A 72,089-nucleotide genomic window follows, 5' to 3' on the forward strand; every position below is an offset into this window, starting at 1 on the left:
TTTCCTATCTGACGTCTCTTCTCTCCCGACCTCCACGGTATTAGGTTTTCGAGGCCTTTCATTTCACACCCTTTGTGCCTATTCCCTATCTTTTGCCGATACAGTGGCGTAGCCGGGGTGGGGACTTTAACAAAAGGAAATAAATTGAAACTGACATAACAAGTGAAAGTGAAAGTCGACTCAATGGGTTGGCTTCGTTCAAAATTCACAGAGACATAATTGTAAAACCAACAGATCTCTTGAATCTGTTTTCTAAGAAGTTGAATTTTAGATTGCAATCTGAACATACCACTCGCTGTAAAACTGTTCACCTTGAACATATTGTAAGATTTTTTAGTGCACCGGTACTGCAGTCTGAATATCAACATAATTCACTTGTTTCAGTGTCCTTATAAATACTCATTCATGCGTTCACCACACACGCACAAGCACCTTCATTTTGTTCTATCGTCATTTTGTAACTGTAAACACCCCCCACTCCCGTCGGTCGATTTAGGCTACGCTACTGTGCCGATACCTTCACTTTTCGAAGTGCCAGACCTCTTCTGATTAGTGCTAATAGAGGATAGTTGCCCAGTTGTACTTCCTCTTAAAACAATAATCATCACCACCAGCCACCACCATCTCGACCACATAGTACACGATTTTCTAAATCTCTGCCATTAACCACGACAACCTGCGTATCCTGGGATATACCCGTGGTGCCACGCCTTTGGGCTCCAAAGTTGACAAGCTCTGGATGCTATATACAGTATTATGTCGATTACTAGAATGTAACAAATACTAAAATATAATGATTAAAATTTTATTTTATGAAGTAAATTTCTTTCTTTCATTCTTTCTTTTTTTTAATCGGTTTACCCTCCAGGGTGGGTTTTCCCTCGGACTCAGCGAGGGAACCCACTTCTATGGCCTCAAGGGCAGTGTCTTGGAGCGTGAGACTTTGGGTCGGGGAATATAACTGGGAAGGAGGACCAGTACCTCGCCCAGGCGGCCTCACCTGTTATGCTGAACAGGGGCCTTGTGGAGGATGGGAAGATTGGAAGGGATAGAAAAGGAAGAGGGAAGGAAGAGGCCGTGTCCTTATGTTAGGTACCATCCCGGCATTTTCCTGGAGAAGTGGGAAAGCACAGAAAAACACTTCGAGGATGGCTGAGGTTGGAAGCAAACGCCCCTCTACTCAGTTGACCTCCCGATGCTGAGTGGACCCCGTTTCAGCCCTCGTAGCACTTCAAATTTCGTAGCAGAGCCGGGAATCGAATCGGGCCTCCGGGAGTGGCAGCTAATCACACTATTCACTACACTACATAGTTCTCGAATAAATGTGTGAAAAACATTATTTGAGAAGCAAATGTTGTGTATAATACGATTTCAGGTACACTACACATCGAGAAAGTATCATTTTGTAACCAAAATATGATATTTTGTTTTCAATTTTCATGCTGCAATTATTTTTTAATAATTTGGTGCATGTCTTCGTGAGTAACATGTCCCGATATTGCGAGAGACGACAAGGACGAGCATTGTTGACAGCTGTGCTGTGTTAGATTCAACACAGTTACGATAATTGCTGCTAGACACAACCGAATGGCAATTCCTGTACGTACAATTTGTAAAAACAAACTATTTCGTCGTGATCTGGTCTTCTGACCATTTCCGTGCAGAGTGACATTAGGCTAGACATTATTTTTATGTTTTTGCGAGGAGTCTGCGGGGCCACTTGAAGGCCCCTGGAACTCGCGCAGCAGCGTGTAGAAGCGCGATTATTATCTGACTACCTGCTACCCGCGGCTTCCGTCGTGTGGATTTCGTAATTTAATATAAGTAATCGTTCCTCGGTACTGCACTAAGACATTATCTGAATATCCCTAAAGTATAAAAACTCACGGAAAACTGAGTTTCGTTTACCCCAGAACCTCTTTGTACACCACAACTCATTTTAAAAATTCGCCCGCCTTTTCAGTACTTTTCACCCCTTTAAGTGGATTTTCCGAAAACAAAACAAAAAATACGTGTTCCTTAATTTTTGAAGCAGTTTTTACCATATGTAACATCTGTAACATCTTCAGTTTTTGAGGTATAAGCATCCTCATAAGAAGAATATTCAACTCTTTCTTCACTCCTTCCACCCCCAAACCTCTCCTAAGTGGACCTTCCGAAAACCAAAAGTACGTGTTTCTTTACTTTTCAAGGACGTAAAACAACTAGCAAAAAATATGGAATCAAGATTTTAAAAAAATGTCTATTATCGGAGCAGATACGTTAGTAAATTGTCAATGTCGAAATTCGCTCAGAGCATCAAAAACTTAAAATTTTGTAGCTATTTTGATTCAGGTTTTTACAATTTGTTTTAAGTCGCACCGACACAGAAAGCTCTTATGGCAAAAACGTTTTCCTATTTGCTTTACGTCGCACCGACACAGATGTCTTATGGCGACGATGGGATAGGAAAGGCCTAGGAATGGGAAGGAAGCGGCCGTGGCCTTAATTAAGGCACAGCCCGAGTATTTGCCTGGTGTGAAAATGGGAAACCACAGAAAACCATCTTTAGGGCTGCCGACAGTGGGGCTCGAACCCACTATCTCCCGGATGCAAACTCACAGCTGCGATCCCCTAACTGCGCAGCAAACTCGCTTGGTATCAATTTTGTTGTTTACCCCACACTACCCCCAGAGCCGCGGTAATTTCTGTTCCCCGCAACTTCTAATTCGCAGTCGGTGCTACTGCTTTCCTCCTCCTTGCTTCTGTTGCGTAGTTCGCGTCAGATTCTGTGAAATGAGCTAATGGTCCTTTCTTCGTATGAATGTGCTTGTTTTACCGTTTCCTTCCATTGTGTGCCAGAGACGCTGACTCAAGCACAAAGTCCATGCGCCTAGCAACAGCAGCAAGCCGACATGAACCTGGTAATTTTCAAAACAGGATGTCGTAAATTAGTCCGCTAAGGCAGTAGAGCTGAATATTTCAAGCCTTAGAGAAATGAGGAACCATTACACTTCGGCTATAAAGACAACTTTAGGGGCTGCCTGGCTGAGGCGGTAAAGTCGTGCTTGGTTCATCCGCCCGTAAAGACGTAGGTTCGATTCCCCGTCTGAAAGTCGAAAGTTTAAGAAACAATATTTCCACTTCTGGAGGTGCACATGGCCCTGAGGTTCACTCAGCCTACACACACACACACACACACACACACACACACACACACACAAAGATTACCAGGTTAATTATTGGGGGCAAGGGCGGCTGGGTGTAGAGCTAACCACTCTACCCCTTGGCCGGACTGAGTGGCTCAGGCGGTTGATGCGCTGGCCTTCTGACCCCAACTCCGCAGGTTCGATCCTGGTTCAGTCCGGTGGTATTTGAAGGTGCTCAAATACGTCAGCTTCGTGTCGGTAGATTTACTGGCACGTAAAAGAACTCTTGTGACACTAAATTTTGGCACCTCGGTGTCTCCAAAAACCGTAAAGGAAGTTAGTGGTGCGCAAAGCAAATAACATTATTATTACTCTACCCCACAAGTGCCGAAATTATGGACAGTGGAAGCCTTTACCTTCCACCCCTCCCAGGGCCTTCTTGGACTTTACTTGCTTTAAGGGGCGTAACAAATGCGACATGGGCCCGCCTGCCAAAATAAAAATTCGGACTCCCCTGAAATACAATGTAAAAACCTATTAAAAAACTAATATCAATTCCATTACAGCAGGGTAGAAGTAATGGAGTATATTGTCACGTTCTATAAACTTTTTTTTTTTTGCTACTTGCTTTACGTCGCACCGACTCACATAGGTCTTATGGCGACGATGGGATAGGAAAGGGCTAGGAGTGGGAAGGAAGCGGCCGTGTGTGAAAATAGGAAACTACGGAAAACCATCTTCAGGGCTGACAACAGTGGGGTTCGAACCCACTATCTCCCGGATAAAAGCTCACAGCTGCGCGCACCTAACCGCACGGCCAATTTGCCCGGTAGTTATATAAACAAAAGGATTATTCGTTATCATAAGCTTATTACCAAATAATGTTTAATAGGTTTTATTTGACTGCCTCCTTGGTTAAATGGTGCCAACCATGCACCAATTAGATCTTCGTCATCATCATCATCATCATCATCTGTTTACCCTCCAGGTTCGTTTTTTCCCTCAGACTCAGCGAGGGATCCCACCTCTACCGCCTCAAGGGCAGTGTTCTGGAGCTTCAGACTCTTGGTCGTGGGATACAACTGGGGAGAATGACCAGTACCTCGCCCAGGCGGCCTCACCTGCTATGCTGAACAGGGGCCTTGTGGATGGATGGGAAGATTGGATGGGATAGGCAAGGAAGAGAAGAGGGAAGGAAGGGGCCGTGGCCTTAAGTTAGGTACCATCCCGGCATTCGCCTGGAGGAGAAGTGGGAAACCACGGAAAACCACTTCGAGGATGGCTGAGGTGGGAATCGAACCCACCTCTACTCAGTTGACCTCCCGAGGCTGAGTGGACCCCGTTCCAGCCCTCGTACCACTTTTCAAATTTCGTGGCAGAGCCGGGAATCGAACCCGGACCTCCGGGGGTGGCAGCTAATCACGCTAACCACTACACCACAGAGGCGGACCTTAGATCTTCGTACTTAACTTTAATTGGTTTCATTTTTCAGTAACTACAAAACTATACTCTGTAATCGATACCGAATTCTCTGTTATAATGGTTTATTCGACTTAAAAAATATGGAGAGAGAGTACAAAATTAAATCAAAACTGTTAGAATGAAGTTTGAAAAATATCAAGGTGCACAACTGATTAGCCTTGTCTGCTAACTTCGCGCAGAGAAAGCTCGTTCGAAACTGAGTTGACTGATTGCTACTATACAATTTCTCATTGGCATTATACATTGTCTAATAAATGTGTGTTAAAAGTGAAATGTTCCGCAAGATTTGTGCATAATACGATCTAACTAAAATATGATATTCTGGTATCTATTTTCATTGTTGTAATTCTTCTTCTTCTACTACCGCTTTTCCCACATCTGTGGGGTCGCGGGTGCGAACTGTGTCGCACATGTGGAATTGGCCCTGTTTTACGGCCGGACGCCAACCCTATATAGAGGGATGTAGTCACTATTGCGTGTTTCTGTGGTGGTTGGTAATGTAGTGTGTTATCTGAGAGGAAAATGTTGGGACGAACACAAATACCCAGTCCCCGGGTCATAAAAATTAACCAGGCGCGATTAAAATCCCCGACCCGCCGGGAATCGAACCCGGCACCCTCTGAACAGAAAGCCTCAAGGCTGACCATTCAGCCAATGAGTTGGACATTTTCATTGTTGTTCATTGTTGTAATTATTTTTCAATAATTTGATACTGGTCTTTTGAAAGGAGCGTGTCACAGTGTTGCGAGAGATGGTAACGGCAAGAATTGTTTACAGTTGTGCTGTTATGTTCAGTGTAATAAACTGCTGCTGGGTGCAACCAAGTGGCAATTTCTCTACGAAAACAACAACAACAACAACTATTTCGACTGATGACTGATTTTACAAAACCGCCATGCAGAGTAACATATTTTTATGTTTTCGCGAGGAATCTGCATCACTACCAAGTAGAAACTACTCGACTTCAAGCAAGAAATTGTATGATGTGTCAGAATGGGAAAACAAACAATTAACGTTATCTGTGATTTCAAAGAATAGAATACTTGCGCCTTGTTAAACTGAATCAAACTACTCTGCTGAATTATATGCATAATCTTCATACCGGTTGGGAATCTAATTCTTACTAGGCAGAGTGGGTGAATGAACTTCTGCTACTTCGACGCCCGTTCACAGATCTCGACACACACCTTTCTTTTTGTACTGTTCGAAATAAATTATCGATTAACTGTACGGCATGGGTCGTGATTGTGAGGCCCACATAATAGAAGTTTCTATAATTCGTAAATAAATGTGCTGAACATGCCTTGCTCGAATACCCCTACTTCTGGCTACGTGTTAACACAAACTTACGAAATTTATATTTTACTATAACTCACAATTCTGCACCTCTTTTGACTGTACATGGATCATATGTCAATTGCACTGATTACTTCTACGGAAACTCCATGGAGTCCAGGTACAGTATCTGTAGCTGTCGTATCATAGAAGTCGGTCACTCGGGACATTCGTCCACTCATCGCTCAACCCCCCACGCTCCTTGATCCCCAGGGGCTCTTAACTCGGGACCGTGGATTGGCGACTACGTGGCCCTTAGCTGAGTCCGGACATTGCTTCCACTTACTTGTGCTAGGCTCCTCACTTTCTTATATCGTATCTGACCTCCCGTGGTCAACTCTTGTTCTTTTCCGACCGCGACGGCATTAGGTTCCCGAGGCCTCGGGAGTCTTTCATTGTCACGCCCTTCGTGGCCCTTTTCTTTCTTTGACCGATACCTTCATTTTTCGGAGGGTCTGACCCCTTCCATTTCCCCCTCTGATTAGCATTAATAGAGGATGGTTGCCCAGTTGTACTTCCTCTTAAAACCTAACTCTATGGTACTACAGCCCTGAAGTGCCTTGGCCTACCAAGCGACCGCTGCTTAGCCCGAACACCTGCAGATTACGAGTGTCGTGTGGTCAGCACGACGAATTCTTTCGACCGTTATTCTTGGATTTCTAGACCGGGTGTACTTCCTCTTATAAAATAATCACCACCACCCCACTCTCTTTCCAAATCCACCGAGCTCGATAGCTGCAGTCGCTTAAGTGCGGCCAGTATCCAGTAATCGGGAGATCGTGGGTTCGAGCCCCACTGTCGGCAGCCCTGAAGATGGTTTTCCGTGGTTTCCCATTTTCACACCAGGCAAATGCCGGGGCTGTACCTTAATTAAGGCCACGGTCGCTTCCTTCCACTTCCTAGGCCTTTCCCATCCCATCGTCGCCATAAGACATATCTGTGTCGGTGCGACGTAAAACAAATAGCAAAAAAAAAAGAAAACTTTCCAAATCCATTAGCGAGGATGTCAGGATATTTCGTACGTACCTTACCACTTGAATTTTCTGGACATCTCGCAGGTCGTTAATTACCCGCGAATAGATTTTCCACAATCCCCAAACATTTACGCCAGGACAATCCGTACCACTTTATGTCAGATGATTAACATAAAACGTAAGATGGGAATTCCTCCCCGTTTCAGCCAACTGTATGAATAATGAGGCGTTATGCAGATAATGGAATCCTGAGATCCTGCTTGAAAGCTATCTCATATTCGCAGAGCTTAGAATGAAATATCCCATGACGAACTTGCTCTTTGCTTGGACCAAAAAAAAAAAAAAAAAAGAACAAATGAGATCTTAACCATAGCTTATTTAAAATAATACATAAATATTTTGCCAGTCAAAAACCTGCATAAAGTGTGATCGGAATCAGTAGCGGCGATTGGGAATTTTTAATGGAAGGGGGGGGGGGGGGGAAGTAGACATCAAAATTGAAAAAAATGCTATAAAATGTTTGTGATGCTCTCTGAGCGAATTTCGATCGAGACGTAAAGGTTAACAGTCTGCCAACTTAGGTGCGGTAACAAAAGAACTATACAATAAAATTTTTACCGAAGGAACAATAATTACGCATGTATTACAATTAAATAGAAGTACGGCGCGATTATACAATTAAAAACAATTTAGTATTTGGCTACACAGTAACAAAGTAACACACTAGATAGAACTGAACAGAAACATTCACTGAGTGAGACTGAAAGACTGACGAATGCGGGTAACCTTGGTCAAAATATACCCCTGCTACCCTTCGTCTCAGTACATGCTACACACTGCTCCACTACTTGCTGTGGCGCTGTGCCGCGTCGAACGGCGTTTTGTGCCCGTTTCCGCTAAATATTTTTCTTAATAATAAAAGAAATTAAACGAAAGAATTAACTGAAATGACCAGCGCCTCAACCGTCTGAGCCACTCAGCCCGATAGGAATTTAAGGAACTAGCCCGTGAAGTCCGCAATCGTTTGCTGGAACATAAAATTGAAATATGGGTGAAGTTACAAAATAATGGTGAAACACAATGAACGTACAAGGATGACTTGTCATTACAAGGACACTGATATAAGTGAATTACAGATCTGGTGGTTCTACAATTATGTCTCTGAGCGTTGATTTAGTTTATTGTCAGCTTCTATATATTTTCTTTTTGTAAAAGTTCCACGGGGAGGGGTGTTTCTAACCCCCAGTACCCTCGCCCCCCCCCCCATGGCTACGCCCCTGTGTGGAACTGAGTGCTTGTAACAATAATTGTATTCACAAGACATAAGCCGTCAATATGCTGCCTTAATAATAATAATAATAATAATAATAATAATAATAATAATAATAATAATAATAATAATAATAATACATTTGTAGTTAACCCCATGAAGCTGCAATTCACTGAAGAATTAAGATATACCGAGCAAGTGGCTGGGTCACGTAGTTGGGATAGTGGGTTCGAACCCCACTGTCGGCAGCCCCTAAGATGCATTTCCGTGGTTTTCCATTTTTCATATAAGGAAAACTGTAACTTAATTAAGGCCACGGTCGCTTCCTTCCCGCACTTAGACCTTTCCTATCCCATCATCGCCATAAAATATATCAGTGTCTGTGTGACGTAAAGCAAATAGTGTTGTTAATTCGGCAGTTTTCCCACTGGATCTGGAGGCTTTTAATGTTAAGTTGGCGGGTGAAAATCAACGCTAGCGGCTAGCGGGTTTTCTGGAGGTCTCTAACTTACGAATAGCTGGAATCTAGCCGAAAAAATCATTGCTATTAAATACGATTGTATTGTTGTAGCACTAACAACCCTAAATATATTTTAGCAAGTGAGACTTTGTCTTTTAAAGCGAATAAAAAGTCTGCATAATGATGCCTCGTGGCTTTATTTCTTATTTTGCTGAAAATAGGAAATTGGAATTGCCTATTTCCGAAATAATCTTGCGGCTGTACTTAGATGAAAGGAGAGCGGACGTCTCTCATTGACCCGTCGACAGGTGATGTCAGCGTACAGTACTGTAGTCTCTGGTATGTCGCCGTCTAAAATGTCAAAGCGTCTGGAAGTGTGGAGTTATTGCCGATTTTGCATGTTCTTTCCCCCTTGGTGGAGCCATCCACCAGACAGGGCAGTACATCGCACTTCAGTAACAATTCAGGTTTACGTGAGAGCTGATAAGCTATCTAAATCCCATACGCTCTGAGAACATGCCAAAACCGATTTTCCCAACAGCGTTTCCTAAAGCTGTTATCGGATCCGAAGTTTAAGGAATGTCAACGCGAAATCGCCACTGCTCGGTTCTCTTCGTAGAGTAAGCCGTTCGGAAATCTTCGGGAGTACGCCGTTCGGAAATCTTCGGCATGCTCCGTAAGGGTGCGGCCGTGCTGCCATCGTACGTCCCGTCAGACGCTAACGTTACGTAGAGCGCAGTCGCACGCAGGTCGCACGCGCGTCATATATCAAATAGCAGGCCTACATTGTTAGGTACCTCTGTTGGTTGGTGGCGTTTGGCTTCCTTCCTTTGTGTGATACGGATGTGTGTAAATGTTGTTTTATTAGCGACAGCAATATCGCCGTTAAGTTGCATTGTAGTAAGACAACTTTTGTAGATTTGAGCAACTTCTGACGTAAGGTTTGAGTTGCGTGGGCCAGATACAGTAGTTCTTTAAGGCTGCCGGCGAATTGTGCCCTCCACTGCATTAAGGTAAGCTTAATACCAAATATTCTGGTTCTGTTTTTCACATTGCTTCGCTATTTTGCTTTACATCGCACCGACACAAATAGGTCTTATGGCGGCGATGGGATAGGGAAGGTCTAGGAAGCAACCAAAGAATCTGTAGTCGCTCTCTCATCTTCTAAGGCCAAGACGTGTAGCAGATAAATTTAGATATGTCTTTCTGTCACATGATTGAAAAGAACATTTTTAACTCTTGTAAATTGTGCAAAACACTAATAAGTACAAGGAATACATACAGATAAAGGCATTGTGAATAATGTGCGCAGAAAAAACTAAAAGTATTTTAACTTGAAATCTTGCGTGCAGAGTGTAATTGATGTAGGGTGACAGCAGCACATTCTACCTTCCATTATGGCAAAGAGCTGAATTAATTAACATATCTCTCCTGTAGAAGCTACTCCAAGTAATATTTCCATAATTTAAACTTATTATAGTATGCCTCACATGATGCACTGAGTACTATAACCGCCATCAACTCTAGTCTTAAGTGGCGCTATTGCAAATGTTACCACTTTCTAGCAGGAGTTTCCACTGTTATCATATTAAGTTATTTGCTTGTTTTCAACTCGATGACCTATTCATTAAGTATCTTTCATGAGTCGCTATCCACCATAACTTCATATGCATGGAGAAGTGTCCGTAGATGGGGTGTTTACAGGTCCGCGGTTACTGTATCCATGCACAGGATGAGCGTCCACTCGAATGTCAAATGATGCTGTGACGCCAGCTGCACAGTGGACAAAGTTTAGAGACTTGTGGTAGAGGAGCTGAACACAACGGACATATTTCTCTGAGACTCGACAACATGCGTACGGAGCAGACACCAGATGAGTTCTTGAAAAACCCGGTCAAGTGCCTTTTTCTAAATCTAGAAAGGCCATATGGACCATTCTTTTCTTCTCTCTGTGCGTCCCTGCCAGCAACTGGATAGAATGTGTAGCATCTGTTCTGCGGCCTTTAAGGAAGCCACGTTGATTTGATGAGACAGTACTGTTGCTTCTAGGTGTGTCAGTCACCCGCTCAAAGATTTTCCTGGTGTGGCAGAGGAGAGGAGATGAAGTGGCGGTAGTTGGCGCAGATAGTAACATCACCCTTCCTTTTCTAGATACTGGTCTTCTAGGTGGATGGTATGTCATTGTCTTCAATGCATTTATTATAGAATTTTGCTAGAAATTCATTTCCACATTTCCCATCTCCTTCAAAACTTCAACAGGGATGAAATCAGGTTCAGTTGCTTTGCTGTTTTTCATTGCGTGGATGGCAGCTGCAACCTCGGCAGGCGTGGTGGGTGGAACTGCACTCTGTACTTGATTGGCTGTGGGAATAGTTAGGTGTGGGAAATCCTCATTACAAATGACAGTGAATTGTTCACACCAGTGTTAAAGTAGGGTTTTTAAAGGAGATGTCAGTGTTCGTCCGTGATGTGGATGACATTTGGGACTTGCGACGACCAATCCTATGCTGCACGTGATAATGCTGTACATGCGTTTCTTGAAGAATGCATTTACTTTTTCCAAGCCTCATTCCATGGCATGTTCACCAGCTTCGTTATTACACCAAACCCGAATCTACCATGCCATCAATTGAAACCATCCATTGAGTAGTCAACGTGGCCGTTGAGATCTCTATCAATTAGCAGATGTTCACTGACGTCAGTTGAGTTGATGTATGATTCCAGTTCTGTCCAAAATCCATCTTGTTCCTCTAATAGGCATCATACCTATGGAACGTAACAAGAGATGATGCGTACTATTGTTGACCCGGTGACAACTTGGATGTCAATCAAGCAAATGTATGTACGTTTTACGAAGGTGATGTTATTTCACAGTCGTTTGGTGACGACAATTTCCACACTATTTTGGCAGGATGTTGTGACATACTGTAGTACAAGAGCGTGTACCCTTCACCAGTGTCAATGGTTTTCGCACCTTTCCACTTTGTTTACTGGATACAGGCAATGTATACCTGTAGCAATTTGGGCAACTCGCAGCTGCGTCCAGTAATAGTCTCCCTTGGTCAACTCTTGTTCTTTTCTGATCCCAACGGTATTGGAGCATTCGAGGCCAAGGAGACTTTCACTTTCACGTCCTTTGTGGCCCTTGTCTTTGTTTGTTTGTTTAATTTTTCGAAGTGATTTCCCTCTGATAAGTGTTAATAGAGGTTGGTTACACCTGCTCCGGTCTTGTAGCTAAGGCTACAAAAAAAAAAAAAAAACAACTGTCCATTCTATGTAGTACGATGTCAGCATATTAAAGATCTCTGGTGGTGTATTTGGTGTCTATTCGTGAAAATTGATTAAAGACTTGCAATTTGGCGGAGTAAAACGGAACTTTGAAATTGACATGCTGATTGCCTACACGGCGTCACCTCACTATGCCGACCCCTGGTGGCTGGGGCCTTCCAGTTATAATTTTACTTGAAATTTGTCACTAAGGCTAATACCTCTATTTGAAAATGAAACATATTGATTGACTAATTAATCCATTTAATTTCTTGTGTCTGGAAGCTTTTTCAAATACATTCAAATGGTAAAGTTAATTATATTTTGGGATTACTCCGAACTTCTCTTCCTGCCAAATTTTCATACCCCCTAGGGCTGACGGTCAAAGTCCCCCCCCCAACCACCCCACTAAAAGTGCTCCCTGGATCCTCCCCTGGTACGAATCCTAGCACAGTTCATCAAAAGTGCCTCTATTTCTATGAAGTTGTGTTTGAATTTGTGTAATAATATATTTTTGTAAAATAATTTTATTGTAATGTCTCTAACTGGTCATACCTGTTCAGCATTAATTTTCTTGGAGTTAATTCGTCATTAAATTCTTTACAGGTACCGGTACTTCAGCAGTTCTGCCAGAGTGAATTCTACTGCCTGCAGCAGTGGCAATGCTCAGATATACCCTACATTGAATCTGCTTTATTTCATTTCATGGAGGTAATCAACATTTCTGGATAAAAATAAATGTTTAATTCTTTTACATTTAAGATACATTTTATAATCATGCTTTTCTTTCTGGGCAAACTTCGTCTTTTACAATGGTAGGATATATATCTGTTAACACATTCACTGCCAAGCATTCTGAGGCAATTTAATTGCCCTGTGCCAGACATTTCCAAGGAAGGTGAACTGGTTTGACATAATTACATATAAAAGTGCATATAAAGAAAAGTAGCACATATAATACCATGAAAATTTAAAGTTAACTTCAGCAATGTTTAAAATGAGCTGCAAGCAACTTCTAGGCATAACTTCATTGAATATGTGAGTAGCAAACATGTTTGTTGTCCAATACATTTCTAACTTAGGCTTTTTTTTTATCATACCGGTCATCATCTGGAGTCCTAAAATATTTTTCATTTCATCCAAGGTAACAGGTCTCCAATTATCATACCTGCAGTATTTAGTAAATGGTCTTGCTACTGTGCTCAAAAATTGTTCCGTGTATTGGTTAGTTTCTGTTACAAGAAATTACAGAAATGCCGCCGTGAAAAACAACATCAAGTATGCGATGCAATTTTCATCACTACGTAATTTACTCATACCTGCATTCCTCGAATAATTGGGCATGTGTCCGAGTGTCTGACCAGTTATCTGAATCAACAGCAGTTATATCCTCCGAAAATAAATCATTAAATATTGCTGGACCTACCTCATCATGTTCAGCACTTGCGACTTTATCAGATGAATCGCTATCACCTTCCTCCACACAAGGCTTTAAATAATTTTTTGACTCACAATCAGTATAAACTACTTCTAACATACCCTGTATATCGCTTTATCACTTTCCTGCAAGTCATCTGCACTTTTGTACAATTTACAGGACATTTTACAAAAGCACAAAGACACTAACAGAGAACAAACACGCGGTTAGTCAACAAGTGAAGATAACACGTGTTTGGTTGTCAACAGAAAGTTACTTTACTAAGGGATACGGTTCGCATGTTCATCGATTGATACATTGATCCTTCATTTTCAATCTGTGAAAGTTAGACTGGATTTGGGTGACATCTATGGGAGCTACAAACAACTATTTGAACATATGCACTTAAACGTCAATCGACGTGTTTGGCACTACCAGCGTGCTAGTTTTAAAACGTCGATCAGTGTGCTTGGCGCTGAGTGAGTTAAGCATGAAATTTTTTGGAAAGGTTATTTTTAAGGCAGATATCTGAAATTTAATTATGATAGTCATTATTTAAAGGATCGTAACTTCATTCTGTGAATAAACTTGGTAATTTGACCCTCAACAAATCTGCTGCAAACTAACATTATCAGTATTTTCTGCTGTATGAACAGACACATGTAAGAGATACTCTCGGCTAGGCAGAATCTCATTTTCAACATTCAACAAAATAGTTACTGAGTTAAAGGATAATTGTTATAAGCTATAAATTTCATTTTTGTTCTATATTGAGGTGCAATTATAAGAAATAAATTGACCTTTTCAATGCAATATAACATGTAAGTTACATTAATCAGTCTTGGAACTAGTTTCAGCCACCTAGTGGCAATCTTCAGTCAAAATAAAATTACAAATATTATGAAATGTAATAATTATTCCTGCAACATTGTCTTTGTCTGTTATACATATGTTTTAGTTATCACATAATCTGTTTAATTTTATTTGGCTGAAGATGGCCACTAGGTGGCTGAAACCAGTCCCAAGACTGATGTAATTTCACTTACTTGATATATTGTATTGAAATTTATCTTTTATTATTAAAGAAGAATTGCCAAACTTATGCATTACTTTGTCTGTCTCATTACAGATGTCAGAATAAAAATATCTACACCCTAGTCCTGTGTCCTGATATGGTGCCTGGGATCAAGTAAATGAAATAACATGGCATGTTTTTATGGCTGGATGCCCTTCCTGATGCCAACACCATTTGAGAAGCTTCTGAGGATGAAATGAATGGTGGTGAATGAAATTGGTGAGAAGATGGAAGAAAGTTGCAAATGAATGGAAATTATCATGACATTGCCCTGGCAGTGAAAATGAGAAACAACAAAAAATCTATTCTCAAGACAGATGAAGGGGTACGAAACCAGTTGTACCCCAACAGCATTTCTACGAGGGATTTTTTCCTCTTCCTATTCATCTATTATTAGTATTAACCGAGGATGGTTGCTATTAAAACTATGATCAAAACCACCAGAATAGTATTATCTGGGTGCAGCATCACTTGCGATGCCAAGAGCTTCTTCACCACGTTCAGCATGAGGAGACACAGTGTACATTTGCTAGACTCGTCTCTTTCAACTACACCCGTGGGTGGGGGACGTAGATGAAAAATACACCCACGGTATCGGCCACCTGTCGTAAGAGGCGACTAAAAAGGGACCCTTACTTGTGCCAGACTCCTCACTTTCTTCTATTCTGTCTGACCACCCTTAGCGAAGTCTTGTTTTTCTCCCAGCCCCGATGGTATTGCAGCATTCGGGGCCTAGGGAGCCTTCCATTTTCATGCAATTCGTTGCCCTTGAAAGTTTTTATCCGTTACTTCATTCTTCGAAGTGACGGATCCCTTCTATTTTCTCTATTGTCTCTCTGTCACCCCCTGTGGTTCAGGGACACAGAAGAAGAATACAGACTTGGTATCCCCTGCCTGTGGTAAGACGCGACTAAAAGCTGCCCCTTATTTCTAACAGCCTCCTCACTATCTTCCATACTATCCGACCTCCCTTAGTCAAGTCTTGTTTTTCTCCCGACCTCGATGATATTAAGGCAATTGGGGTTTAGGGGGACTTCCATTTTCATGCCATTCGTGGCCCTTGAATATTTTGGTCCGTTACTTCATTTTTCGAAGTGACATCCCTTTTTTCTGTCTGTTTACCCCCTGTAGCTGGGGGACGCAGAAGCCTACCTGTCGTAAGAGGCAACTAAAAGGGTCCCTTACTTGTGCCTGACTCCTCACTTTCTTCTATACTGTCCAACCTCCCTTAGTCAAGTCTTGTTTTTTCGCCCGACCCCGATGGTAGTAGAGCATTCGGTGTCTAGAGAGACTTTCATTTTCATGCCATTCTTGGCCCTTGAATTACTCGGTTCGTTACTTCATTTTTCGAAGTGACGGATCCCTTCCTTTTTCTTTTTGATATCCTCTGTCTACCCCCTGTGGGTGGGGGACTCAGAACAAGAATACACCCACGGTATATCCTGCCTTTCGTAAGAGGCAAATAAAGGGGGCCCATTACATGTGACAGGCTCCTCACTTTCACTTATCCTGTCCGACCTCACTTAGTCAGTTCCTGTATTTTTTTTTTGACACCAACGATATTAGATTAAACGAGGCGTAGGGAGGCTTTCATTTTCATGCCCTTTGTGGCTCTTGCCTTTTTTGGTCTGTTACTTCATTTTTCGAAGTGACAGATCCCTTCCTTTTCCTTGTTGATAACCTCTGTCCGCCCCCTGTGGGTGGGCGACTGAGAAGAAGAATACACCCACGGTATACCTGCCTGTCGTAAGAGGCGACAAAAGGGGCCCTTTATTTGTGCCAGGCTTCTGACTTACATTTACCTGTCCGACCTTCCTTTGTCAACGCTTGTTTCTTTCTCACCCCGATAGTATTACAACATTCGGGGCAGAGGGAGAATTTCATTTTCACGCCCATCTTGACCCTTCCTTGTGCCAGACTGCTCACTTTCTTCTATACTGTCCGACCTTCCTTAGTCAAGTATTTTTATTTCTCCCGACCCCGATGGTATTAGAACATTCGGAGCTTAGGGAGCCTTTCATTTTCACGCCTTTTGTGGCCCATGTACTTTTTGGTACGTTACTTCATTTTTCGTAGTGACGGATCCTTTATTTTCTCTTTATTTTGTCTCAGTCACCCCATGTGGATCGGGGGCGCAGACGAAGAACACACCCACGGTATACCTGCCTGTCGTAAGAGGCGACTAAAAGGGGCCCTTTATTTGTGCCAGGCTCCTGACTTACATTTACCTGTCCGACCTTCCTTTGTCAACGCTTGTTTCTTTCTGACCCCGATAGTATTACAACATTCGGGGCAGAGGGAGAATTTCATTTTCACGCCCATCTTGACCCTTCCTTGTGCCAGACTGCTCACTTTCTTCTATACTGTCCGACCTTCCTTAGTCAAGTATTTTTATTTCTCCCGACCCCGATGGTATTAGAACATTCGGGGCCTAGTGGGCCTATCAATTTCATGCCATTCATGACCCTTAAATGTTTTGGTCCCTTACTTCATTTGTCGAAGTGACGGATCCCTTTTTTCTCTCTGTTTATCCCCTGTGGCTGGGGGACGCAGAAGCCTGCCTGTTGTAAGAGGCAACTAAAACGGTCCCCTTATTGTGCCTGAATCCTCACTTTCTTCTATACTGTCCAAACTGCCAAGTGTTGTTTTTTTCGCCCGACCCCGATGGTAGTAGAGCATTTGTTGTCTAGGGTGACTCTCATTTTCATGCCATTCTTGGCCCTTGAAATTATTCGGTTCATTACTTCATTTTTCGATGTGACGTATCCCTTCCTTTTTCTTTTTGATATCCTCTGTCTTCCCCCGTTGGGTGGGGGACAGAGAGGAAGAATACACCCATGCTATCCCCTCCGTGTCGTGAGAGGCGACTAAAAGGTCCCCCTTATTAGCGTCAGGTTCCTGACTTACATTTATCCTGTTGTCCGACCTTCCTTTGTCATCTCTTGTTTTTCTTCCGACCCCGATGGCGTTGGAGCATTCGAGACTAGGGAGTCTTTAATTTTCACGCCCTTTGTGGCCCTTACCATTTTTTGGGTTGTTACTACATTTTTCGAAGTGACGGACCCCTTCTTTTCTCTTCATATTCTCTCTGTCACCCCCTATGAATCGGGGCGCAGACGAAGAACACACACACGGTATCACCTGCCTGTCGTAAGAGGCGAGTAAAAGAGGCCCATTACTTGTGCCAGACTGCTCACTTTCTTCTATACTGTCCGACCTTCCTTAGTCAAGTCTTGTTTTTTTCTCCCTACCCCGATGGCATTAGAACAATCGGGGCTTAGGGAGTGTGTAATTTTCACACCCTTCGTGGCCCTTGCCATTTATTGGTCTGTTACTTCATTTTTCGAAGCGACGGACCCCTTCTTTGTTCTCGATTCTGTCTGTGGGGGCCGAGAAGAAGAATACACACACGTTATACCTTCTTGTCGTAGAAAGCGACAAGATGGGCCTTTTTTTGACAGGCTACTGAATTACATTTACCTGTCCGACCTTCCTTTATCATCTCTCCTTTTTCTTCCGACCCCGATGGTATTGGAGCATTCGAGGCCTAGGGAGTCTTTAATTTTCACGCCCTTTGCGGCCCTTCCCATTTTTTGGTCTGTTACTTCATTTTTCGAAGCGACGGACCCCTTCTTTGTTCTCGATTCTGTCTGTGGGGGCCGAGAAGAAGAATACAGGCACAGTATCACCATCCTGTCGTAGAAGGCGACAAGAAGGGCCTTTTTTTGACAGGCTACTAATGACATTTACCTGTCCGACCTTCCTTTGTCAACTCTTGTTTTTCTTCTGACCCCGATGGCATTATAGCATTCGCGGCCTAGGGAGTCTTTAATTTTCACGCCCTTTGTGGCCCTTGCCATTTTTTGGTCTGTTACTACATTTTTCGAAGTGACGGATCCCTTCTTTTCTCTTTATATTCTCTATGTCACCCCCTGTGGTTCGGGGGCGCAGACGAAGAACACGCACACGGTATCACCTGCCTGTCGTAAGAGGCGACTATAATGAGCCCCTTACTTGGGCCAGACTCCTCAATTTCTTCCATACTTCCGACCTTCCTTGGTCAAGTCTTGTTTCTTATCCCGACCCCGATGGTATTAGAGCATTCGGGGCCTAGGGGGCTTTTCAATTTCATGTCATTCATGACCCTTAAATTTTTCGGTCCGGTACTTCATTTTTCGAAGTGACGGATCCCTTTTTTCTCTCTGTTTACCTCCTGTGGCTGGAGGACACAGAAGAAGAATACATACATGGTATACCCTGCCTGTCGTAAGAGGCGACCAAAAGGGGCCCATTAGTTGTGCCAGACTGCTCACTTTCTTCTCTACTGTCCGACATTCCTTAGTCAAGTCTTGTTTTTTCTGCCGACCCCAATTTTATTAGAGCATTCGGTGTCTAGGGAGACTTTCATTTTCATGCCATTCGTGGCCTTGAATTATTCGGTTCATTACTTCATTTTTCGAAGTGACGTATCCCTTCCTTTTTCTTTTTTGATATCCTCTGTCTTCCCCCGGTGGGTGGGGGACAGAGAGGAAGAATACACCCACGGTATCCCCTGTGTGTCGTAAGAGGCGACAAAAGGGGCCCCTTGTTAGTGTCAGGTTCCTGACTTACATTTATCTTGTCCGACCTTCCTTTGTCAAATCTTGTTTTTCTTCGACCCCTATGGCATTGGAGCATTCGAGGCCTAGGGAATCTTTAATTTTCACGCCCTTTGTGGCCTTTGCCATTTTTTGGTCTGTTACTTCATTTTTCGAAGTGACGGATCCCTTCTTTTCTCTGTATATTCTCTCTGTAACCCCTGTGGATCAGGGGCGCAGACGAAGAATACACACACGGTATCCCCTGCGTGTCGTACGAGGCGACAAAAAGGGGTCCCATGTGAGTGTCAGGTTCCTGACTTACATTTATCTTGTCTGACCTTCCATCGTTTCTCTTCCGACCCCGATGGCGTTGGAGCATTCGAGGCCTATGGAGTCTTTAATTTTTACGCCCTTTGTGGCCTTTGCCATTTTTCGGTCTCTTACTTCATTTTTCGAAGTGATGGATCCCTTTTTTCTCTCTGTTTACCCCCTGTGGCTGGGTGACGCAGAAGAAAAATACATACATAGTATATCCTGCCTGTCGTAAGAGGCGACCAAAAGGGGCCCATTACTTGTGCCAGACTGCTCACTTTCTTCTATGCTGTCCGACCTTCCTTAGTCAAGTCTTTATTTTCTCCCGACCCTGATGGTTTTAGAACATTCGTGGGTTAGGGAGCCTTTCATTCTCACGCCCTTCGTGGCCCATGTATTTTTGGGTACGTTACTTCATTTTTCGAAGTGACGGATCCATTCTTTTCTCTTCATTTTGTCTCTGTCACCCCCTGTGGATCGGGGGCGCATACGAAGAACACACTCACGGTATCCCCTGCATGTCGTAAGAGGCGACGAAAATGGGCCCCCTACTTGGGCCAGACTCCTCAATTTCTTCCATACTTCCGACCTTCCTTAGTCATGTCTTGTTTTTTCTCCGGACCCCGATGGTATTAGAGCATTCGAGGCCTAGAGGTCCTTTCAATTTCATGCCATTCATGAACCTTAAATTTTTTGGTCCGTTACTTTATTTTTCGAAGTGACGGATCCCTTCTTTTCTCTGTATATTCTCTCTGTCACCCCTGGGGATCGGGGGCGCAGACGAAGAACACACACGCGGTATCCCCTGCATGACGTAAGAGGCGACTAAAATGGGCCCCTTACTTGGGCCAGACTCCTCAATTTCTTCCATACTTTCGACCTTCCTTAGTCAAGTCTTGTTCTTTCTCCCGACCCCGATGGTATTAGAGCATTCGGGGCCTAGGGAGCCTTTCAATTTCATGCCATACATTACCCTTAAATTTTTTTGGTCCGTTATTTCATTTTTCGAAGAGACGGATGCTTTTTTTTCTCACTGTTTACCCCCTGTGGCTGGGGGACGCAGAAGCCTGCCTGTTGTAAGAGGCAACTAAAACGGTCCCCTTATTGTCCCTGAATCCTCACTTTCTTCCATACTGTCCAACCTCCCAAGTCTTGTTTTTTTCGCCCGACCCCCATGGTAGTAGAGCATTCGTTGTCTAGGGAGACTCTCATTTTCATGCCATTCTTGGCCATTGAATTTTTCGGTTCGTTACTTCATTTTTCGAAGTGACGGATCCCTTCTTTTTTCCCTTTGATATCCTCTGTCTTCCCCCGGTGGGTGGGGGACAGAGGAAGAATACACCCACGGTATCCCCTGTGTGTCGTAAGAGGCGACAAAAGGGGCCCCTTGTTAGTGTCAGCTCCTGACTTACATTTATCTTGTCCGACCTTCCTTTGTCAAGTCTTGTTTTTCTTCTGACCCCGATGGCATTATAGCATTCGCGGCCTAGGGAGTCTTTAATTTTCACGCCCTTTGTGGCCCTTGCCATTTTTTGGTCTGTTACTACATTTTTCGTAGTGACGGATCCCTTCTTTTCTCTTTATATTCTCTATGTCACCCCCGGTGGTTCGGGGGCGCAGACGAAGAACACGCACACGGTATCACCTGCCTGTCGTAAGAGGCGACTATAATGAGCCCCTTACTTGGGCCAGACTCCTCAATTTCTTCCATACTTCAGACCTTCCTTGGTCAAGTCTTGTTTCTTATCCCGACCCCGATGGTATTAGAGCATTCGGGGCCTAGGGGGCTTTTCAATTTCATGTCATTCATGACCCTTAAATTTTTCGGTCCGGTACTTCATTTTTCGAAGTGACGGATCCCTTTTTTCTCTCTGTTTACCTCCTGTGGCTGGAGGACGCAGAAGAAGAATACATACATGGTATACCCTGCCTGTCGTAAGAGGCGACCAAAAGGGGCCCATTAGTTGTGCCAGACTGCTCACTTTCTTCTCTACTGTCCGACATTCCTTAGTCAAGTCTTGTTTTTTCTGCCGACCCCGATTTTATTAGAGCATTCGGTGTCTAGGGAGACTTTCATTTTCATGCCATTCGTGGCCTTGAATTATTCGGTTCATTACTTCATTTTTCGAAGTGACGTATCCCTTCCTTTTTCTTTTTTGATATCCTCTGTCTTCCCCCGGTGGGTGGGGGACAGAGAGGAAGAATACACCCACGGTATCCCCTGTGTGTCGTAAGAGGCGACAAAAGGGGCCCCTTGTTAGTGTCAGGTTCCTGACTTACATTTATCTTGTCCGACCTTCCTTTGTCAAATCTTGTTTTTCTTCGACCCCTATGGCATTGGAGCATTCGAGGCCTAGGGAATCTTTAATTTTCACGCCCTTTGTGGCCTTTGCCATTTTTTGGTCTGTTACTTCATTTTTCGAAGTGACGGATCCCTTCTTTTCTCTGTATATTCTCTCTGTAACCCCTGTGGATCAGGGGCGCAGACGAAGAATACACACACGGTATCCCCTGCGTGTCGTACGAGGCGACAAAAAGGTGTCCCATGTGAGTGTCAGGTTCCTGACTTACATTTATCTTGTCTGACCTTCCATCGTTTTTCTTCCGACCCCGATGGCGTTGGAGCATTCGAGGCCTATGGAGTCTTTAATTTTTACGCCCTTTGTGGCCTTTGCCATTTTTCGGTCTGTTACTTCATTTTTCGAAGTGATGGATCCCTTTTTTCTCTCTGTTTACCCCCTGTGGCTGGGTGACGCAGAAGAAAAATACATACATAGTATATCCTGCCTGTCGTAAGAGGCGACCAAAAGGGGCCCATTACTTGTGCCAGACTGCTCACTTTCTTCTATGCTGTCCGACCTTCCTTAGTCAAGTCTTTATTTTCTCCCGACCCTGATGGTTTTAGAACATTCGTGGGTTAGGGAGCCTTTCATTCTCACGCCCTTCGTGGCCCATGTATTTTTGGGTACGTTACTTCATTTTTCGAAGTGACGGATCCATTCTTTTCTCTTTATTTTGTCTCTGTCACCCCCTGTGGATCGGGGGCGCATACGAAGAACACACTCACGGTATCCCCTGCATGTCGTAAGAGGCGACGAAAATGGGCCCCCTACTTGGGCCAGACTCCTCAATTTCTTCCATACTTCCGACCTTCCTTAGTCATGTCTTGTTTTTTCTCCGGACCCCGATGGTATTAGAGCATTCGAGGCCTAGAGGGCCTTTCAATTTCATGCCATTCATGAACCTTAAATTTTTTGGTCCGTTACTTTATTTTTCGAAGTGACGGATCCCTTCTTTTCTCTGTATATTCTCTCTGTCACCCCTGGGGATCAGGGGCGCAGACGAAGAACACACACGCGGTATCCCCTGCATGACGTAAGAGGCGACTAAAATGGGCCCCTTACTTGGGCCAGACTCCTCAATTTCTTCCATACTTTCGACCTTCCTTAGTCAAGTCTTGTTCTTTCTCCCGACCCCGATGGTATTAGAGCATTCGGGGCCTAGGGGGCCTTTCAATTTCATGCCATACATTACCCTTAAATTTTTTTGGTCCGTTATTTCATTTTTCGAAGAGACGGATGCTTTTTTTTCTCACTGTTTACCCCCTGTGGCTGGGGGACGCAGAAGCCTGCCTGTTGTAAGAGGCAACTAAAACGGTCCCCTTATTGTCCCTGAATCCTCACTTTCTTCCATACTGTCCAACCTCCCAAGTCTTGTTTTTTTCGCCCGACCCCGATGGTAGTAGAGCATTCGTTGTCTAGGGAGACTCTCATTTTCATGCCATTCTTGGCCATTGAATTTTTCGGTTCGTTACTTCATTTTTCGAAGTGACGGATCCCTTCTTTTTTCCCTTTGATATCCTCTGTCTTCCCCCGGTGGGTGGGGGACAGAGGAAGAATACACCCACGGTATCCCCTGTGTGTCGTAAGAGGCGACAAATGGGGCCCCTTGTTAGTGTCAGCTCCTGACTTACATTTATCTTGTCCGACCGTCCTTTGTCAAATCTTGTTTTTCTTCCGACCCCTATGGCATTGGAGCATTCGAGGCCTAGGGAATCTTTAATTTTCACGCCCTTTGTGGCCTTTGACATTTTTCGGTCTGTTACTTCATTTTTCAAAGTGACGGATCCCTTCTTTTCTCTGTATATTCTCTCTGTAACCCCTGTGGGTCAGGGGCGCAGACGATGAATACACACACGGTATCCCCTGCGTGTCGTACGAGGCGACAAAAAGGGGTCCCATGTGAGTGTCAGGTTCCTGACTTACATTTTTCTTGTCTGACCTTCCATCGTTTTTCTTCCGACCCCGATGGCGTTGGAGCATTCGAGGCCTATGGAGTCTTTAATTTTCACGCCCTTTGTGGCCTTTGCCATTTTTTGGGTCTGTTACTTCATTTTTCGAAGTGATGGATCCCTTTTTTCTCTCTGTTTACCCCCTGTGGCTGGGGGACGCAGAAGAAAAATACATACATGGTGTATCCTGCCTGTCGTAAGAGGCGACCAAAAGGGGCCCATTACTTGTGCCAGACTGCTCACTTTCTTCTATGCTGTCCGACCTTCCATAGTCAAGTCTTTATTTTCTCCCGACCCTGATGGTATTAGAACATTCGTGGGTTAGGGAGCCTTTCATTCTCACGCCCTTCGTGGCCCATGTATTTTTGGGTACGTTACTTCATTTTTCGAAGTGACGGATCCATTCTTTTCTCTTTATTTTGTCTCTGTCAACCCCTATGGATCGGGGGCGCATACGAACACACACACGGTATCCCCTGCATGTCATAAGAGGCGACAAAAATGGGCCCCCTACTTGGGCCAGACTCCTCAATTTCTTCCGTACTTCCGACCTTCCTTAATCATGTCTTGTTTTTTCTCCCGACCCCGATGGTATTAGAGCATACGGGGCCTAGGGGGCCTTTCAATTTCATGCCATACATTACCCTTAAATTTTTTGGTCTGTTATTTCATTTTTCAAAGGGACGGATGCTTTTTTTTCTCACTGTTTACCCCCTGTGGCTGGGGGACGCAGAAGATGAATACATACATGTTATCCCCTGCCTGTCATAGGAGGGGACCAAAAGGGGCCCATTACTTGTGCCAGACTGCTCACTTTCTTCTATACTGTCTGACCTTCCTTAGTCAAGTCTTGTTTTTTCTCCCGACCCCGATGGTATTAGTGCATTCGGGGCCTAGTAGGCCTTTCAATTTCATGCCATTCATGACCCTTGAATTTTTTGGTCCGTTACATCATTTTTCGAAGTGACATCCCAGTTTTCTCTCTTTTTACCCCCTGTGGCTGGGGGACGCAGAAGCCAGCCTGTCAGAAGAGGCTACTAAAAGGGTCCCTTACTTGTGCCTGACTCCTCACTTTCTTCTATACTGTCCAACCTCCCTTAGTCAAGTCTTGTTTTTTCTTCCGACCCCGATGGTAGTACAGCATTCGGTGTGTAGGGAGACTTTCATTTTCATGCCATTCGTGGCCCTTGAATTTTTCGGTTCGTTACTTCATTTTTCGAAGTGACGGAACCCTTCTTTTTCTTTTTGATATCCTCTGTCTTCCCCCGGTGGGTGCGGGACAGAGAGGAAGACTACACCCACGGTACCTCCTGCGTGTCATACGAGGCGACAAAATGGGGCCCCATGTGAGTGTCAGGTTCCTGACTTACATTTATCTTGTCTGACCTTCCATCGTTTTTCTTCCGACCCCGAAGGCATTGGAGCATTCGAGGCCTAGGGAGTCTTAAATTTTCACGCCCTTTGTGGCCCTTGCCATTTTTTTGGTCTGTTTCTTCATTTTTCGAAGCGACGGACCCCTTCTTTGTCCTGGATTCTGTCTGTGGGGGCCGAGAAGAAGAATACACACACGGTATCACCTTCCTGTCTTAGAAGGCGTCAAGAAGGGCCTTTTTTTGGCAAGCTACTGAATTACATTTACCTGTCCGACCTTCCTTTGTCAACTCTTGTTTGTCTTCCGACCCCGATGGCATTGGAGCATTCGAGGCCTAGGGAGTCTTTCCTTTTCACGCCCTTTGTGGCCCTTGCCATTTTTTGGTCTGTTACTTCATTTTTCGAAGTGATGGATCCCTTCTTTTCTCTATATATTCTCTCTGTCACCCCCTGTGTTTCGGGGGCGCAGACGTAGAACACACACACGGTTTCCCCTGCCTGTCGTAAGAGGTGACTAAAATGAGCCCCTTACTTGGGCCAGACTCGTCAATTTCTTCCATACTTCCGACCTTCCTTAGTCAAGTCTCGTTTTTTTCTCCCGACCCCGAAGGTATTATAGAATTCGGGTCATAGGGGGCCTTTCAATTTCCTGCCATTCATGACCCTTAAATTTTTTGGTCCGTTACTTCATTTTTCGAAGTGACGGATCCCTATTTTCTCTCTGTTTACCCCTGTGGCTGGGGAACGCAGAAGCCTGCCTGTCGTAAGAGGCAAATAAAATGGTCCCTTACTTGTGCCTGAATCCTCACTTTCTTCTATACTTTCCAACCTCCCTTAGTCAAGTCTTGTTTTTTCTGCCGACCCCGAATGTAGTAGAGCATTCGGTGTCTAGGGAGACTTTCATTTTCATGCCATTCATGACCCTTAAATTTTTTGGTCCGTTACGTCATTTTTCGAAGTGACGGATCCCTTTTTCCTCTCTGTTTATCCCGTGTGGCTGGGGGACGCAGAAGAAAAATACATACATTGTATATCCTGCGCTTCGTAAGAGGCGACCAAAAGGGGCCCATTACTTGTGCCAGACTGCTCACTTTCTTCTATACTGTCCGACCTTCTTTAGTGAAGTCTTTCTTTTCTCCCGACTCCGATGGTATTAGAACATTCGGGGCTTAGGGAGCCTTTCAGTTTCACGCCCTTCGTGGCCCATGTATTTTTTGGTACGTTACTTCATTTTTCGAAGTAACGGATCCATTCTTTTCTCTTTATTTTGTCTCTGTCACCAACTGTGGTTCGGGGGCGCAGACAAAAAACACACACACGGTATCCCCTGCCCGTCGTAAGAGGCGACTAACACGAGCCCGTTACTTGGGCCAGACTCCTCACTTTCTTCCATACTTCCGACCTTCCTTAATCAAGTCTTGTTTTTTCTCCCGACCCCGATGATATTAGAGCATTCGGGGCCGGGGGGGCTTTCAATTTCATGCCATTCATGACCCTTAAATTTTTTGGTCCCTTCATTTGTCGAAGTGACGGATCCCTTTTTCTCTCTGTTTACCCCCTGTGGCTGGGGGATGCAGAAGCCTGCCTGTTGTAAGATGCAACTAAAACGGTCCCCTTATTGTCCCTGAATCCTCACTTTCTTCCATACTGTCCTACCTCCCAAGTCTTGTTTTTTTCGCCCGACCCCGATGGTAGTAGAGCATTCGTTGTCTAGGGAGACTCTCATTTTCATGCCATTCTTGGCCCTTGAATTTTTCGGTTCGTTACTTCATTTTTCGAAGTGACGGATCCCTTCTTTTTTCCCTTTGATATCCTCTGTCTTCCCCCGGTGGGTGGGGGACAGAGAGGAAGAATACACCCACGCTATCCCCTCCGTGTCGTAAGAGGCGACTAAAAGGTCCCCCTTGTTAGTGTCAGGTTCCTTACATATATCCTGTCCGACATTCCTTTGTCATCTCTTGTTTTTCTTCCGACCCCGATGGCGTTGGAGCATTCGAGACTAGGGGGTCTTTAATTTTCACGCCCTTTGTGGCCCTTACCATTTTTTGGGCTGTTACTTCATTTTTCGAAGTGACGGACCCCTTCTTTTCTCTTCATATTCTCTCTGTCACCCCCTATGGTTTGGGAGCGCAGACGAAGAACACACACACGGTATCACCGGCCTGTCGTAAGAGGCGACTAAGAGGGGCCCATTACTTGTGCCAGACTGCTCACTTCCTTCTATACTGTCCGACCTTCCTTAGTCAAGTCTTGTTTTTTTCTCCCGACCCCGATGGCATTAGAAAAATCGGGGCTTAGGGAGTGTGTAATTTTCACACGCTTTGTGGTCCTTGCCCTTTATTGGTCTGTTACTTCATTTTTCGAAGCGACGGACCCCTTCTTTGTTCTCGATTCTGTCTGTGGGGGCCGAGAAGAAGAATACTCACACGTTATACCTTCCTGTCGTAGAAAGCGACAAGAAGGGCCTTTTTTTGACAGGCTACTGAATTACATTTACCTGTCCGACCTTCCTTTATCATCTCTGGTTTTTCTTCCGACCCTGATGGTATTGGAGCAATCGAGGCCTTGGGAGTCTTTAATTTTCACGCCCTTTGTGGCCCTTGCCATTTTTTGGTCTGTTACTTCATTTTTCGAAGTGACGGACCCCTTCTTTGTTCTCGATTCTGTCTGTGGGGGCCGAGAAGAAGAATACACGCACAGTATCACCATCCTGTCGTAGAAGGCGACAGGAAGGGCCTTTTTTTGACAGGCTACTAATGACATTTACCTGCTTGACCTTCATTTGTCAACTCTTGTTTTTCTTCCGACCCCGATGGCATTGGAGCAATCGCGGCCTAGGGTGTCTTTAATTTTCACGCCCTTTGTGGCCCTTGCCATTTTTTGGTCTGTTACTTCATTTTTCGAAGCGACGGACCCCTTCTTTGTTCTCGATTCTGTCTGTGGGGGCCGAGAAGAAGAATACACACACGTTATACCTTCCTGTCGTAGAAAGCGACAAGAAGGGCCTTTTTTTGACAGGCTACTGAATTACATTTACCTGTCCGACCTTCCTTTATCATCTCTTCTTTTTCTTCCGACCCTGATGGTATTGGAGCAATCGAGGCCTTGGGAGTCTTTAATTTTCACGCCCTTTGTGGCCCTTGCCATTTTTTGGTCTGTTACTTCATTTTTCGAAGCGACGGACCCCTTCTTTGTTCTCGATTCTATCTGTGGGGGCCGAGAAGAAGAATACACGCACAGTATCACCATCCTGTCGTAGAAGGCGACAGGAAGGGCCTTTTTTTGACAGGCTACTAATGACATTTACCTGTCCGACCTTCCTTTGTCAACTCTTGTTTTTCTTCCGACCCCGATGGCATTGGAGCATTCGCGGCCTAGGGAGTCTTTAATTTTCACGCCCTTTGTGGCCCTTGCCATTTTTTGTTCTGTTACTTCATTTTTCGAAGTGACGGATCCCTTCTTTTCTCTTTATATTCTCTCTGTCACCCCCTGTGGTTCGGGGGCGCAGACGAAGAACACGCACACGGTATCACCTGCCTGTCGTAAGAGGCGACTATAATGAGCCCATTACTTGTGCCAGACTGCTCACTTTCTTCTATACTGTCCGACCTTCCTTAGTCAAGTCTTGTTCTTTCTCCCGACCCCGATGGTATTAGTGCATTCGGGGCCTAGTAGGCCATTCAATTTCATGCCATTCATGACCCTTGAATTTTTTGGTCCGTTACATCATTTTTCGAAGTGACATCCCAGTTTTCTCTCTTTTTACCCCCTGTGGCTGGGGGACGCAGAAGCCAGCCTGTCGGAAGAGGCTACTAAAATGGTCCCTTACTTGTGCCTGACTCCTCACTTTCTTCTATACTGTCCAACCTCCCTTAGTCAAGTCTTGTTTTTTCTCCCGACCCCGATGGTAGTAGAGCACTCGGTGTATAGGGAGACTTTCATTTTCTTGCCATTCGTGGCCCTAGAATTTTTCGGTTCGTTACTTCATTTTTTGAAGTGACGGATCCCAACTTTTTTCTTTTTGATATCCTCTGTCTTCCCCCGGTGGGTGCGGGACAGAGAGGAAGACTACACCCACGGTACCTCCTGCGTGTCGTATGAGGCGACAAAAAGGGGCCCCATGTGAGTGTCAGGTTCCTGACTTACATTTATCTTCTGACCTTCCATCGTTTTTCTTCCGACCCCGAAGGCATTGGAGCATTCGAGGCCTAGGGAGTCTTAAATTTTCACGCCCTTTGTGGCCCTTGTCATTTTTTTGGTCTGTTACTTCATTTTTCGAAGCGACGGTCCCCTTCTTTGTCCTGGATTCTGTCTGTGGGGGCCGAGAAGAAGAATAGACACACGGTATCACCTTCCTGTCTTAGAAGGCGTCAAGAAGGGCCTTTTTTTGGCAAGCTACTGAATTACATTTACCTGTCCGACCTTCCTTTGTCAACTCTTGCTTTTCTTCCGATCCCGATGGCATTGGAGCATTCGAGGCCTAGGGAGTCTTTCCTTTTCACGCCCTTTGTGGCCCTTGCCATTTTTTGGTCTGTTACTTCATTTTTCGAAGTGACGGATCCCTTCTTTTCTCTTTATATTCTCTCTTGTCACCCCCTGTGTTTCGGGGGCGCAGACGAAGAACACACACAAGGTATCCCCTGCCTGTCGTAAGAGGCGACTAAAATGAGCCCCTTACTTGGGCCAGACTCGTCAATTTCTTCCATACTTCCGACCTTCCTTAGTCAAGTCTCGTTTTTTTCTCCCGACCCCGACGGTATTAGAGCATTCGGGTCATAGGGGGCCTTTCAATTTCCTGCCATTCATGACCCTTAAATTTTTTGGTCCGTTACTTCATTTTTCGAAGTGACGGTTCCCTATTTTCTCTCTGTTTACCCCTGTGGCTGGGGAACGCAGAAGCCTGCCTGTCGTAAGAGGCAAATAAAACGGTCCCTTACTTGTGCCTGAATCCTCACTTTCTTCTATACTTTCCAACCTCCTTTAGTCAAGTCTTGTTTTTTCTGCCGACCCCGAATGTAGTAGAGCATTCGGTGTGTAGGGAGACTTTCATTTTCATGCCATTCATGACCCTTAAATTTTTTGGTCCGTTACTTCATTTTTCGAAGTGACGGATCCCTTTTTCCTCTCTGTTTATCCCCTGTGGCTGGGGGACGCAGAAGAAAAATACATACATTGTATATCCTGCGCGTCGTAAGAGGCGACCAAAAGGGGCCCATTACTTGTGCCAGACTGCTCACTTTCTTCTATACTGTCCGACCTTCTTTTGTGAAGTCTTTCTTTTCTCCCGACTCCGATGGTATTAGAACATTCGGGGCTTAGGGAGCCTTTCAGTTTCACGCCCTTCGTGGCCCATGTATTTTTTGGTACATTACTTCATTATTTGAAGTGACGGATCCCTTTTTTCTCTCTGCTTACCCCTGTGGCTGGGGGACGCAGAAGCCTGCCTGTCGTAAGAGGCAACTAAAACGGTCCCTTACTTGTGCCTGACTCCTCACTTTCTTCTATACTCAATCAATCAATACTGATCTGCATTTAGGGCAGTCGCCCAGGTGGCAGATTCCCTATCTGTTGCTTTCCTAGCCTTTTCCGAAATGATTCAAAGAAATTAGAAATTTATTTAACATCTCCCTTGGTAAGTTATTCCAATCCCTAACTCCCCTTCCTATAAATGAATTTTTTCCCCAGTTTGTCCTCTTGAATTCCAACTTTATTTTCATATTGTGATCTTTCCTACTTTTATAGACGCCATTCAAACCTATTCGTCTACTAATGTCAAAGCCATCTCTCCGCTGACAGCTCTGAACATACCACTTAGTCGCGCAGCTCTTCTTCTTTCTCTCAATTCTTCCCAACCCAAACATTGCAACATTTTTGTAACGCTACGTCGGAAATCACCCAGAACAAATCAAGCTGCTTTTCTTTGGATTTTTTCCAGTTCTTGAATCAGGTAATCCTGGTGAGGGTCCCATACACTGGAACCATACTCTAGTTGGGGTCTTACCAGAGACTTATATGCACTCTCCTTTACATCCTTACTACAACCCCTAAACACCCTCATAACCATGTGCAGAGATCGGTACCCTTTATTTACAATCCCATTTATGTGATTACCCCAGTGAAGATCTTTCCTTATATTAACACCTAGATACTTACAATGATCCCCAAAAGGAACTTTCACCCCATCAATGCAGTAATTAATACTGAGAGGACTTTTCCTATTTGTGAAACTCACAACCTGACTTTTAGCCCCGTTTATCAACATACCATTGCCTGCTGTCCATCTCACAATATTTTCGAGGTCACGTTGCAGTTGCTCACAATCTTGTATCTTATTTATCACTCTATAGAGAATAACATCATCCGCAAAAAGCCTTACCTCCGATTCCACTCCTTTACTCATATTATTTATATATATAAGAAAACATAAAGGTCCGATAACACTGCCATGAGGAACTCCCCTCTCAATTATTACAGGGTCAGACAAAGCTTCACCTACTCTAACTCTCTGAGATATATTTTCTAGAAATATAGCAACCCATTCAGTCACTCTTTTGTCTAGTCCAATTGCACTCATTTTTGCCAGTAGTCTCCCATGATCCACCCTATCAAATGCCTTAGACATGTCAATCGCGATACAGTCCATTTGACCTCCAGAATCCAAGATATCTGCTATATCTTGCTGGAATCCTACAAGTTGAGCTTCAGTGGAATAACCTTTCCTAAAACAGAATTGCCTTCTATCGAACCAGTTATTAATTTCACAAACATGTCTAATATAATCAGAAAGAATGCCTTCCCAAACCTTACATACAATGCATGTCAAACTTACTGGCCTGTAATTTTCAGCTTTATGTCTATCACCCTTTCCTTTATACACAGGGGCTACTATAGCAACTCTTCATTCATCTGGTATAGCTCCTTCGGCCAAATAATAATCAAATAAGTACTTCAGATATGGTACTATATCCCAACCCATTGTCTTTAGTATATCCCCAGAAATCTGATCAATTCCAGCCGCTTTTCTAGTTTTCAACTTTTGTATCTTATTGTAAATGTCATTGTTATCATACGTAAATTTTATTACTTCTTTGGCCTTAGTCTCTTCCTCTATCTCGACATTATCCTTGTAACCAACAATCTTTACATACTGCTGACTGAATACTTCTGCCTTTTGAAGATCCTCACATACACACTCCCCTTGTTCATTAATTATTCCTGGAATGTCCTTCTTGGAACCTGTATCTCCCTTAAAATACCTATACATACCCTTCCATTTTTCACTAAAATTTGTATGACTGCCAATTATGCTTGCCATCATGTTATCCTTAGCTGCCTTCTTTGCTAGATTCAATTTTCTAGTAAGTTCCTTCAATTTCTCCTTACTTCCACAGCCATTTCTAACTCTATTTCTTTCCAGTCTGCACCTCCTTCTTAGTCTCTTTATTTTTCTATTATAATAAGGTGGGTCTTTACCATTCCTTACCACCCTTAAAGGTACAAACCTGTTTTCGCATTCCTCAACAATTTCTTTAAACCCATCCCAGAGTCTGTTTACATTTTTATTTACCGTTTTCCACCGATCATAGTTACTTTTTAGAAACTGCCTCATACCTGCTTTATCAGCCATATGGTACTGCCTAACAGTCCTACTTTTAAGACCTTCCTTTCTATCACATTTATTTTTAACTACCACAAAAACAGCTTCATGATCACTAATATCATCTATTACTTCAGTTTCCCTATAGAGCTCATCTGGTTTTATCAGCACCACATCGAAAATATTTTTCCCTCTGGTTGGTTCCATCACTTTCTGAATCAGCTGTCCTTCCCATATTAACTTATTTGCCATTTGTTGGTCATGCTTCCTGTCGTTCGCATTTCCTTCCCAATTGACATCTGGCAAATTCAGATCTCCTGCTACAATCACATTTCTTTCCATGTCGTTTCCCACATAGCTGACTATCCTATCAAATAATTCCGAATCCGCATCAGTGCTACCCTTTCCCGATCTGTACACTCCAAATATATCAAGTTGCCTATTATCTTTAGAAATGAGCCTTACACCTAGAATTTCATGTGTCTCATCTTTAACTTTTTCGTAGCTTACAAATTCTTCTTTCACCAGAATGAAAACTCCCCCTCCCACCTTTCCTATCCTATCTCTACGATACACACTCCAGTGCCGTGAGAACATTTCTGCATCCATTATATCATTTCTCAGCCATGATTCAACTCCTATTACAATATCTGGTAAATATATATCTATTAAATTACTTAATTCTATTCCTTTCTTTACAATACTTCTACAGTTCAACACTAACAATTTTATGTCATCCCTACTTGATTTCCAGTTCCCTGTTCCCTTATCACCGCTCCCTAGGCCATCCCGTTTCCCTGAATGTACCTCCCTATTACCCTTCCAAACAAATTTCCTAACTTATACGTACCACTGTGGTTTAAATGAAGGCCATCCGAGCGCAGATCCCTTTCTCCTACCCACCCATTAGGATCTAGAAATTTCACTCCCAGTTTCCCACATACCCACTCCATAGTCTCATTTAAATCCCCAATCACCCTCCAGTCAGTATCCCTCCTACACAGTATTCCACTAATAACAATCTCCGCTTTCTTAAACTTCACCCGTGCTGCATTTACCAGATCCCACACATCTCCAACTATGTTGGTACTTATATCAGCTTGCCTTACGTTGTTGGTACCAACGTGAAACACTACCACCTTCTCCTTCCCCTCCTCCCTCTCTTCTACTTTCCTCAACATCTGCCTCAACCTAATTCCTGGATAACATTCTACCCTGGTTCCCTTTCCTCCACACACTTTCCCCACGTGTCTAACGATGGAATCCCCCATGACCAGAGCCTCAACCCTACCCACCTCATTTGATCCCCTCCCCTCCTGGTCAGCCTTATCTTTCCTGATAGCTGCGGAAGCTACTTCCTCCTCCCTTTTCTCCTTCCCATGACCCTGTTCCACCTGTCTTTTCCTACCTTTTCCCTTCCTCCTACTTCCACGCATCTCAGCAACAGTTCCCTGTCCCTCATCTTCCCTCTGTTGTTCTACCTGGAGTGACTCGTACCGATTTCGCACAGACACCTGTCCTGAATTCTGATCCTGAATAGAGCCCTTGGCCTGCAATCTCCTTCCCCTTAGAACATTAGACTACCTGTCTTCTACAACTCCTCCCTTTCCTTCCCCTCCCTCTTGTACACCTACTGTAACCTGTACATTGTTTGAGGGAGTCCTATCTTTATTCCCGTCTTCTGTGAGAATCCTAATTATCTCCCTCAAACTTTCCAACTCCTCCCTCATACCCCTCAATGCCTCACCACACCCACAATAAGTACACTCGCGCTCCTTAGCCATTCTTTACGGGGGGAAAATTTAAAATTAAAAAATAAAATAACTTATTTGCAAAAAAATAAATGAACGGAGGGATATATTGTCTGGGATAGTACACAACAATAAGGTAATTAATATACGACTACACTACAATACTACTTAGTAGTGCTCTATTTTTTTTTAAATCCTACAACCCCTAACAGGATAAAAGCTGCTGTTAATTACTGAATATCGAAAGTAATACACAAGAACTACACAATTCCAAACTGCAATTAAGCCTATCCTAATTTCAACAATATTTTAGTAAGAGTTTCTACGAATACCTCCACCACACCAGTACTACACAAATATTTTACAATAATAAAATAAGCACACTAAGTTCTAATAGGATATTACTCGTATACTACTGTACAGTACAGTAATTTTTAAACTACTTTCAGACGTATCCTAATTACGATACCGGTACCGTACCGTATGTCACTACTAAGCACAACAGAAATGAAATTTGCAAGAACTACTGTACTCAAAGATTACCAACGAAGCTAAATGCTTAGACAAATTATTATTAGTATTACGGTCTAATAGATATACACGAAAGATAACACACGAATATAGCAGGCAAGATACGGCACTATCTAAATGTACTGTATCTATACTACAATGTATCTACACTACACTACACTGCGTTTGGTTAAATGCTTAAGTATCAAAAGGATTGCCGTACACGAAGAAAAACACGAATATAACTGGCAAGATACTATCTAATATATTATACCTTATCTTCACTACAATTCTACTGAAATGTGGTTATGTGATTATTACAGCTGGTGGATTACTACCTATTATTTTCGCTACTCCACGGGAAAAGTGTCCTTAATTAGGCCTACTGAAAAATACGAGGTTGTCTACAATAATTTCTCAAATATTTCTATCAAAACTATCAAAACTACTACTACTACTACTACTACTACTACTACTCCAGGGACTTGAACTGCAATCACTGGGATATATGAACTTTATTATTATTAGCTAGCCGCTCATAAATACTGAAAGATCGAGGGAGCGAAATATAAATTACGGATACTAACTACCTACTCAGAAGTACAAATGAATGGAATACAAGGTCAGCTGATTTTTATTTGTATTTACTTGACTACACTACACCCTTTGTTCACGACTGTAGCCAACAATGCAATATTTGAATATGAGGAGCGAAAATAATCAATAACAATACGACTGTTAACTATTACCTGTAATCTCTTTAACTTCTTTTTAAATGGAAGTTTACAGGCGTATCGTGTTTTTTAATGTAGTAAATTATTACCTTCGCGATAGTTTGAAAGTATATCTATACGAAATACCGGAGAAGTTGCTGCAGAAGTTACGGTACTATTCCTTATGATAATCTGCCTTTGTAAGTACAACCAACGAATCTACAGATATTTACAAATATTTTTAAAGTTAATATTGTTACCTAAAGTATTACTTAAACCTAAATTCGAAACAAGGTGCACCTAGCTAGCCTACTTAACCTAGAAAACGTAATTTACTGAAGACCAACTGAATTACTTGTTACAAAATTTAAATAATTACTACTACTCCCAATTTCTACCAACAAGCACTAAACACCACTATATAAACAGCACTAAATGAATCAGATATACACAAAATTAAGCTATTTCAATAGGTTTTCACTACTTTATCACTACAATAATGCAAGAGATCTCTCAACAGCCAACCGTTCTCAAGCGCATCCAACAATGAGGTACTGTCCAACCTCCTTACTCAAGTCTTGTTTTTTCTGCCGACCCCGATTGTAGTAAAGCATTCGGGGTCTAGGGAGACTTTAATTTTCATGCCATTCGTGGCCCTTGCATTATTCGGTTCATTACTTCATTTTTTGAAGTGACGTATCCCTTCCTTTTTCTTTTTTGATATCCTCTGTCCTCCCCCGGCGGGTGGGGGACAGAGAGGAAGAATACACCTACGGTATCCCCTGCGTGTCGTAAGAGGCGACAAAAAGGGCCCCTTGTTAGTGTCAGGTTCCTGACTTACATTTATCTTGTCCGACCTTCCTTTGTCAACTCTTGTTTTTCTTCGGACCCCCATGGCATTGGAGCATTCCAGGCCTAGGGAGTCTTTAATTTTCACGCCCTTTGTGGCCCTTGCCATTTTTTGGTCTGTTACTTCATTTTTCGAAGCGACGGACCCGTTCTTTGTTCTCGATTCTGTCTGTGGGGGCTGAGAGGAAGAATACACACACGGTTATCACCTTCCTGTCGTAGAAGGAGACAAGAAGGGCCATTTTTGACAGGCTACTGAATTACATTTACCTGTCCGACCTTCCTTTGTCAACTCTTGTTTTTCTTCCGACCCCGATGGCATTAGAACAATCGGGGCCTAGGGAGTGTGTAATTTTCACACCCTTTGTGGTCCTTGCCATTTTTTGGTCTGTTACTTCATTTTTCGAGGTGACGGATCCCTTCTTTTCTCTTTATATTCTCTCTGTCACCCCCTGTGGTTCGGGGGCGCAGACGAAGAACACACACACGGTATCCCCTGCCTGTCGTAAGAGGCGACTAAAATGAGCCCCTTACTTGGGCCAGACTCCTCAATTTCTTCCATACTTTCGACCTTCCTTGGTCAAGTCTTGTTTTTTCTCCCGACCCCGACGGTATTAGAGATTCGGGGCCTAGGGGGCCTTTCAATTTCATGCCATTCATGACCGTAAGATTTTTTGGTCCGTTACTTCATTTTTCGAAGTGACGTATCCCTTTTTTCTCTCTGTTTACCCCCTGTGGCTGGAGGACGCAGAAGAAGAATACATACATGTTATATCCTGCCTGTCGTAAGAGGCGACCGAAAGGGGCCCATTACTTTTGCCAGACTGCTCACTTTCTTCTATGCTGCCCGACCTTCCTTAGTCAAGTCTTTTTTTTTTCTCCCGACCCCGATGGCTTTAGAACATTCGGGGCTTAGGGAGCCTTTCGTTTTCACCCCCTTCGTGGCCCATGTATTTTTTGATAAGTTACTTCATTTCTCGAAGTGACGGATACCTTCTTTTCTCTTTATTTTGTCTCTGCCACCCCCTGTGGATGGGGGGCGCAGACGAAGAACACACACACACGGTATCCCCTGCATGTCATAAGAGGCGACAAAAATGGGCCCCTTACTTGGGCCAGACTCCTCAATTTCTTCCAACTTCCGACCTTCCTTAGTCAAGTCTTGTTTTTTCTCCCGACCCCGATGGTATTAGTGCATTCGGGGCCTAGTAGGCCTTTCAATTTCATGCCATTCATGACCCTTGAATTTTTTGGTCCGTTACATCATTTTTCGAAGTGATATCCCATTTTTCTCTCTTTTTACCCCCTGTGTCTGGGGACGCAGAAGCCTGCCTGTCGTAAGTGGCTACTAAAAGGGTCCCTTACTTGTGCCTGACTCCTCACTTTCTTCTATACTGTCCAACCTCCCTTAGTCAAGTCTTGTTTTTTTTTTTCGCCCGACCCCGATGGTAGTAGAGCATTCGTTGTCTAGGGAGACTCTCATTTTCATGCCATTCTTGGCCCTTGAATTATTCGGTTCGTTACTTCATTTTTCGAAGTGACGTATCCCTTCCTTTTTCTTTTTGATATCCTCTGTCTTCCCCCGGTGGGTGGGGGACAGAGAGGAAGAATACACCCACGTTATCCCCTGCGTGTCGTAAGAGGCGACTAAAAGGTCCCCCTTGTTAGTGTCAGGTTTCTGACTTACATTTATCCTGTACGACCTTCCTTTGTCATCTCTAATTTTTCTTCCGACCCCGATGGCGTTGGAGCATTCGAGACTAGGGAGTCATTAATTTTCACGCCCTTTGTGGCCCTTACCATTTTTTGGGCTGTTACTTCATTTTTCGAAGTGACGGACCCCTTCTTTTCTCTTCATATTCTCTCTGTCACCGCCTATGCTTCGGGGGCGCAGACGAAGAACACACACACGGTATCAGCTGCCTGTCGTAAGAGGCGACTAAAAGGGGCCCATTACTTGTGCCAGACTGCTCACTTTCTTCTATACCGTCCGACCTTCCTTAGTCATGTCTTGTTTTTTCTCCCGGCCCGATGGCTTTAGAACAATCGGGGCTTAGGGAGTATGTAATTTTCACACCCTTTGTGGCCCTTGCCATTTTTTGGTCTGTTACTTCATTTTTCGAAGCGACGGACCCCTTCCTTGTTCTTGATTCTGTCTGTGGGGGCTGAGAAGAAGAATACACACACGGTATCACCTTCCTGTCGTAGAAAGCGACAGGAAGGGCCTTTTTTTGACAGGTTACTGAATTACATTTACCTGTCCGACCTTCCTTAATCATCTCTTCTTTTTCTTCCGACCCCGATGGCGTTGGAGCATTCGAGACTAGGGAGTCTTTAATTTTCACGCCCTTTGTGGCCCTTACCATTGTTTGGGCTGTTATTTCATTTTTCGATGTGACGGACCCCTTCTTTTCTCTTCATATTCTCTCTGTCACCGCCTATGTTTCGGGGGCGCAGACGAAGAACACACACACGGTATCACCTGCCTGTCGTAAGAGGCGACTAAAAGGGGCCCATTACTTGTGCCAGACTGCTCATTTTCTTCTATACCGTCCGACCTTCCTTAGTCATGTCTTGTTTTTTTCTCCCGACCCGATGGCATTAGAACAATCGGGGCTTAGGGAGTATGTAATTTTCACACCCTTTGTGGCCCTTGCCATTTTTTGGTCTGTTACTTCATTTTTCGAAGCGAAGGACCCCTTCCTTGTTCTCGATTCTGTCTGTGGGGGCCGAGAGGAAGAATACAGGCACAGTATCACCATCCTGTCGTAGAAGGCGACAAGAAGGGCCTTTTTTTGACAGGCTAGTAATTATATTTACCTGTCCGACCCTCCTTTGTTAACTCTTGTTTTCCTTCCGACCCCGATGGCATTGGAGCATTCGTGGCCAAGGGTGTCTTTAATTTTCACGCCCTTTGTGGCTCTTGCCATTTTTTGGTCTGTTACTTCATTTTTCGAAGTAACGGATCCCTTCTTTTCTCTTTATATTCTCTCTGTCACCCCCTGTGGTTCGCAGGCGCAGACGAAGAACACGCACACGGTATCACCTGCCTGTCGTAAGAGGCGACTATAATGAGCCCCTTACTTGGGCCAGACTCCTCAATTTCTTCCATACTTCCGACCTTCCTTGGTCAAGTCTTGTTTTTTATCCCGACCCCGATGGTATTAGAGCATTCGGGGCCTAGGGGGCTTTTCAATTTCATGCCATTCATGACCCTAAGATTTTTTGGTCCGTTACTTCATTTCTCGAAGTGACGTATCCCTTTTTTCTCTCTGTTTACCCCCTGTGGCTGGAGGACGCAGAAGAAGAACACACCCACGGTATACCCTGCCTGTTGTAAGAGGCAACTAAAACGGTCCCTTACTTGTGCCTGACTCCTCACTTTGTTCTATACTGTCCAACCTCCCTTAGTCAAGTCTTGTTTTTTCTGCCGACTCCGATTGTAGTAGAGCATTCGGTGTCTAGGGAGACTTTCATTTTCATGCCATTCGTGGCCCTTGAATTATTCGGTTCATTACTTCATTTTTCGAAGTGACGTATCCCTTCTTTTTTCTTTTTTGATATCCTCTGTCTTCCCCCGGTGGGTGGATCACAGAGAGTAAGAATACACCCACGGTATCCCCTGCGTGTCGTAAGAGGCGACAAAAAGGGCCCCTTGTTATTGTCAGGTTCCTGACTTACATTTATCTTGTCCGACCTTCCTTTGTCAACTCTTGTTTTTCTTCGGACCCCCATGGGATTGGAGCATTCGAGGCCTAGGTAGTCTTTAATTTTCACGCCCTTTGTGGCCTGTGCCATTTTTCGGTCTGTTACTTCATTTTTCGAAGTGACGGATCCCTTCATTTCTCTGTATATTCTCTCGGTCAACCCCTGTGGTTCAGGGGCGCAGACGAAGAACACACACACGGTATCCCCTGCGTGGCGTACGAGGCGACAAAAAGGGGCCCCGTGTGAGTGTCAGGTTCCTGACTTACATTTATCTTGTCTGACCTTCCATCGTTTTTCTTCCGACCCCGATGGCATTATAGCATTCCAGGCCTAGGGAGTCCTTAATTTCCACGCCCTTTTTGGCCTTTGCCATTTTTCGGTCTGTTACTTCATTTTTCGAAGTGGCGGATCCCTTCTTTTCTCTTTATATTCTCTCTATCACCCCCTGTAGGTCGGGGGCACGGACGAAGAACACACACACGGTATCCCCTGCCTGTGGTAAGAGGCGACTAACATGAGCCCCTTACTTGGGCCAGGCTCCTCAATTTCTTCCATACTTCCGACCTTCCTTAGTCAAGTTTTGTTTCTTCTCCCGACCCCGATGGCATTAGAGCATTCGGGGCCTGGGGGGCTTTCAATTTCATACCATTCATGACCCTTACATTTTTTGGTCCGTTACTTCATTTTTCGAAGTGACGGATCACTTTTTTCTCTCTGTTTACCCCTGTGGCTGGGGGACGCAGAAGCCTGCCTGTCGTAAGAGGCAACTAAAACGGTCCCTTACTTGTGCCTGACTCCTCACTTTCTTCTATACTGTCCAACCTACCTTAGGCAAGTCTTGTTTTTTCTGCCGACTCCGATTGTAGTAAAGCATTCGGTGTCTAGGGAGACTTTCATTTTCATGCCATTCGTGGCCCTTGAATTATTCGGTTCATTACTTCATTTTTCGAAGTGACGTATGCCTTCCTTTTTCTTTTTTGATATCCTCTGTCTTCCCCCGGTGGGTGGGGGAGAGAGGAAGATTACACCTACGGTATCCCCTGCGTGTCGTAAGAGGCGACAAAAAGGGCCCATTGTTAGTGTCAGGTTCCTGACTTACATTTATCTTGTCCGACCTTCCTTTGTCAACTCTTGTTTTTCATCGGACCCCCATGGCATTGGAGCATTCCAGGGCTAGGGAGTCTTTAATTTTCACGCCCTTTGTGGCCCTTGACGTTTTTTGGTCTGTTACTTCATTTTTCGAAGCGACGGACCCCTTCTTTGTTCTCGATTCTGTCTGTGGGGGCCGAGAGGAAGAATACACACACGGTTGTCACCTTCCTGTCGTAGAAGGCGACAAGAAGGGCCTTTTTTTGACAGGCTACTGAATTACATTTACCTGTCCGACCTTCCTTTGTCAACTCTTGTTTCTCTTACGACCCCGATGGCATTGGAGCATTCGAGGCCTAGGGAGTCTTTAATTTTCACGCCCTTTGTGGCCCTTGCCATTTTATGTCTGTTACTTCATTTTTCGAAGTGACGGATCCCTTCTTTTCTCTTTATATTCTCTCTGTCACCCCCTGTGGTTCGGGGGCGCAGACGAAGAACACACACACGGTATCCCCTGCCTGTCGTAAGAGGCGACTAAAATGAGCCCCTTACTTGGGCCAGACTCCTCAATTTCTTCCATACTTTCGACCTTCCTTGGTCAAGTCTAGTTTTTTCTCCCGACCCCGATGGTATTAGAGATTCGGGGTCTAGGGGGACTTTCAATTTCATGGAATTCATGACCCTAAGATTTTTTGGTCCGTTACTTCATTTTTCGAAGTGACGTATCCCTCTCTTCTCTCTGTTTACCCCCTGTGGCTGGAGGACGCAGAAGAAGAATACATACATGGTATATCCTGCCTGTCGTAAGAGGCAACTAAAAGGGTCCCTTGTGCCTGACTCCTCACTTTCTTCTATACTGTCCATCCTCCCTTAGTCAAGTCTTGTTTTTTCTGCCGACCCCGATGGTAGTAGAGCATTCGGGATCTAGGGTGACTTTCATTTTCATGACATTCGTGGCCCTTGAATTATTCGGTTCATTACTTCATTTTTCGTAGTGACGTATCCCTTCCTTTTTCTTTTTTGATATCCTCTGTCTTCCCCCGGTGGGTGGGGGACAGAGAGGAAGAATACACCCACGGTATCCCCTGCGTGTCGTAGGAGGCGACAAAAAGGTGCCCCATGTGATTGTCAGGTTCCTGACTTACATTTATCTTGTCTGACCTTCCATCGTTTTTCTTCCGACCCCGATGGCATTGGAGCATTCGAGGCCTAGGGAGTCTTTAATTTCCACGCCCTTTTTGGCCTTTGCCATTTTTCGGTCTGTTACTTCATTTTTCGAAGTGACGGATCCCTTCTTTTCTCTTTATATTCTCTCTATCACCCCCTGTAGTTCGGGGGCGCAGACGAAGAACACACACACGGTATCCCCTGCCTGTCGTAAGAGACGACTAAAATGAGCCCCTTATTCGGGCCAGACTCCTCAATATCTTCCATACTTCCGACCTTCCTTAGACAAGTCTTGTTTTTTCTTCCGTCCCCGATGGTATTAGAGCATTCGAGGCCTAGGAGGCCTTTCAATTTCATGCCATTCATGACCTTTAAATTTTTTGGTACGCTACTTCATTTTTGGAAGTGACGGATCCCTTTTTTCTCTCTGTTTACCCCCTGAGGCTGGGGGACGCAGAAGGAAAATACATACATGGTATATCCTGCCTGTCGTAAGAGGCGACCAAAAGGGGCCCATTACTTGTGCCAGACAGCTCACTTTCTTCTATACTGTCCGACATTCCGTAGTCAAGTACTGTTCTTTTCTCTCGACCTAGATGGCTTTAGAACATTCGGGGCTTAGGGAGCCTTTCGTTTTCACCCCCTTCGTGGCCCATGTATTTTTTGATACGTTACTTCATTTCTCGAAGTGACGGATACCTTCTTTTCTCTTTATTTTGTCTCTGCCACCCCCTGTGGATCGGGGGCGCAGACGAAGAACACACACACGGTATCCCCTGCATGTCGTAAGAGGCGACTATGATGGGCCCCTTACTTGGGCCAGACTCCTCAATTTCTTCCATACTTCCGACCTTAGTCAAGTCTTGTTTTTTCTCCCGACCCCGATGGTATTGGTGCATTCGGGGCCTAGTAGGCCTTTCAATTTCATGCCATTCATGACCCTTGAATTTTTTGGTCCGTTACATCATTTTTCGAAGTGATATCCCATTTTCCTCTCTTTTTACCGCCTGTGTCTGGGGGACGCAGAAGCCTGCCTGTCGTAAGAGGCTACTAAAAGGGTCCCTTACTTGTGCCTGACTCCTCACTTTCTTCTATACTGTCCAACCTCCCTTAGTCAAGTCTTGTTTTTTCTCCCGCCCCTGATGGTAGTAGAGCATTCGGTGTGTAGGGAGACTTTCATTTTCATGCCATGCGTGGCCCCTGAATTTTTCGGTTCGTTACTTCATTTTTCGAAGTGACGGATCCCTTCCTTTTTCTTTTTGATATCCTCTGTATTCCCCCTCTGGGTGGGGGACAGAGTGGAAGTATACACCCACGCACCTCCTGCGTGTCGTACGAGGCGACAAAAAGTGGCCCCATGTAAGTGTCAGGTTCCTGACTTACATTTATCTTGTCTGACCTTCCATCGTTTTTCTTCCGACCCCGAAGGCATTGGAACATTCGAGGCCGAGGGAGTCTTACATTTCCACGCCCGTTGTGGCCCTTGCCATTTTTTCGGTCTGTTACTTCATTTTTCGAAGCGACGGACCCTTCTTTGTCCTGGATTCTGTCTGTGGTGGCCGAGAAGAAGAATACACACACGGTATAAACTTCCTGTTTTAGAAGGCGTCAAGAAGGGCCTTTTTTTGGCAAGCTACTGAATTACATTTACCTGTCCGACCTTCCTTTGTCAACTCTTGTTTTTCTTCCGATCCCGATGGCATTGGAGCATTCGAGGCCTAGGGAGGTTTTCATTTTCACGCCCTTTGTGGCCCTTGCCATTTTTTGGTCTGTTACTTCATTTTTCGTAGTGACGGATCCCTTCTTTTCTCTTTATATTCTCTCTGTCACCCCCTGTGTTTCGGGGGCGCAGACGAAGAACACACACACGGTATCCCCTGCCTGTCGTAAGAGGCGACTAAAATGAGCCACTTACTTGGGCCATACTCGTCAATTTCTTCCATACTTCCGACCTTCCTTAGTCAAGTCTCGTTTTTTCTCCCGGCCCGACGGTATTAGATCATTCGGGGCATAGGGGGCCTTTCAATTTCCTGCCATTCACGACCTTCAAATTTTTGGGTCCGTTACTTCATTTTTCGAAGTGACGGATCCTTTTTTCTCTCAGTTTACCCCCTGTGGCTGGGGGACGCAGAAGAAATATAGATACATGTATATCCTGCCTGTCGTAAGGGGCGACCAAAAGGGGCCCATTACTTGTGCCAGACTGCTCACTTTCTTCTATGCTGTCCGACCTTCCTTAGTCAAGTCCTTTTTTTCTCCCCACCCCGATAGTATTAGAGCATTCGGGGCTTAGGGAGCTTTTCATTTTCACGCCCTTCGTGGCCCATGTATTTTTGGGTACGTTACTTCATTTTTCGAAGTGACGGATCCACTCTTTTCTCTTTATATTGTCTCTGTCACCCCCTGTGGATTGGGGGCGCATACGAAGAACACACACACTATATCCCCTGCATGTCGTAAGAGGCGACCAAAAGGGGCCCATTACTTGTGCCAGACTGCTCACTTCCTTCTATACTGTGCGACATTCCTTAGTCAATTCTTGTTCTTTACTCTCGACCCCGATAGCTTTAGAACATTCGGGGCTTAGGGAGCCTTTCGTTTTCACCCCCTTCGTGGCCCATGTATTTTTTGATACGTTACTTCATTTCTCGAAGTGACGGATACCTTCTTTTCTCTTTATTTTTTCTCTGTCACCCCCTGTGGATCGGGGGCGCAGACGAAGAACACACACACGGTATCTCCTGCCTGTCGTAAGAGGCGACTAAAATGAGCCCCGTATTTGGGCCAGACTCCTCAATTTCTTCCATAATTCCGACCTTTCTTAGACAAGTCTTGTTTCTTCTCCCGACCCCCAATGTATTAGAGCATTACGGGGCCTAGGGGGCCTTTCAATTTCATGCAATTCACGACCTTTAAATTTTTTGGTCCGTTACTTCATTTATCGAAGTGACGGATCCCTTTTTTCTCTCTGTTTACCCCCTGTGGCTGGGGGACGCAGAAGAAAAATACATACATGGAATATCCTGCCTGTCGTAAGAGGCGACCAAAAGGGGCCCATTACTTGTGCCAGACTGCTCACTTTGTTCTATGCTGTCTGACCTTCCTTAGTCATGTCTTTCTTTTTCTCCCGACCCCGATAGTATTAGAACATCCGGGGCTTAGGGAGCTTTTCATTTTCACGCCCTTCGTGGCCCATGTATTTCTGGGTAGGTTACTTCAATTTTCGAAGTGACGGATCCATCCTTTTCTCGTTATTTTTTCTCTGTCACCCCCTGTGGATCGGAGGCGCATACGAAGTACACACACATGGTATCCCCTGCATGTCGTAAGAGGCGACCAAAAGGGGCCCATTACTTGTGCCAGATTGCTCACTTCCTTCTATACTGTCCGAGATTCCTTAGTCAATTCTTGTTCTTTTCACCCGACCCCGATGGCTTTAGAACATTCGGGGCTTTGGGAGCCTTTCGTTTTCACCCCCTTCGTGGCCCTTGTATTTTTTGATACGTTACTTCATTTCTCGAAGTGACGGATTCCCTCTTTTCCCTTTATTTTTTCTCTGTCACCACCTGTGGATCGCGGGCGCAGACCAAGAACACACACACGGTATCCCCTGCATGTCGTAAGAGGCGACTAAAATGGGCCCCTTACTTGGGCCAGACTCCTCAATTTCTTCCATACTTCCGACCTTCCTTACTCAAGTCTTGTTTTTTCTCCCGACCCAGATGTTATTAGAGCATTTGGGGCCTAGTAGGAATTTCAATTTCATGCCATTCTTGACCCTTGAATTTTTTGGTCCGTTACTTCCTTTTTCGAAGTGACATCCACTTTTCTCTCTGTTTACCCCCTGTGGCTGCGGGACGCAGAAGAAGAATACATACATGGTATATCCTGCCTGTCGTAAGAGGCGACCAAAAGGGGCCCATTACTTGTGCCAGACTGCTCACCTTCTTCTATGCTGTCCGACCTTCCTTAGACAAGTCTTGTTTTTTATCCAGACCCCGATGGTATTAGAGCATTCGTGGCCTAGGGGGTCTTTCAATTTCATGCCATTCATGCCCCTTAAATTGTTTGGTCCGTTACTTCATTTTTCGAAGTGACGGATCCCTTCCTCTTTCCTTTTGATATCCTCTGTCTTCCCCCGGTGGAAGTTAGGAAGAATAAACCCACGGTATCCCTTGCGTATCGTAAGAGGCGACGAAAACGGGCCCCTTGTTTGTGTCAGGTTCCTGACTTACATTTATCTTGTCCGAACTTTATTAGTCAAGTATTTTTCTTTTCTCCCGACCCCGATGGTATTAGAACATTCGGGGCTTAGGGAGCGTTTCCTTTTCACGCCCTTTGTGCCCCATGTTTTCTTTTTCGTACGTTACTTCATTTTTCGAAATGACGGATCCCTTCTTTTCTCTGTATATTCTCTCTGTCACCCTTGGGGATCGGGGGCGCATACGAAGAACACACACACGGTATCCCCTGCATGTTGTAATAGGCTATTAAAACGGGCCCCTTACTTGGGGCAGACTCCTAAATTTCTTCCATACTTTCGACCTTCCTTAGTCAAGTCTTGTTTTTTCTCCCGACCCCGATGGCTTTAGAACATTCGGGGCTTAGGGAGCCTTTCGTTTCCACCCCCTTCGTGGCGCATGAATTTTTTGATACGTTACTTCATTTCTCGAAGTGACGGATCCCTTCTTCACTCTTTATATTGTCTCTGTCACCCCCTGTGGTTAAGGGGCGCAGACGAAGAACATACACACGGTATCCCCTGCATGTCGTAAGAGGCGACTAAAATGCGCCCCTTACTTGGGCCAGACTCCTCAATTTCTTCCATACTTCCGACCTCCCTTAGTCAAGTCTTGTTTTTTCTCCCGACCCCGATGGTAGTAGAGCATTCGGGATCTAGGGAGACTTTCATTTTCACGCCATTCGTGGCCCTTGAATTTTTCGGTTCGTTACTTCATTTTTCGAAGTGACGGATCCCTTTCCTTTTCTTTTTGATATCCCCTGTCTTCTCCCGGTGGATGGGGTACAGAGAGGAAGACTACACCCACGGGACCTCCTGCGTGTCGTACGACGCGACAAAAAGGTGCCCCATGTGAGTGTCAGGTTCCTGACATACATTTATCTTGTCTGACCTTCCATCGTTTTTCTTCCGACCCCGATGGTATTGGAGCATTCGAGGCCTAGGGAGTCTTTAATTCTCACGCCCTTTTTGGCCTTTGCCATTTTTCGGTCTGTTACTTCATTTTTCGAAGTGACGGATCCATTATTTTCCCTTTGTATTCTTTCTGTCACCCCTTGTGGTTCGGGGGCGCGGACGAAGAACACACACACGGTATCTTCTGCCTGTCGTAAGAGGCGACAAAAATGAACCCCTTACTTGTTACAGTCTCCTCAATTTCTTCCACACTTCCGACCTTCCTTAGACAAGTCTTGTTTTTTCTCCCGAACCCGATGGTATTAGAGCATTCGGTGCCTAGGGCGCCTTTCATTTTCATGCCATTCATGACCCTTAAATTTTTTGGTCCGTTACTTCATTTTTCGAAGTGACGGATCCCTTTCTTCCCACTGTTTACCCCCTGTGGCTGGGGGACGCAGAAGAAAAATACATACATGGTATATTCTGCCTGTCGTAAGAGGCGACCAAAAGGGGCACATTACTTGTGCCAGAAAGCTCACTTTCTTCTATGCTGTCCGACGTTCCTTACTCAAGTACTGTTCTTTTCTCTCGACCTAGATGGCTTTAGAACATTCGGGGCTTAGGGAGCCTTTCGTTTTCACCCCCTTCGTGGCCCATGAATTTTTTGATACGTTACTTCATTTCTCGAAGTGACGGATCCCTTCTTCACTCTTTATATTGTCTCTGTCACCCCCTGTGGTTAAGGGGCGCAGACGAAGAACATACACACGGTATCCCCTGCATGTCGTAAGAGGCGACTAAAATGCGCCCCTTACTTGGGCCAGACTCCTCAATTTCTTCCATACTTCCGACCTCCCTTAGTCAAGTCTTGTTTTTTCTCCCGACCCCGATGGTAGTAGAGCATTCGGGATGTAGGGTGACTTTCATTTTCATGACATTCGTGGCCCTTGAATTATTCGGTTCATTACTTCATTTTTCGTAGTGACGTATCCCTTCCTTTTTCTTTTTTGATATCCTCTGTCTTCCCCCGGTGGGTGGGGGACAGAGAGGAAGAATACACCCACGGTATCCCCTGCGTGTCGTAGGAGGCGACAAAAAGGTGCCCCATGTGATTGTCAGGTTCCTGACTTACATTTATCTTGTCTGACCTTCCATCGTTTTTCTTCCGACCCCGATGGCATTGGAGCATTCGAGGCCTAGGGAGTCTTTAATTTCCACGCCCTTTTTGGCCTTTGCCATTTTTCGGTCTGTTACTTCATTTTTCGAAGTGACGGATCCCTTCTTTTCTCTTTATATTCTCTCTATCACCCTCTGTAGTTCGGGGGCGCAGACGAAGAACACACACACGGTATCCCCTGCCTGTCGTAAGAGACGACTAAAATGAGCCCCTTATTCGGGCCAGACTCCTCAATATCTTCCATACTTCCGACCTTCCTTAGACAAGTCTTGTTTTTTCTTCCGTCCCCGATGGTATTAGAGCATTCGAGGCCTAGGAGGCCTTTCAATTTCATGCCATTCATGACCTTTAAATTTTTTGGTACGCTACTTCATTTTTGGAAGTGACGGATCCCTTTTTTCTCTCTGTTTACCCCCTGAGGCTGGGGGACGCAGAAGGAAAATACATACATGGTATATCCTGCCTGTCGTAAGAGGCGACCAAAAGGGGCCCATTACTTGTGCCAGACAGCTCACTTTCTTCTATACTGTCCGACATTCCGTAGTCAAGTACTGTTCTTTTCTCTCGACCTAGATGGCTTTAGAACATTCGGGGCTTAGGGAGCCTTTCGTTTTCACCCCCTTCGTGGCCCATGTATTTTTTGATACGTTACTTCATTTCTCGAAGTGACGGATACCTTCTTTTCTCTTTATTTTGTCTCTGCCACCCCCTGTGGATCGGGGGCGCAGACGAAGAACACACACACGGTATCCCCTGCATGTCGTAAGAGGCGACTATGATGGGCCCCTTACTTGGGCCAGACTCCTCAATTTCTTCCATACTTCCGACCTTAGTCAAGTCTTGTTTTTTCTCCCGACCCCGATGGTATTGGTGCATTCGGGGCCTAGTAGGCCTTTCAATTTCATGCCATTCATGACCCTTGAATTTTTTGGTCCATTACATTATTTTTCGAAGTGATATCCCATTTTCCTCTCTTTTTACCCCCTGTGTCTGGGGGACGCAGAAGCCTGCCTGTCGTAAGAGGCTACTAAAAGGGTCCCTTACTTGTGCCTGACTCCTCACTTTCTTCTATACTGTCCAACCTCCCTTAGTCAAGTCTTGTTTTTTCCCCCGCCCCTGATGGTAGTAGAGCATTCGGTGTGTAGGGAGACTTTCATTTTCATGCCATGCGTGGCCCCTGAATTTTTCGGTTCGTTACTTCATTTTTCGAAGTGACGGATCCCTTCCTTTTTCTTTTTGATATCCTCTGTATTCCCCCTCTGGGTGGGGGACAGAGTGGAAGTATACACCCACGCACCTCCTGCGTGTCGTACGAGGCGACAAAAAGTGGCCCCATGTGAGTGTCAGGTTCCTGACTTACATTTATCTTGTCTGACCTTCCATCGTTTTTCTTCCGACCCCGAAGGCATTGGAACATTCGAGGCCGAGGGAGTCTTACATTTCCACGCCCGTTGTGGCCCTTGCCATTTTTTCGGTCTGTTACTTCATTTTTCGAAGCGACGGACCCTTCTTTGTCCTGGATTCTGTCTGTGGTGGCCGAGAAGAAGAATACACACACGGTATCAACTTCCTGTTTTAGAAGGCGTCAAGAAGGGCCTTTTTTTGGCAAGCTACTGAATTACATTTACCTGTCCGACCTTCCTTTGTCAACTCTTGTTTTTCTTCCGACCCCGATGGCATTGGAGCATTCGAGGCCTAGGGAGGTTTTCATTTTCACGCCCTTTGTGGCCCTTGCCATTTTTTGGTCTGTTACTTCATTTTTCGTAGTGACGGATCCCTTCTTTTCTCTTTATATTCTCTCTGTCACCCCCTGTGTTTCGGGGGCGCAGACGAAGAACACACACACAGTATCCCCTGCCTGTCGTAAGAGGCGACTAAAATGAGCCACTTACTTGGGCCATACTCGTCAATTTCTTCCATACTTCCGACCTTCCTTAGTCAAGTCTCGTTTTTTCTCCCGACCCGACGGTATTAGATCATTCGGGGCATAGGGGGCCTTTCAATTTCCTGCCATTCACGACCTTCAAATTTTTGGGTCCGTTACTTCATTTTTCGAAGTGACGGATCCTTTTTTCTCTCAGTTTACCCCCTGTGGCTGGGGGACGCAGAAGAAATATAGATACATGGTATATCCTGCCTGTCGTAAGGGGCGACCAAAAGGGGCCCATTACTTGTGCCAGACTGCTCACTTTCTTCTATGCTGTCCGACCTTTCTTAGTCAAGTCCTTTTTTTCTCCCCACCCCGATAGTATTAGAGCATTCGGGGCTTAGGGAGCTTTTCATTTTCACGCCCTTCGTGGCCCATGTATTTTTGGGTACGTTACTTCATTTTTCGAAGTGACGGATCCACTCTTTTCTCTTCATTTTGTCTCTGTCACCCCCTGTGGATTGGGGGCGCATACGAAGAACACACACACTATATCCCCTGCATGTCGTAAGAGGCGACCAAAAGGGGCCCATTACTTGTGCCAGACTGCTCACTTCCTTCTATACTGTGCGACATTCCTTAGTCAATTCTTGTTCTTTACTCTCGACCCCGATAGCTTTAGAACATTCGGGGCTTAGGGAGCCTTTCGTTTTCACCCCCTTCGTAGCCCATGTATTTTTTGATACGTTACTTCATTTCTCGAAGTGACGGATACCTTCTTTTCTCTTTATTTTTTCTCTGTCACCCCCTGTGGATCGGGGGCGCAGACGAAGAACACACACACGGTATCTCCTGCCTGTCGTAAGAGGCGACTAAAATGAGCCCCGTATTTGGGCCAGACTCCTCAATTTCTTCCATACTTCCGACCTTTCTTAGACAAGTCTTGTTTCTTCTCCCGACCCCCAATGTATTAGAGCATTACGGGGCCTAGGGGGCCTTTCAATTTCATGCAATTCACGACCTTTAAATTTTTTGGTCCGTTACTTCATTTATCGAAGTGACGGATCCCTTTTTTCTCTCTGTTTACCCCCTGTGGCTGGGGGACGCAGAAGAAAAATACATACATGGAATATCCTGCCTGTCGTAAGAGGCGACCAAAAGGGGCCCATTACTTGTGCCAGACTGCTCACTTTGTTCTATGCTGTCTGACCTTCCTTAGTCATGTCTTTCTTTTTCTCCCGACCCCGATAGTATTAGAACATCCGGGGCTTAGGGAGCTTTTCATTTTCACGCCCTTCGTGGCCCATGTATTTTTGGGTAGGTTACTTCAATTTTCGAAGTGACGGATCCATCCTTTTCTCGTTATTTTTTCTCTGTCACCCCCTGTGGATCGGAGGCGCATACGAAGCACACACACATGGTATCCCCTGCATGTCGTAAGAGGCGACCAAAAGGGGCCCATTACTTGTGCCAGATTGCTCACTTCCTTCTATACTGTCCGAGATTCCTTAGTCAATTCTTGTTCTTTTCACCCGACCCCGATGGCTTTAGAACATTCGGGGCTTTGGGAGCCTTTCGTTTTCACCCCCTTCGTGGCCCTTGTATTTTTTGATACGTTACTTCATTTCTCGAAGTGACGGATTCCCTCTTTTCTCTTTATTTTTTCTCTGTCACCACCTGTGGATCGCGGGCGCAGACCAAGAACACACACACGGTATCCCCTGCATGTCGTAAGAGGCGACTAAAATGGGCCCCTTACTTGGGCCAGACTCCTCAATTTCTTCCATACTTTTGACCTTCCTTACTCAAGTCTTGTTTTTTCTCCCGACCCAGATGTTATTAGAGCATTTGGGGCCTAGTAGGCCTTTCAATTTCATGCCATTCTTGACCCTTGAATTTTTTGGTCCGTTACTTCCTTTTTCGAAGTGACATCCACTTTTCTCTCTGTTTACCCCCTGTGGCTGCGGGACGCAGAAGAAGAATACATACATGGTATATCCTGCCTGTCGTAAGAGGCGACCAAAAGGGGCCCATTACTTGTGCCAGACTGCTCACCTTCTTCTATGCTGTCCGACCTTCCTTAGACAAGTCTTGTTTTTTATCCAGACCCCGATGGTATTAGAGCATTCGTGGCCTAGGGGGTCTTTCAATTTCATGCCATTCATGCCCCTTAAATTGTTTGGTCCGTTACTTCATTTTTCGAAGTGACGGATCCCTTCCTCTTTCCTTTTGATATCCTCTGTCTTCCCCCGGTGGAAGTTAGGAAGAATAAACCCACGGTATCCCTTGCGTATCGTAAGAGGCGACGAAAACGGGCCCCTTGTTTGTGTCAGGTTCCTGACTTACATTTATCTTGTCTGACCTTTATTAGTCAAGTATTTTTCTTTTCTCCCGACCCCGATGGTATTAGAACATTCGGGGCTTAGGGAGCGTTTCCTTTTCACGCCCTTTGTGGCCCATGTTTTCTTTTTCGTACGTTACTTCATTTTTCGAAGTGACGGATCCCTTCTTTTCTCTGTATATTCTCTCTGTCACCCTTGGGGATCGGGGGCGCAGACGAAGAACACACACACGGTATCCCCTGCATGTTGTAATAGGCTATTAAAACGGGCCCCTTACTTGGGCCAGACTCCTAAATTTCTTCCATACTTTCGACCTTCCTTAGTCAAGTCTTGTTTTTTCTCCCGACCCCGATGGCTTTAGAACGTTCGGGGCTTAGGGAGCCTTTCGTTTTCACCCCCTTCGTGGCGCATGAATTTTTTGATACGTTACTTCATTTCTCGAAGTGACGGATCCCTTCTTCTCTCTTTATATTGTCTCTGTCACCCCCTGTGTTTAAGGGGCGCAGACGAAGAACATACACACGGTATCCCCTGCATGTCGTAAGAGGCGACTAAAATGCGCCCCTTACTTGGGCCAGACTCCTCAATTTCTTCCATACTTCCGACCTCCCTTAGTCAAGTCTTGTTTTTTCTCCCGACCCCGATGGTAGTAGAGCATTCGGGATCTAGGGAGACTTTTATTTTCACGCCATTCGTGGCCCTTGAATTTTTCGGTTCGTTACTTCATTTTTCGAAGTGACGGATCCCTTTCCTTTTCTTTTTGATATCCCCTGTCTTCTCCCGGTGGATGGGGTACAGAGAGGAGGACTACACCCACGGGACCTCCTGCGTGTCGTACGACGCGACAAAAAGGTGCCCCATGTGAGTGTCAGGTTCCTGACATACATTTATCTTGTCTGACCTTCCATCGTTTTTCTTCCGACCCCGATGGTATTGGAGCATTCGAGGCCTAGGGAGTCTTTAATTCTCACGCCCTTTTTGGCCTTTGCCATTTTTCGGTCTGTTACTTCATTTTTCGAAGTGACGGATCCATTATTTTCCCTTTGTATTCTTTCTGTCACCCCTTGTGGTTCGGGGGCGCGGACGAAGAACACACACACGGTATCTTCTGCCTGTCGTAAGAGGCGACAAAAATGAACCCCTTACTTGTGCCAGTCTCCTCAATTTCTTCCACACTTCCGACCTTCCTTAGATAAGTCTTGTTTTTTCTCCCGAACCCGATGGTATTAGAGCATTCGGTGCCTAGCGCGCCTTTCATTTTCATGCCATTCATGACCCTTAAATTTTTTGGTCCGTTAATTCATTTTTCGAAAAGGCGGATCCCTTTCTTCCCACTGTTTACCCCCTGTGGCTGGGGGACGCAGAAGAAAAATACATACATGGTATGTTCTGCCTGTCGTAAGAGGCGACCAAAAGGGGCACATTACTTGTGCCAGAAAGCTCACTTTCTTCTATGCTGTCCGACGTTCCTTAGTCAAGTCTTTTTCTTCTCCCGACCCCGATGGTATTAGATCATACGGGGCTTAAGGGGCCTTTCATTTTCACGCCCTTCGTGGCCCATGTAATTTTTGGTACGTTACTTCATTTTTCAAAGTGACGGATCCCTTCTCCTCTCCGTATATTCTCTCTGTCACCCCCTGTGGTTCAGGGGCGCGGACGGAGAACACACACACGGTATCCCCTGCCTGTCGTAAGAAGTGACTAAAGTGAGCCCATTACTTGGGCCTGACTCCTCAACTTCTTCCATACTTCCGATCATCCTTAGTCAAGTCTTGTTTTTTCTCCCGACCCCGATAGTATTAGAACATCCGGGGCTTAGGGAGTCTTTAATTTTCACGCCCTTTTCGGCCTTTGCCATTTTTCGGTCTGTTACTTCATTTTTCGAAGTGACGGATCCCTTCCTTTCTCTTTATTTTATCTATGTCACCCCCTGTGGTGCAGGGGCGCGGACGAAACACACACACACACACACACACACGGTATCCCCTGCCTGTCGTAAGAGGCGACTAAAATGAGCCCCTTACTTGGGCCAGACTCCTCAATTTCTTCCATACTTACGACCATCTTAAGACAAGTCTTGCTTTTCTCCCGACCCCGATGATATTAGAGCATTCGGGTCCTAGGGGGCGGTTCAATTTCATGCCATACATTACCCTTAAATTTTTTGGTCCGTTACTTCATTTTTCGAAGTGACGGATTCTTTTTTTTCTCACTGTTTCTCCCCGGTGGCTTTGGGGCGCAGAAGAAGGATTCATACATGGTATCCCCTGCCTGTCGTAAGAGGCGACTAAAATGGGCCCCTTACTTTGGCCAGACTCCTCAATTACTTCCATACTTCCGACCTTTCGTAGCCAAGTCTTGTTTTTTCTCCCGACCCCGGTGTTATTAGAGCATTCGGGGCCTAGTAGGCCTTTCAATTTCATGCCAATCATGATGCTTGAATTTTTTGGTCCGTTACATCATTTTTCGAAGTGGCATCCATTTTTCTCTATGTTTACCGCCTGTGGCTGGGTGACCCAGAAGCCTGCCTGTCGTAAGAGGCAACTAAAAGGCTCCCTTACTTGTGCCTGATTCCTCAATTTCTTCTATACTGTCCAACCTCCCTTAGTCAAGTCTTGTTTTTTCTCCCGACCCCGTTGGTAGTAGAGCATTCGGGGTCTAGGGAGACTTTCATTTTCACGCCATTCGTGGCCCTTGAAATATTCGGTTCGTTACTTCATTTTTCGAAGTGACGGATCCCTTCCTTTTTCTTATTGATATCCTCCGTCTTCAACCGGTGGGTGGGGGACAGAGAGGAAGACTACACCACGGTACCTCCTGCGTGCCGTACGAGGCGACAAAAAGGGGCCCCATGTGAGTGTCAGGTTCCTGACTTACATTTATCTTGTATGACCTTCCATCGTTTTTCTTCCTACCCCGAAGGCATTGGAGCATTCGAGGCCCGGGGAGTCTTTAATTCTCAGGCCCTTTTTGGCCTTTGCCATTTTTCGGTCTGTTCCTTCATTTTTCGAAGTGACGGATCCCTTCTTTTGTCTTTATATTCTCTCTGTCACCCCCTGTGGTTCGGGGGCGCAGACGAAGAACACACACACGTTATCCCCTGCCTGTCGTAAAAGGCGACTAAAATGAGCCCCTTTCTTGTGCCAGACTCCTCAATTTATTCCACATTTCCCGCCTTCGTTAGACAAGTCTTGTTTTTTCTCTCGACCTGGATGGTATTAAACATGCGGGGCTTAGGGTGCCTATCATTTTCACGCCCTTCATGGCCCATGTATTTTTTGATACGTTACTTCATTTCTCGAAGTGACGGATCCCTTCCTTTCTCTTTATTTTGTCTATGTCACCCCCTGTGGTACAGGGGCGCGGACGAAGGGCACACACACGGTATATCCTGCCTGTCGTAAGAGGCGACTAAAATGAGCCACTTACTTGGGCCAGACTCCTCAATTTCTTCCATACTTCCGACCATCTTTAGTCAAGTCTTGTTTTTTCTCCCGACCCCGATGGTATTAGAGCATTCGGGGCCTAGGGGGCCATTCACTTTCAAGCCATTCATGATCCTTAAATTTTTTGGTCCGTTACTTCATTTTTCGAAGTGACGGATCGCTTTTTTCTCTCTTTACCCCCTGTGGCTGGGGGACTGAGGAGAAGAATACATACATGGTATATCCTGCCTGTCGTAAGAGGCGACCAAATGGGGCCCATTACTTTTGCCAGACTGCTCACTTTCTTCTATGCTGTCCGACTTTCCTTAGTCAAGTTTTTTTTCTCCCGACCCCGATGGTATTAGAACATTCGGGGCTTGGGGAGCCTTTCATTTTCACGCCCTTCGTGGCCCATGTATTTTTGGGTACGTTACTTAATTTTTCGAAGTGACGGATCCCTTCTTTTCTCTTTATATTCTCTCTGTCACCCCCCGTGGTTCGGGGGCGCAGACGAAGAACACACACACGATATCCCCTGCCAGTCGTAAGAGGCGACTAAAATGAGCCCCTTATTTGTGCCAGACTCCTCAATTTCTTCCATACTTCTGACCTTCCTTAGTCAAGTCTTGGTTTTTCTCCAGACCCCGATGGTATTAGAGCATTCGTGGCCTAGGGGGCCTTTCAATTTCATGTCATTCATGACCCTTAAATTTTTTGGTCCGTTACCTCATTTTTCGAAGTGACGGATCTCTTTTTTCTCTCTGTTTACCCCCTGTGGCTGGGGGACGCAGAAGCCTTCCTGTCGTAAGAGCCAACTAAAACGGTCCCTTACTTGTGCCTGACTCCTCACTTTCTTCTATACTGTCCAACCTCCCTTAGTCAAGTCTTGTTTTTTCTGCCGACCCAGGTTGTAGTAGAGCATTCGGTGTCTACGGAGAATTTCATTTTCATGCCTTTCGTGGCCCTTGAATTATTCGGTTCGTTACTTCATTCTTCAAAGTGACTGATCCCTTCCTCTTTCTTTTTGATATCCTCTGTCTTCCCCCGGTGGAAGTTAGGAAGAATAAACCCACGGTATCCCTTGTGTATCGTAAGAGGCGACGAAGAGTGGCCCCTTGTTAGTGTCAGGTTCCTGACTTACATTTATCTTGTCCGACCTTTATTAGTCAAGTCTTTTTCTTTTCTCCCGACCCCGATGGTATTAGAACATTCGGGGCTTAGGGAGCGTTTCCTTTTCACGCCCTTTGTGGCCCATATTATTTTTTTGGTACGTTACTTCATTTTTCGAAGTGACGGATCCCTTCTTTTCTCTGTATATTCTCTCTGTCACTCCTGGGGATCGGGGGCGCATACGAAGTACACACACACGGTATCCCCTGCATGTCGTAATAGGCTACTAAAACGGGCCCCTTACTTGGGCCAGACTCCTCAATTTCTTCCATACTTTCGACCTTCCTTAGTCAAGTCTTGTTTTTTCTCCCGACCCCGATGGTATTAGAGCATTCGGGGCCTAGAGGGCCTTTCGATTTCATGCCATACATTACCCTTAAATTTTTTGGTCCGTTATTTCATTTTTCGAAGTGACGGATCACTTCTTTTCTCTATATTTTGTCTCTGTCACCCCTTGTGGTTCGGGGGCGCAGACGAAGAACATACACACGGTATCCCCAGCATGTCGTAAGAGGCAAATAAAACGGTCCCTTACTTGGGCCAGACTCCTCAATTTTTTCCATACTTTCGACCTTCCTTAGTCAAGTCTTGTTTTTTCTCCAGACCCCGATGGTATTAGAGCATTCGGGGCCTAGAGGGCCTTTCGATTTCATGCCATACATTACCCTTAAATTTTTTGGTTCGTTACTTCATTTTTCGAAGTGACGGATCCCTTCCTTTTTCTTTTTGATATCCTTTGTCTTCCCCCGGTGGGTGGGGGACATTGAGGAAGAATACACCCACGGTACCTCCTGCGTGTCGTACGAGGCGACAAAAAGGTGCCCCATGTGATTGTCAGGTTCCTGACTTACATTTATCTTGTCTGACCTTCCATCGTTTTTCTTCCGACCCCGATGGCATTGGAGCATTCGAGGTTTAGGGAGTCTTTAATTTCCACGCCCTTTTTGGCCTGTGCCATTTTTCGGTCTGTTACTTCATTTTTCGAAGTGACGGATCCCTTCTTTTCTCTTTATATTCTCTCTTTCACACCCTGTGGTTCAGGGGCGCAGACGAAGAACACACACACGGTATCGCCTGCCTGTCGTAAGAGGCGACTAAAATGGGCCCCTTACTTGGGCCAGACTCCTCAATTTCTTCCATACTTTCGACCTTCCTCAGTCAAGTCTTGTTTTTTCTCCCGACCCCGATGGTATTAGAGAATTCGGGGCCTAGGGGGTCTTTCAATTTCAAGCCATTCATGACCCTTACATTTTTTGGTCCGTTACTTCATTTTTAGAAGTTACGGATCTCTTTTTTCTCTCTGTTTATCGCTTGTGGCTGGGGGACGCAGAAGAAGTATACATACATGGTATATCCTGCCTGTCGAAAGAGGCGACCAAAAGGGGCCCATTACTTGTGCCAGACTGCTCACTTTCTTCTATACTGTCCGACCATCCGTAGTCAAGTGTTGCTTTTTTCTCCCGACCCCAATGGTATTAGAACATTCGGGGCTTAGGGAGCCTTTCATTTTCACGCCTCTCGTGTCCCATGTATATGTTGGTACGTTACTTCATTTTTCGAAGTGACTGATCCCTTCTTTTCTCTTTATTTTGTCTGTGTCACCCCCTGTGGATCGGGGGCGCAGACCAAGCACACACACACGGTATCCCCTGCATGTCATAAGAGGCGACTAAAATGGGCCCCTTACTTGGGCCAGACTCCTCAATTTCTTCCATAATTCCTTAGTCAAGTCTTGTTTTTTCTCCCGACCCAGATGTTATTATGGCATTTGGGGCCTAGTAGTCCTTTTAATCTCATGCCATTCTTGCCCCTTGTATTTTTTGGTCCGTTACTTCCTTTTTCGAAGTGACATCCACTTTTCTCTCTGTTTACCCCCTGTGGCTGCGGGACGCAGAAGAAGAATACATACATGGTATATCCTGCCTGTCGTAAGAGGCGACCAAATGGGGCCCATTACTTTTGCCAGACTGCTCACTTTCTTCTATGCTGTCCGACCTTCCTTAGTCGGTTTTTTTTTCTCCCGACCCCGATGGTATTAGAACATTCGGGGCTTGGGGAGCCTTTCATTTTCACGCCCTTCGTGGCCCATGTATTTTTGGGTACGTTACTTAATTTTTCGAAGTGACGGATCCCTTCTTTTCTCTTTATATTCTCTCTGTCACCCCCCGTGGTTCGGGGGCGCAGACGAAGAACTCACACACGGTATCCCCTGCATGTCGTAAGAGGCGACTAAAATGGGCCCCTTATTTGTGCCAGACTCCTCAATTTCTTCCATACTTCTGACCTTCCTTAGTCAAGTCTTGGTTTTTCTCCAGACCCCGATGGTATTAGAGCATTCGTGGCCTAGGGGGCCTTTCAATTTCATGCCATTCATGACCCTTAAATTTTTTGGTCCGTTACCTCATTTTTCGAAGTGACGGATCTCTTTTTTCTCTCTGTTTACCCCCTGTGGCTGGGGGACGCAGAAGCCTGCCTGTCGTGAGAGCCAACTAAAACGGTCCCTTACTTGTGCCTGACTCCTCACTTTCTTCTATACTGTCCAACCTCTCTTAGTCAAGTCTTGTTTTTTCTGCCGACCCAGGTTGTGGTAGAGCATTCGGGATCTGTGGAGACTTTCATTTTCACGCCATTCGTGGCCCTTGATTTTTTCGGTTCGTTACTTCATTTTTCGAAGTGACGGATCCCTTCTTTTTTCTTTTTTGATATCCTCTGTCTTCCCCCTGTGGGTGGGGGACAGAGAGGAAGAATACACCCACGGTATCCCTGCGTGTCGTAAGAGGCGACAAAAAGGCCCCTTGTTAGTGTCAGGTTCCTAACGTACATTTATCTTGTCCGACCTTCCTTTGTCAACTCTTGTTTTTCTTCCGACCCCAAGGCATTGGAGCATTCGAGGCCTAGGGAGTCTTTACTTTTCACGCCCTTTGTGGCCCTCGCAATTTTTCGGTCTGTTACTTCATTTTTCGAGGTGACGGGTCCCTTCTTTTTTCTTTGTATTCTCTCTATCACCCCATGTAGTTCGGGGGCGCAGACGAAGAGCACACACACGGTATCTCCTGCCTGTCGTAAGAGGCGACTAAAATGAGCCCCTTATTTTGGCCAGACTCAATTTCTTCCATACTTCCGACCTTCCTTAGACAAGTCTTATTTTTTCTCCCGACCCCGATGGTATTAGAGCATTCGGGGCCTAGGGGCCTTTCAATTTCACGCCATTCATGACCCTTACATTTATTGGTCCGTTACTTCATTTTTAGAAGTTACGGATCTCTTTTTTATCTCTGTTTATCCCTTGTGGCTGGGGGACGCAGAAGAAGTATACATACATGGTATATCCTGCCTGTCGAAAGAGGCCACCAATCGGGGCCCATTACTTGTGCCAGACTGCTCACTTTCTTCTATACTGTCCGACATTCCTTTGTCAAGTCTTGTTTCTTTCTCCCGACGCCGATGGCTTTAGAAATTCGGGGCTTAGGGAGCCTTTCGTTTTCACCCCCTTCGTGGCCCATGTATTTTTTGATACGTTACTTCATTTCTCGAAGAGACGGATCCCTTCTTTTTTCTTTATTTTGTTCCTGTCACCCCCTGTGGATCGGGGAGGCAGACGAAGAACACACACACGGTATCCCCTGCATGTCGTAAGAGGCGACTATGATGGGCCCTTTACTTGGGCCAGACTCCTCAATTACTTCCATACTTCCGACCTTCCGTAGTCCAGTCTTGTTTTTTTCCCCCGACCCCGATGTTATTAGAGCACTCGGGGCCTAGTAGGCCTTTCAATTTCATGCCATTCATGACCCGTGAATTTTTTAGTCCCTTACATTCTTCGAAGTGACATCACTTTTTCCTCCCTGTTTACCCCCTGTGGCTGAGGGACGCAGAAGACTGCCTGTCGTAAGAGGCAACTAAAAGGGTCCCTTACTTGTGCCTGACTCCTCACTTTTTTCTATACTGTCCAACCTCCCTCAGTCAAGTCTTGTTTTTTCTCCCGACCCCGATGGTAGTAGAGCATTCGGGATCTGTGGAGACTTTCATTTTCACGCCATTCGTGGCCCTTGAATTTTTCGGTTCGTTACTTCATTTTTCGGAGTGACGGATCCCTTTCTTTTTCTTTTTGATATCCTCTGTCTTCCCCCGGAGGGTGGGGTACAGAGAGGAAGACTACAGCCACGGGACCTCCTGCGTGTCGTACGACGCAACAAAAAGGTGCCCCATGTGAGTGTCAGGTTCCTGACATACATTTATCTTGTCTGACTTTCCATCGTTTTTCTTCCGACCCCGATGGCATTGGTCATTCGAGGCCTAGGGAGTCTTTAATTCTCACGCCCTTTTTGGCCTTTGCCATTTTTCGGTCTGTTACTTCATTTTTCGAAGTGACGGATCCATTATTTTCTCTTTGTATTCTTTCTGTCACCCCTTGTGGTTCGGGGGCGCGGACGAAGAACACACACACGGTATCCTCTGCCTGTCGTAAGAGGCGACAAAAATGAACCCCTTACTTGTGCCAGTCTCCTCAATTTCTTCCACACTTCCGACCTTTCTTAGACAAGTCTTGATTTTTCTCCCGAACCCGATGGTATTAGAGCATTAGGTGCCTAGGGCGCCTTTCATTTTCATGCCATTCATGACCCTTAAATTTCTTGGTCCGGTACTTCATTTGTCGAAGTGACGGATCCCTTTTTTCCCTCTGTTTACCCCCTGTGGCTGGGGGACGGAGAAAAAAAATACATACATGGTATATTCTGCCTGTCGTAAGAGGCGACCAAAAGGGGCACATTACTTGTGCCAGAAAGCTCACTTTCTTCTATGCTGTCCGACCTTCCTTAGTCAAGTCTTTCTTTCTCCCGACCCCGATGGTATTAGAACATACGGGGCTTAAGGGGCCTTTCATATTCACGCCCTTCCTGGCCCATGTAATTTTTGGTACGTTACTTCATTTTTCAAAGTGACGGATCCCTTCGCCTCTCCGTATTTTCTCCTTGTCACCCCCTGTGGTTCAGGGGCGCGGACGGAGAACACACACATGGTATCCCCTGCCTGTCGTAAGAGGCGACTAGAATGAGCCCCTTACTTGGGCCAGACTCCTCAATTTCTTCCATACTTCCGACCATCTTAAGCCAAGTCTTGTTTTTTCTCCCGACCCCGATGGTATTAGAGCATTCGGGGCCTAGGGGGCCATTCAATTTCAAGCCATTCATGGTCCTTAAATTTTTTGGTCCGTTACTTAATTTTTCGAAGTGACGGATCGCTTTTTTCTCTCTTTACTCCCTGAGGCTGGGGGACGGAGTAGAAGAATACATACATGGTATATCCTGCCTGTCGTAAAAGGCGACCAAAAGGGGCCCATTACTTGTGCCAGACTGCTCACATCCTTCTATACTGTCCGACCATCCGTAGTCAAGTGTTGCTTTTTTCTCCCGACCCCAATGGTATTAGAACATTCGGGGCTTAGGGAGCCTTTCATTTTCACGCCTCTCGTGTCCCATGTATTTGTTGGTACGTTACTTCATTTTTCGAAGTGACTGATCCCTTCTTTTCTCTTTATTTTGTCTGTGTCACCCCCTGTGGATCGGGGCGCAGACCAAGCACACACACACGGTATCCCCTGCATGTCATAAGAGGCGACTAAAATGGGCCCCTTACTTGGGCCAGACTCCTCAATTTCTTCCATAATTCCTTAGTCAAGTCTTGTTTTTTCTCCCGACCCAGATGTTATTATGGCATTTGGGGCCTAGTAGTCCTTTCAATCTCATGCCATTCTTGCCCCTTGTATTTTTTGGTCCGTTACTTCCTTTTTCGAAGTGACATCCACTTTTCTCTCTGTTTACCCCCTGTGGCTGCGGGACGCAGAAGAAGAATGCATACATGGTATATCCTGCCTGTCGTAAGAGGCGACCAAATGGGGCCCATTACTTTTGCCAGACTGCTCACTTTCTTCTATGCTGTCCGACTTTCCTTAGTCAAGTTTTTTTTCTCCCGACCCCGATGGAATTAGAACATTCGGGGCTTGGGGAGCCTTTCATTTTCACGCCCTTCGCGGCCCATGTATTTTTGGGTACGTTACTTAATTTTTCGAAGTGACGGATCCCTTCTTTTCTCTTTATATTCTCTCTGTCACCCCCCGTGGTTCGGGGGCGCAGACGAAGAACACACACACGATATCCCCTGCCAGTCGTAAGAGGCGACTAAAATGAGCCCCTTATTTGTGCCAGACTCCTCAATTTCTTCCATACTTCTGACCTTCCTTAGTCAAGTCTTGGTTTTTCTCCAGACCCCGATGGTATTAGAGCATTCGTGGCCTAGGGGGCCTTTCAATTTCATGTCATTCATGACCCTTAAATTTTTTGGTCCGTTACCTCATTTTTCGAAGTGACGGATCTCTTTTTTCTCTCTGTTTACCCCCTGTGGCTGGGGGCCCAGAAGCCTGCCTGTCGTAAGAGCCAACTAAAACGGTCCCTTACTTGTGCCTGACTCCTCACTTTCTTCTATACTGTCCAACCTCCCTTAGTCAAGTCTTGTTTTTTCTGCCGACCCAGGTTGTAGTAGAGCATTCGGTGTCTACGGAGAATTTCATTTTCATGCCTTTCGTGGCCCTTGAATTATTCGGTTCGTTACTTCATTTTTCAAAGTGACGGATCCCTTCCTCTTTCTTTTTGATATCCTCTGTCTTCCCCCGGTGGAAGTTAGGAAGAATAAACCCACGGTATCCCTTGTGTATCGTAAGAGGCGACGAAAAGTGGCCCCTTGTTAGTGTCAGGTTCCTGACTTACATTTATCTTGTCCGACCTTTATTAGTCAAGTCTTTTTCTTTTCTCCCGACCCCGATGGTATTAGAACATTCGGGGCTTAGGGAGCGTTTCCTTTTCACGCCCTTTGTGGCCCATATTATTTTTTTGGTACGTTACTTCATTTTTCGAAGTGACGGATCCCTTCTTTTCTCTGTATATTCTCTCTGTCACTCCTGGGGATCGGGGGCGCATACGAAGTACACACACACGGTATCCCCTGCATGTCGTAATAGGCTACTAAAACGGCCCCTTACTTGGGCCAGACTCCTCAATTTCTTCCATACTTTCGACCTTCCTTAGTCAAGTCTTGTTTTTTCTCCCGACCCCGATGGTATTAGAGCATTCGGGGCCTAGAGGGCCTTTCGATTTCATGCCATACATTACCCTTAAATTTTTTGGTCCGTTATTTCATTTTTCGAAGTGACGGATCACTTCTTTTCTCTTTATTTTGTCTCTGTCACCCCTTGTGGTTCGGGGGCGCAGACGAAGAACATACACACGGTATCCCCAGCTTGTCGTAAGAGGCAACTAAAACGGTCCCTTACTTGGGCCAGACTCCTCAATTTTTTCCATACTTTCGACCTTCCTTAGTCAAGTCTTGTTTTTTCTCCCGACCCCGATGGTATTAGAGCATTCGGGGCCTAGAGGGCCTTTCGATTTCATGCCATACATTACCCTTAAATTTTTTGGTTCGTTACTTCATTTTTCGAAGTGACGGATCCCTTCCTTTTTCTTTTTGATATCCTTTGTCTTCCCCCGGTGGGTGGGGGACATTGAGGAAGAATACACCCACGGTACCTCCTGCGTGTCGTACGAGGCGACAAAAAGGTGCCCCATGTGATTGTCAGGTTCCTGACTTACATTTATCTTGTCTGACCTTCCATCGTTTTTCTTCCGACCCCGATGGCATTGGAGCATTCGAGGTTTAGGGAGTCTTTAATTTCCACGCCCTTTTTGGCCTGTGCCATTTTTCGGTCTGTTACTTCATTTTTCGAAGTGACGGATCCCTTCTTTTCTCTTTATATTCTCTCTTTCACACCCTGTGGTTCAGGGGCGCAGACGAAGAACACACACACGGTATCCCCTGCCTGTCGTAAGAGGCGACTAAAATGGGCCCCTTACTTGGGCCAGACTCCTCAATTTCTTCCATACTTCCGACCTTCCTCAGTCAAGTCTTGTTTTTTCTCCAGACCCCGATGGTATTAGAGTATTCGGGGCCTAGGGGGCCTTTCAATTTCATGCCATTCATGACCCTTACATTTTTTGGTCCGTTACTTCATTTTTAGAAGTTACGGATCTCTTTTTTCTCTCTGTTTATCGCTTGTGGCTGGGGGACGCAGAAGAGATATACATACATGGTATATCCTGCCTGTCGAAAGAGGCGACCAAAAGGGGCCCATTACTTGTGCCAGACTGCTCACTTTCTTCTATACTGTCCGACATTCCTTAGTCAAGTCTTGTTTCTTTCTCCCGACCCCGATGGCTTTAGAACATTCGGGGCTTAGGGAGCCTTTCGTTTTCACCCCCTTCGTGGCCCATGTATTTTTTGATACGTTACTTCATTTCTCGAAGAGACGGATCCCTTCTTTTTTCTTTATTTTGTCCCTGTCACCCCCTGTGGATCGGGGAGGCAGACGAAGAACACACACACGGTATCCCCTGCATGTCGTAAGAGGCGACTATGATGGGCCCTTTACTTGGGCCAGACTCCTCAATTACTTCCATACTTCCGACCTTCCGTAGTCCAGTCTTGTTTTTTTTCCCGACCCCGATGTTCTTAGAGCTTTCGTGGCCTAGTAGGCCTTTCAATTTCATGCCATTCATGACCCGTGAATTTTTTAGTCCCTTACATTTTTCGAAGTGACATCACTTTTTCCTCCCTGTTTACCCCCTGTGGCTGAGGGGCGCAGATGACTGCCTCTCGTAAGAGGCAACTAAAAGGGTCCCTTACTTGTGCGTGACTCCTCACTTTCTTCTATACTGTCCAACCTCCCTCAGTCAAGTCTTGTTTTTTCTCCCGACCCCGATGGTAGTAGATCATTAGGGGTTTAGGGAGACTTTCATTTTCAAGCAATTCGTGGCCCTTGAATTATTCGGTTCGTTACTTCACTTTTCGAAGTAACGGATCCCTTCCTTTTTCTTTTTGATATCCTCTGTCTTCCCCCGGTGGGTGGGGGACAGAGAGGAAGATTACACCCACGTTACCTCCTTCGTGTCGTACTTGGCGAAAAAAAGGGGCGCCAAGAGAGTGTCAGGTTCCTGACTTACATTTATCTTGTCTGACCTTCCATCGTTTTTCTTCCGACCCCGATGGCATTGGAGCATTCGACGTCCGGGGAGTCTTTATTTTTCACGCCCTTCTTGGCCCATGGATTTTTTGGTACGTTCCTTAATTTTTCGAAGTGACAGATCCCTTCTTTTCTCTTTATTTTGTCTCTGTCATCCCCTGTGGTTCGGGGGCGCGGACGAAGAACACTCATACGGTATCCCCTGCATGTCGTAAGAGGCGACTAGAATGGGCCCCTTACTTGGGCCAGACTCCTCAATTTCTTCCATACTTCCGACCTTCCTTAGTCAAGTCTTGTTTTTTCTCCCGACCCCGATGGTATTAGTTTATTGGTGGCCTAGTAGGCCTTTCAATTTCATGCCATTCATGATCCTTGAATATTTTGGTCCGTTCCATCATTTTTCGATGTGACATCCCTTTCTTCTCTCTGTTTACCTCCTGTGGCTGGGGGGACGCAGAAGCCTGCCTGTCATAAGAGGCTACTAAAAGGGTCCCTTACTTGTTCCTGTCTCCTCACTTTCTTCTATACTGTCCAACCTCCCTTACTCAAGTCTTGTTTTTTCTCCCGATCACTATGGTAGTAGAGCATTCTCGGTCTAGGGAGACTTTCATTTTCATGCCATTCTTGGCCCTTGAATTGCTCGGTTCGTTACTTCATTTTTCGAAGTGACGGATCCCTTCCTTTTTCTTTTTGATATCCTCTGTCTACCCCCTGTGGGTAACTGTAAACAACCCCCACTCCCGTCGGTCGATTTAGGCTACGCTACTGTGCCGATACCTTCACTTTTCGAAGTGCCAGACCTCTTCTGATTAGTGCTAATAGAGGATAGTTGCCCAGTTGTACTTCCTCTTAAAACAAGAATCATCACCACCAGCTACCACCATCTCGACCACATAGTACACGATTTTCTAAATCTCTGCCATTAACCACGACAACCTGCGTATCCTGGGATATACCCGTGGTGCCACGCCTTTGGGCTCCAAAGTTGACAATCTCTGGATGCTATATACAGTATTATGTCGATTACTAGAATGTAACAAATACTAAAGTATAATGATTAAAATTTTATTTTATGAAGTACATTTCTTTCTTTCATTCTTTCTTTTTTTTTAAATCGGTTTACCCTCCAGGGTGGGTTTTCCCTCGGACTCAGCGAGGGAACCCACTTCTATGGCCTCAAGGGCAGTGTCTTGGAGCGTGAGACTTTGGGTCGGGGAATATAACTGGGAAGGAGGACCAGTACCTCGCCCAGGCGGCCTCACCTGTTATGCTGAACAGGGGCCTTTAGGGGATGGGAAGATTGGAAGGGATAGAAAAGGAAGAGGGAAGGAAGAGGCCGTGTCCTTATGTTAGGTACCATCCCGGCATTTGCCTGGAGAAGAGGGAAAGCACGGGAAAACACTTCGAGGATGGCTGAGGTTGGAAGCAAACGCCCCTCTACTCAGTTGACCTCCCGAGGCTGAGTGGACCCCGTTTCAGCCCTCGTAGCACTTCAAATTTCGTAGCAGAGCCGGGAATCGAATCGGGCCTCCGGGAGTGGCAGCTAATCACACTATTCACTACACTACATAGTTCTCGAATAAATGTGTGAAAAACATTATTTGAGAAGCAAATGTTGTGTATAATACGATTTCAGGTACACTACACATCGAGAAAGTATCATTTTGTAACCAAAATATGATATTTTGTTTTCAATTTTCATGCTGCAATTATTTTTTAATAATTTGGTGCATGTCTTCGTGTGGAACATGTCCCGATATTGCGAGAGACGACAAGGACGAGCATTGTTGACAGCTGTGCTGTGTTAGATTCAACACAGTTACGATAATTGCTGCTAGACACAACCGAATGGCAATTCCTGTACGTACAATTTGTAAAAACAAACTATTTCGTCGTGATCTGGTCTTCTGACCATTTCCGTGCAGAGTGACATTAGGCTAGACATTATTTTTATGTTTTTGCGAGGAGTCTGCGGGGCCACTTGAAGGCCCCTGGAACTCGCGCAGCAGCGTGTAGAAGCGCGATTATTATCTGACTACCTGCTACCCGCGGCTTCCGTCGTGTGGATTTCGTAATTTAATATAAGTAATCGTTCCTCGGTACTGCACTAAGACATTATCTGAATATCCCTAAAGTATAAAAACTCACGGAAAACTGAGTTTCGTTTACCCCAGAACCTCTTTGTACACCACAACTCATTTTAAAAATTCGCCCGCCTTTTCAGTACTTTTCACCCCTTTAAGTGGATTTTCCGAAAACAAAACAAAAAATACGTGTTCCTTAATTTTTGAAGCAGTTTTTACCATATGTAACATCTGTAACATCTTCAGTTTTTGAGGTATAAGCATCCTCATAAGAAGAATATTCAACTCTTTCTTCACTCCTTCCACCCCCAAACCTCTCCTAAGTGGACCTTCCGAAAACCAAAAGTACGTGTTTCTTTACTTTTCAAGGACGTAAAACAACTAGCAAAAAATATGGAATCAACATTTTTAAAAAATGTCTATTATCGGAGCAGATACGTTAGTAAATTGTCAATGTCGAAATTCGCTCAGACAGCATCAAAAACTTATAATTTTGTAGCTATTTTGATTCAGGTTTTTACAATTTGTTTTAAGTCGCACCGACACAGAAAGCTCTTATGGCGAAAACTTTTTCCTATTTGCTTTACGTCGCACCGACACAGATGTCTTATGGCGACGATGGGATAGGAAAGGCCTAGGAATGAGAAGGAAGCGGCCGTGGCCTTAATTAAGGCACAGCCCGAGTATTTGCCTGGTGTGAAAATGGGAAACCACAGAAAACCATCTTCAGGGCTGCCGACAGTGGGGCTCGAACCCACTATCTCCCGGATGCAAACTCACAGCTGTGATCCCCTAACTGCGCAGCAAACTCGCTTGGTATCAATTTTGTTGTTTACCCCACACTATATCCCCCAGAGCCGCGGTACTTTCTGTTCCCCGCAACTTCTAATTCGCAGTCGGTGCTACTGCTTTCCTCCTCCTTGCTTCTGTTGCGTAGTTCGCGTCAGATTCTGTGAAATGAGCTAATGGTCCTTTCTTCGTATGAATGTGCTTGTTTTACCGTTTCCTTCCATTGTGTGCCAGAGACGCTGACTCAAGCACAAAGTCCATGCGCCTAGCAACAGCAGCAAGCCGACATGAACCTGGTAATTTTCAAAACAGGATGTCGTAAATTAGTCCGCTAAGGCAGTAGAGCTGAATATTTCAAGCCTTAGAGAAATGAGGAACCATTACACTTCGGCTATAATGACAACTTTAGGGGCTGCCTGGCTGAGGCGGTAAAGTCGTGCTTGGTTCATCCGCCCGTAAAGACGTAGGTTCGATTCCCCGTCTGAAAGTCGAAAGTTTAAGAAACAATATTTCCACTTCTGGAGGTGCACATGGCCCTGAGGTTCACTCAGCCCCCCCCCCCACACACACACCAAGATTACCAGGTTAATTATTGGGGGCAAGGGCGGCTGGGTGTAGAGCTAACCACTCTACCCCATGGCCGGACTGAGTGGCTCAGGCGGTTGATGCGCTGGCCTTCTGACCCCAACTCCGCAGGTTCGATCCTGGTTCAGTCCGGTGGTATTTGAAGGTGCTCAAATACGTCAGCTTCGTGTCGGTAGATTTACTGGCACGTAAAAGAACTCTTGTGACACTAAATTTTGGCACCTCGGCCTCTCCAAAAACCGTAAAGAAAGTTAGTGGTGCGCAAAGCAAATAACATTATTATTACTCTACCCCACAAGTGCCGAAATTATGGACAGTGGAAGCCTTTACCTTCCACCCCTCCCAGGGCCTTCTTGGACTTTACTTGCTTTAAGGGGCGTAACAAATGCGATATGGGCCCGCCTGCCAAAATAAAAATTCGGACTCCCCTGAAATACAATGTAAAAACCTATTAAAATCTAATATCAATTCCATTACAGCAGGGTAGAAGTAATGGAGTATATTGTCACGTTCTATAAACTTTTTTTTTTTTTTTTGCTACTTGCTTTACGTCGCACCGACTCACATAGGTCTTATGGCGACGATGGGATAGGAAAGGGCTAGGAGTGGGAAGGAAGCGGCCCTGTGTGAAAATAGGAAACTACGGAAAACCATCTTCAGGGCTGACAACAGTGGGGTTCGAACCCACTATCTCCCGGATAAAAGCTCACAGCTGCGTGCACCTAACCGCACGGCCAATTTGCCCGGTAGTTATATAAACAAAAGGATTATTCGTTATCATAAGCTTATTACCAAATAATGTTTAATAGGTTTTATTTGACTGCCTCCGTGGTTTAACGGTTAAGCTGCTCAGCTGCCAGCTGCCAACTGCCAACCATGCACCAATTAGATCTTCGTCATCATCATCATCATCATCTGTTTACCCTCCAGGTTCGGTTTTTCCCTCAGACTCAGCGAGGGATCCCACCTCTACCGCCTCAAGGGCAGTGTCCTGGAGCTTCAGACTCTTGGTCGTGGGATACAACTGGGGAGAATGACCAGTACCTCGCCCAGGCGGCCTCACCTGCTATGCTGAACAGGGGCCTTGTGGATGGATGGGAAGATTGGATGGGATAGGCAAGGAAGAGAAGAGGGAAGGAAGGGGCCGTGGCCTTAAGTTAGGTACCATCCCGGCATTCGCCTGGAGGAGAAGTGGGAAACCACGGAAAACCACTTCGAGGATGGCTGAGGTGGGAATCGAACCCACCTCTACTCAGTTGACCTCCCGAGGCTGAGTGGACCCCGTTCCAGCCCTCGTACCACTTTTCAAATTTCGTGGCAGAGCCGGGAATCGAACCCGGACCTCCGGGGGTGGCAGCTAATCACGCTAACCACTACACCACAGAGGCGGACCTTAGATCTTCGTACTTAACTTTAATTGGTTTCATTTTTCAGTAACTACAAAACTATACTCTGTAATCGATACCGAATTCTCTGTTATAATGGTTTATTCGACTTAAAAAATATGGAGAGAGAGTACAAAATTAAATCAAAACTGTTAGAATGAAGTTTGAAAAATATCAAGGTGAACAACTGATTAGCCTTGTCTGCTAACTTCGCGCAGAGAAAGCTCGTTCGAAACTGAGTTGACTGATTGCTACTATACAATTTCTCATTGGCATTATACATTGTCTAATAAATGTGTGTTAAAAGTGAAATGTTCCGCAAGATTTGTGCATAATACGATCTAACTAAAATATGATATTCTGGTATCTATTTTCATTGTTGTAATTCTTCTTCTTCTTTTCTTCTTCTTCTACTACCGCTTTTCCCACATCTGTGGGGTCGCGGGTGCGAACTGTGTCGCACATGTGGAATTGGCCCTGTTTTACGGCCGGACGCCAACCCTATATAGAGGGATGTAGTCACTATTGCGTGTTTCTGTGGTGGTTGGTAACGTAGTGTGTTATCTGAGAGGAAAATGTTGGGACGAACACAAATACCCAGTCCCCGGGTCATAAAAATTAACCAGGCGCGATTAAAATCCCTGACCCGCCGGGAATCGAACCCGGCACCCTCTGAACAGAAAGCCTCAAGGCTGACCATTCAGCCAATGAG

At 45.3% G+C, this 72,089-nt stretch overlaps 1 long non-coding RNA gene across 1 annotated transcript; it reads left to right on the forward strand.

Annotated features, from left to right (window-relative positions):
- Positions 1–9,404: 9,404 nt before the first annotated feature.
- LOC136863333 (uncharacterized) lies at positions 9,405–14,956 on the forward strand. The gene is made up of 3 exons (XR_010859202.2): positions 9,405–9,662; positions 12,523–12,627; positions 14,463–14,956. It is a non-coding gene; the product is annotated as an uncharacterized lncRNA (long non-coding RNA).
- The last annotated feature ends 57,133 nt before the right edge of the window (positions 14,957–72,089 follow it).

Source organism: Anabrus simplex, chromosome 2 (assembly GCF_040414725.1).
Source record: "Anabrus simplex isolate iqAnaSimp1 chromosome 2, ASM4041472v1, whole genome shotgun sequence".
In the NCBI taxonomy this organism is placed as follows: Eukaryota; Metazoa; Arthropoda; class Insecta; order Orthoptera; family Tettigoniidae; genus Anabrus; species Anabrus simplex.